Source organism: Melospiza georgiana, chromosome 2 (assembly GCF_028018845.1).
Source record: "Melospiza georgiana isolate bMelGeo1 chromosome 2, bMelGeo1.pri, whole genome shotgun sequence".
Taxonomy (NCBI): Eukaryota; Metazoa; Chordata; class Aves; order Passeriformes; family Passerellidae; genus Melospiza; species Melospiza georgiana.
This window is the reverse complement of record NC_080431.1, coordinates 47,586,591-47,658,679: the sequence shown is the minus strand read 5'-3', so window position 1 is coordinate 47,658,679 and position 72,089 is coordinate 47,586,591. Positions and strand designations below refer to the sequence as shown.

The 72,089-nt window shown below is 36.8% G+C and overlaps 1 protein-coding gene across 1 annotated transcript; it reads right to left on the bottom strand.

Moving 5' to 3' along the window:
* Nucleotides 1–52,574: 52,574 nt before the first annotated feature.
* On the bottom strand, nucleotides 52,575–56,868 carry PCDH20 (protocadherin 20). The gene is made up of 2 exons (XM_058019080.1): nucleotides 56,809–56,868; nucleotides 52,575–55,737 (listed from the first exon to the last, which is right to left on the bottom strand). Exons 1-2 carry the CDS (start codon nucleotides 56,857–56,859, stop codon nucleotides 53,044–53,046), a joined length of 2,745 nt encoding a protein of 914 aa, XP_057875063.1. The 5' UTR covers nucleotides 56,860–56,868; the 3' UTR covers nucleotides 52,575–53,043.
* Nucleotides 56,869–72,089: the final 15,221 nt, after the last annotated feature.

The following is a 72,089-nucleotide window of genomic DNA, read 5'->3' as shown; positions in this document are numbered from 1 at the left end:
ATTAGTTTCAACATACTCACAGAATTCCAGATGATTTCAGGGAGGTTATTTGCCATCTGTATTTAGCTCACTCAGTACTACACTTAAATCTTCTTCTGGAACATGAAGTCTAGGCCTGATAGTAAAAAGATAATGAGAGAAAAATATAAGATGATGCTTTAAAAGAGATAAATTTGATAACGATTTTTTGATGTTGGGCACATAGAAATAGGACAGAGACAACTGTCCTCTAGTTTCTAACCAAAAGTAACTAAGAGGGTAGCTAGCTTCTAAAAAGGAGTAGCTAAAATGGGAAGTTCAAAACTCACAGGTTAGAAAATATGATGTGCAATAAAGAATTTTTTTTTTCTCTTGAATCTGGGGAGTGGTTTAAAATAACTTCCGAACAAAGCAACAGTGAAAATTAACTCCCTCCAGTATTATATTTACATTTTTTCTAGTTTCTCTGATTTGCTTTTATTATTACGCCGCCTTCCTTTTTTCTTGTCTCTGTTTTACAAGGCCACAACAATTCTATGCTGTTTCTTACTCTTTTCTTAGGAAAATAATACCTTACATATGAAGAGCTGTACATCATTCAGTGTAATACTGAGTTTCTTTAGTCTGTTCTCACAAATGCTTCTGGAGAAGCACTACAATGCAGATAGTAAATTTTTATATGATGATGACTTGATCATGAATAAGCATGTTCTTTCTAGATTTTCTATTTCCTAATATGTGTTTATATTACTCTGTTGCTGTCTGTGCATTCAAGAAATTATTAATTCCCTTCAACAGTTATTTCCATAATAACATATTTGATCTGCTCTTCCATTTCTTCCCTTTAATTCCTGCAGATTTTCTATACAATCCAATCTCTTATTTTTCATGGGAAAGTAATGGGAAAGTATTTTGCCACTTATCTGGGTATATTTTATTTGTTTCATAGACTCAACCTATATATGTTTGATAAAGGTTTATATCAGACCCTTTATTTTAATAAGAAAATATATCTATGTATTCTATGTATAGGATATGTATATCCTATTTACTCTAATATTTCTATATTTTCACTCATTGCCCAAGTACCAAAAATAGTACCAAAAATTTTATTAAGATGTGAGCTCCCAATTCATTATGCTACACTGGTTTTAATGAGATGAAAATCTCTTCATTGAAAGAAAACCAAACCAGATTTTCTGAGTAATATTTTTCATGAGATAGCTAATGAAAAACTTGGAGAGTTATTTTTCTGATTTAAATGGGTTTATAAATAAAGCCACCTATTCTTTTAGGTCTGTATCCCCTCCCCACTGAGAAGCCTGAAGCAAAAATAGCTTAAAAATCCTTTCTATGTCTCATCTGTTTCATGTTAAATGACTTCATGCTCTGCACGTGAAGTCATTTAACATTAATATTTTTCCTCATAACAGCTCTTAAAGGGTTTCTAATTAATGTTGCTGGGTCTGGGAAAATGTACATAGAACTACCATCCTTGCCCATATCCAGAACTCATAATAAGTAAAAGAAAAATAAATAAAGAAAAACATAAGTAAAAAAATAAGTAAAAATAAGTAAAGAAAATAAGTAAAGAAAAAAATAGGGAAGAAAAGTACATGAGAGTTACTGAGGAAAGGATGACTTTCATTCTTTGAAGTCACTCACAGACACCATTTCCAAACATTCATTAACATTTAGTTCGTTTAGATTTGCATGCGGATCAGAACAAGACTGGATAGCTTACTTGTATTCTGACAGTTTTATCTATCCATCCATGGAACATGGATTTATGCCTTGAAATAGATGACTTTTATAATCATTTCTTGATAATGATTTCTAGTGGCTAGAACACCAGTCAGAGTTTAGCCACTCTTAAAATACTTTGATATTGCTTGTCAATCTTAGAAAATGTTGCCCATAGAATAAAATAATAGTAGATTAATGACAGGAATGTCAGTGAAGAATGTTTAATCTGTCTGTTTTAGCACTGTATAGGCAGGGAGTGATGAATCAAAATTTTGTGTATAACTGCAGTGCTTAACAAGTGTTTATGAACTTCAACAAAGTATATGATGTAACTCAATACTATGTGCTAGAGTAACATCTGTATTTTTCTGGTACTGGTGTCCTGGATACTGGTAACTAGGTTTATTCCCCCTCAGTCTTTTGTTATTAAACTGAAGCACATGTAAAAATAAGTGTCTTGTAAATCAGACCTTTTATATAACATGTGCTTTTTGGTCTGTGGTACTTATTTTGATTATATCACCTCTCAGCTGTTCAGGAAAGCCCTAGAACATGTACAAAAGTTTCCTTAACTTCAGTGGAAATTAAGCAGGTGTTTCAGATTAATCACTTACTGCAATGCTTTGTGGAATGGGATTTTAATCAGCAACTATAAGATATATTTTCTTTCTAGAAGTATAGATTTCTTTCAGTGTAATTGAGAGGGTGAGCCAGTTAACTAAGCTAATTTAGTGACATATGTCTGAGCAGTGCTAGTTTTATTAGGTGCCTTTAGAAGTGATGTCCATTAACTACAAAACTAATAGAGTGATTCTGAAAACAGTTTATTTATAGAGAAGAAATACTTACTCCATATTCCTACTGACGTACAACTCACCAGAGAAAATGCAGATATTTGTATGTTCAGATTTTTATTTAGCCCATTGTCACTGGCATCTGTTCACTATTGTTATACATAGTATACTTAGCCCGCAGTGCATTATTTAGTCACAGTTTATGAGAGGTTTTTCAACTATAATTTCTAAGTGTTGGTCTTTGAATTCTCTGAGACAACGGTGGCAATACTTCGAGCTTGTGTTCTAGCAACTGTCAACACTTGGAAGTTGATGTTAATATCTAAGAACTGCTTACAACCAATAAATACATAGAATGATGACCTTCAGCTGCAGTTTAATTCCTCTCAACATGCCTTTAATGCAGATATATAGGTGTTGATGCCTAATAAGATTAGTCTGTTATAGGATGTCTGATGTTGGGGAATTGTACTGGGAAGGGAGGCAAGATTCACACAGCATTTTCAGCTAGGTTTTTCTATTTCCTGTTTATTATTTGAGAATCATCTCTACAATTTGATGTTAGCACAAAAATTTCATTTATATTTCATATTTCCAAAACTGTTAGGGAACAGTTTTCCCTTGAACTGTTACGTTCTCTAGCTATATATACTCTTACTCTGCAGATGTGTTCCTTGAAGGAGTGCCTTACTGCTTTGCTTTATGTTTTACCTTGGGGAAATAGAGCTAGAATGAGGGTATTGCATGCATTTTAAAAATTGTTTACTCCTGTGAAATTGGAGTAAGTTTCTCATAATTTCCTAAGGGATTTAATAAAAGAGCTATTTCTTCCAAATTTCAGAGTCCTGTTTTTAATTCTTTCAGTGACAAAGCTGATAAATTAAAATAAATTATCTGCCCCCGTTTTTTTTTTTCCTAAGCAGAAAAGTATATTTTTGTATTTGGCATCTACTAAATGTAGTTGTAGGGGTTATGACTTCTTCTAAAGAGAAGATACTGTTCAATTGCAACTCTTCTGAAACTAGATATTACTGTTTGAAATTTTATATTTTTCTTGGGGTCAGATGAGATATGCACAGGTCTTTCTTGATAGCCACATTTATGAAGCTTGACAAAAAGATAGGCAAACACTCTTTGCCCAAATCTGCACTATATGTATGTAACCTCTAGTCAATTAATATGAAATTTCATAAAGCTGTAAAACCATGACCAGGAATTCAGGATGAAAAAACAATTCACAGTTCTAATTACAGAGACTAAGGTGTCTTAAATAATAATTAAAATTGCCTTATCTGCTGTTTTTTTATTTTAATATAAAACTATTTTTCAATAGTCTAGGCATTACGTAATTTTTGCAAGAAACCAGTTAAGCAGATAATACAACCAAATTCGTTTAGACTGTTCTTTGCATTAAGGTTACTTTTGGTTGCTACCAGGAGATGGAAGAGCAAAAAAATGCCTGTGGTGAGGGTCTTTAAAGCTGTTTTATACAATGTGTCCTGCCTGGTGTTTGACTCTAATGTCTTATGTTCCTCTTTCACTTTATCATGTGGCTATTTTCCATTTTTTTCTGCTGTTGATATCTTTCTTGATATGCTAGTGCTTGTTTGTGGTTAGAGATGGGAGCTGCATCAACTACAGGGAATAGTTCCATTCAAAACCTGAGGTTTTCCTCATTCATTTTTCTCCTTTTTTTTTTTGATAGAAGTCTTTATTCCCAGAAGCTTTACTCAATGAATCTTATTACAATTAACATCCATGATGATTCTATTTGTTAGTGACTACAGTGAGAAGGCCATTAGTGCCTAAGAACATTTTTGGCCCATTAACCAAAATGGACACAGAAGGTGTTATGAAAGTCTATTTCATTTGACTGATCTCTTTAAAAATGACTATTTAATAAAAATTAGTCGTTAGCAAGTCTATGCAGTTAGTTAGTCTTTGCAGTTAGTCAAAGAAACCTACAAAAACCTTTAGTCCTTGAAAGGTAACCATATAATCCATAACTTTCTCAATTTTGATAATACCCTTGTAAGCACTTTGTTTTGAACTGTATTCTGTGAACTGGTCTTGAATAGAAAAGCCAAAACCAGAACTTGGTATAAACATTTAAATTTGGCAGAAGAGTGTGATTAGATCTAAACCCAGGATTTTGTCAGCCAAGACACTTATTGTTTTCTGTCAGTCTATTTGGAGCATGCTAAGAAAAATTAAACTGATGAGCGATGCTGTTCAAATGGTTTGGCTAGCAAAGGGAGCAGCTGCTGCTTCTGACTTATGATACATCCTTAGTCCACACAGATTTAAAACTGTTCCACATATTATTTCCTAAGATGACATGTGTGGGAAATGGTTTTTTGTTTTAGTGAACCAAGGACAAATTTGTTTAAGTTTATAAGTTAGAGCCAAAATGCCCAAGCATTTAACCATTTGCTTACAGGCTCTTCCAAACACCAATTGCTCTTTTATTGAGAAAATAAACAACAACAAAAAAAAAATTACTTCCTGTTGTGAAACTATATAAAAAAAATTACTCCTGGTTAGTATTAAGAAAAATCTAGTCTAATCAGATTTAATCAGGTTTTTCATCTTGGAATTTCAGCTCTTGCGGAATTTAAAATTATGAGAAGTCTGTGAAAGAGAAACAAAAGATACAATTAATGTGAACTGCAGAGCTTCAGATGCATCGTCTAAATAAATAAAAGAAAAAATAGTTTGAAGGTCAAAAGCTATCCTATTGTTGACACAAATTAAACTGAATAATTAGTTCCTCAAGTATGACAACAAATGTTCAAATACTTGAAAATGGAATAGAAATACATGAAATAATATCTTACATTAGCATTAGGATTTGAAGGATATTTAAATTCTTTGTGGAGCATGCATGCTGTAAATAAATCTATTTTTTATCTGCATAATTACTATCACCTTGTTTCATCAAAGCAGAGGTGTTCTAAAAATACAGTGCGGTTATTATTGCCTCAACTGACCTAATGACTTTTCTTCCCTATTTATATGAGCAATTCATACCCCAGACCTCTCATGTTCAAATACTGTAAATCAGTTTGAGACTACTCATAACAAACATGTTGATTACAACTGCAATGTAACATGAGATTAGGTTTCCTAACCAAGGTGAGAAATTACAATCTCTGCATGTTTTCAGGATTTGGATAAACAAATGAAGGTTTGATCTAGCATTAGGGATAGTCCATGTATTTTTATGGTCCTTATATTCATAAAAGTTGTTCTAAATCAATGTCAGATTAACACTCTGATTTTCAAGGAGGGTGAAGAAGGCAATATTTGCCTTTATGACTCAGATTGAGATGTGGGAGATGTAGACTGAAGTTTATGAATCTTTCTGCAAAGTGAATGGAGAATGAAATGGTTCAGAACACCCTGGTCTGAATTTCGTTTTTACTGTGCTGTGTGTAATCAATACCTTGCCATAGCTCTCTCTATAGGTGGCCAATGAAGCCAGGGCTGCTAATTTAGGCACCCAGGACAGATTTCATCTGACTGAACGTAGATAACATTTCTGGTCTAGAAATCCTGAGCTCTCTTTGTAGTTGGTGGAGAAACAAAGTAATTGTAAGGTTGTGTTTTATCTTTTCCTCTTTCATCCATGAAGACAGGGTAGCATGGCCATCATACCATAATCTGATAAAAGTTTTCTGAGGACTTAATCCCTCACAGATCCATGCCCTAGCACACACTAAGTAGAGAAGCTGGCATATGGCATGAGACGCACTTGGATCATCTAGGCATCATCTGTAGTACATAGTACTTTGAGCTATAGGCCTACAGTAGCTTAAACACACATTTGTAGACAAAATTTTTTTGTGGAATGCTTAGACTTCATCTCTGAAAAAAGAAATTATGCCATAAAATAACAAAAACCAATCAGGTATTGAAAGGGTCAACTCTGTAGTCATAGGCATGACATTATCCTGCTATTCTATGTTTTTGGGAGATCACATTTGCTTCATTATCCAGAATGATATACAGCAAATGGCAGCCTAAATTAGCTTTATGCATGTTAGATGTGCCAGTGCAAAATTTCAGAAAGCGACATGAGCAGGTGTGAATTCTTGAATATAAAAGAGAAAGTCCAAAATGTGAGAGATGGTAGGAAGTGCATCACTGAGAAATATGGTTATTTTACAGTTCTGTGACGTGAGTCTGAAAAACCAAGTGCACAAACCATGCTGTGCTTCCTAGTGGCTAAAACAGGCAAGAAAGAAGTGGCTGACATGCTCAGCTGCAAAGCCTTCAGTCAACATAGTTGTATTGCATATGCATGACAGTGGGAAACTAGTCAGGAAAATATTATGGCTTGTAACATCCAGATTTCAATAATAATTTTAACTAGCTTTCTATGCCAAAATATTCTGCTATGCCTTGAGAAGTGATAAATATCAGGGATCAAATGCAATAAAAGTTATGCCCTGATGGAGTGAGAATGGGAGCATCCTGTTAGGACAGCAAATTTTCTCATTTATTTCTTTCTTTTAAAGACTTTTGAAGTCATCATGAATGGTGGTAGAAACTGAACCAAAGCACAGGTAGCCTTAAGAAAGAAAAGTTCAGCAATAGCAAAGTAGAAAGGAGCACTAACATCATTATCTAGGAAATTGGCAGAAGATCATTTGTAGATAGTTTTAAAAACATTTAAACTCTTTACATAACTGTGAGGTTGTTATACATTTCCAGTCTGTTCTGCTTCAAGGAATGCATAGAAAATAAAAATATTCTTAACAAGTTCTCTTAGTTACAGTAAGTAGAATTTTTCCTCTCAATTCCCTTGCAAATCTATTGCCATTTAAACTACAGAAGCTAGAACACCAGTATTTTCCTTTTTTCCACTTACACATGGGTGTGATTTGGTGCATTAACAGCAACACTTTCCCCGTCTTTTTCGATAGAGGACAGCAAATATATGCTGTGTTTCTAGACCAGGTTAAGAATGTGTAAAAACTAAATGCTTCCAGTCTGTCACATTATTGCAGTTGGAATAAAAATCCAGTCTCTGCTTGGCTTGGATACTTAATTTGTTGTATTTTAACCCCTGTATTTAACCCCTAATGACATTTTGATCTCTGAAATCTCAAGTTATCCTCAGATGAATATTATCTGCTTTATAATCAGAAATAATCAGCTCTTCCCCTGCAGGCAATATGTGTTCTATTCAGCAAATCTGTTACATGATTCACAGCTCAGCACAAAGAAGCTATTCTCTTACTTATGAATACTATCTTCTCTCCAAAATTTATGTTTCTTATTCAGGCAAAAAATTCTATAGGTCTTAGAGTTAACTTGAGTGAGTTTAAGAGATTAGGATCTCCAGGTAGAGTCATGAAAAAAAGAGAAAGAACTAATTAATAAAATTTTATTCTAAGGAATATTACTGTTTTCTGATTGAAAATAATTCTTATACTGTTTATACATACCTTTCTAGGACTTCTAAGGAATTATAGGGGCCCTATGGAATTAGAGAACCCAACATATTCCATCTGCTGTGAGCAGATCTCCATCTTTCTGCACTGCTGCCTCAGATCTCACAGAAAATTAATAAGCATGGACAAACACTTTTACCAGCTAATAAACACAGAGAAATTACTCTGAAAATCTGTCAAATGTTCAGGAGGAGACAGTCAGTCTGTAATTTTATTTTTTTTACACATATGGAGCAGGCTTTCTAGGAAAGTTTTATGTAATGTAGTCCTTTTCCATTACAGTCTTAGAAACTGCGGCCTCTTCATACTCCATGCAGAAAATTTTTATTGCTTTTCTGGAGATAGGTGCTAATGAGAATAAAGGGGTATTTGTTGCTGAGCATGTGGACTCTCTTGCTGCTGTTAAACAATGGAACTTACTGTAAAAATGCTTGTGATAGGATAAACTTTTCCACCTATGGCTTTCAGAGCTGGGTAAAATAATCTGCAAAGTCACAACACAGAGCATCAAGCACCAAAGCAGTTATTCTCATGTCTTGCTGAAAAGAATAAAACCTTTTAATGATAGCTGAAAATAAGGGATTTTCCTGGTTGCTACTCTTTGCATCTAGAAGCCAAGATTATTCCAGGAGAAACTAAAGCCTGTTTTATTATGAAAAGCCACAGAAGAATCTGAGTAACTTCATCTCTAATTTTGCTGTTGATTAGCATTGCCTTTAGATCCCATCCCCCTCACTGCAATTTCCTTCTTAACAAAATTTGTACTCTAACTAAATAAATGCCTCAGCTAACTTTATGTTCTTCCTCAATAAAAAAATTCCTGAGGGAATTCCTTTAAGACAGTATCATCAATATCACAGATATTATTTACTTTTGCAGTCTTTTCTTTGCCATTAATTGTTTCGATGTGTGATTATAATGTAGCTCCTGTTTGATAAAGACAAGATGTCAAGTAGACAGCTAAATATAAGGTTTAATTTCTGCAGGACTGAATTACATGAGATGGACAAGTAATACCACTTGCTTAGTACTAAATAATCAATACAAATGATTCTAATATACTTTCCATAGTAAACCCACTGTTATCACTCAGCTTGCCATCATCATTCTGTCTTGCATGGGATCCCATAGGGAAATTCTAGCAGTGGTGATATGTGACATTACTAGAACCCGTATTTCTGCCCATCCTATTGTCTGAACTAATAAGCAGCAAATATCACATATTGTAAAATAATATGATACTATGAATTATTAACAAATTCTCAAAAAAAGAAAACTATTACTTGAGGAACTTTATATGGTTTATATTATATATAATAGATATATATATATCTAGCATAGATATATATATAATAGATATATATTTAAATATATATATTAAATATATGTTTATATTTCAGAAATATAGTCATATTTCTGAATAAAGAGTAAATATCAGAATTCTTGGCCTCTTGATAGACTTTCTGGGTAGTCACAGAGTGCTACACTTTTTTTAATGTCAGTGAATCATGGCTAATATTTATGGTACCTTAGTGAAATACTCACAGTACAGACTGAAAACATATAGAATATACCTGAATTTATTTAAGGGATTATGATCTGTGTTGGTATTCTTCAAGGGCAATAAAAGAAAGCTGTGAAATATAGTGTCCCACATATTGTTTCTGTGATTCCCTTTTCAGACAACTATTGAAAAACATTGGATAAAGTGTTGGTACTTGCTGATGTACCTTGACCAGCTGAAAAAAACCTTCTTTAAATCCAATTAAATAAAACCCCGAACCCACAGAAAAGAAGCAGCAGAGATGATAAATAATGAATTTCAAAGAATCGTAGAATGACTTGGTTTGGAAGGAACCTTTAAGACCATCTGATTCCAAGCTCCCTGCCTTGAGCATGATTTGGTGTAATTGACTACAGCAGGCTTTTGAATCACTTGCAATTAATTTCCATGTTTTGATCTAATATCAGGTGAAGCTTGGTCATGGAATTATTTGAGTTTTCTCTTAAGATTTGAATTTGTCTTGTATACATTTTTCATATGTCTTCCGTACTTTTACCAAAACTACCAAGTCATTTAATTTCTGGGATGTGGTTTTTATAAATAAATACATCAATAGATAAGAAAGAAGCAACTCTGCATATATATGCAAAGAAATATCCCTTTACATAACAGGAATTTGTTGTGTTAGAATCTGCTTTTAGAAGAGTGTCTGAACAAATATGATTGGATGGGATTGAGACTAAGAAACTGGATTAAGAGATCAGTATTCAACTTCTGTCTGTGTAACACATTTCCTGATTACCTCAAGCACACCACCTCACCCTTCCATATCTCATTCCTCTGCCTTTTTTTAAAAAATTATTTTATAAATCCATTTTACTTACACATAATGCATGGCACAATGATCATAAAATTTGATAGCAAAAAACATGCCACTGAAGCAATTATTCAAATGAAGCAAAGGCATATGACCTCACTATTCACAAGAAAAATTTTATATATATATATATATATAATATACATGCAAGTGCAATTTATTTCTGTAAAAGTGATGGAGAAAATGAAAACCTGCTGTACAGAGCCAAGAAACTTTCTTCCAGTTGTTTATTTATGACACTCCTATTTCTTCAGTCAGAAAATAATCTGGTTGTTTTCTATTTAAGAGTCAATTTCATTATCTAAAAGTCCTTGGGCTGATTATTTCCTGCTGTCACCTTAAAGAGGTTCCATCCTTTTCTCAAGACTATCATCAGTCCCACAGATCCAAAGAAAGAGGTAGAAAGTTTGTTAAGCTAGTAGTCCATACAAAATACAAAATATGTATTTTGGATAGTTAATACATGGTAGAAATTTACAGTTTCACTACCATTATATGAGATACATTTTCAGACAATCATGGCCCTAAAACATTGAAAAATAACTCTATAATAACCTTTATAAAAATAAGTCTATAATAACCATTAAAAGGAGCTTTTTGGGTTGGAATGACTGATATATGTATCTGCTTTACTCAACATTTTAATGATTTCTGCAACAGTCTTTCTTTAAATTTTTGATACTTCTCTTGGTCAAACAGACTACTGAAAGCTTGCAGCTAGAAAGGGCAGAAAGCTGGTTTTTTTTTTTAGTTCATGAACTGCCACAATAGGACCATAACCATTTTTTTAGCCAATCAAAAAGAAGATTTATTTTACTTCTTGGATAGTCTTTGCAGGCCAAAGCAGCACATCCTTCATATGAAGCTGGAAAGTTGTTCTTTATCTATTTAAAATATAAATATATTCAAGATGCAATAGGTGTCAGTAGTAGTCCTGGTGTAACGATACTAGGAGTTTTAATTTAAGTTATCCAATGAATCCATAAAAAATAGAAATGATTATTAGTATCTTTAGCATTGTTTAAAAAAAAAGTTTTGTATAATTTTGTTTCCCTGGAATTCTGCTTGTACAAGCAATGCTGTTCCGAGGGTGTTATTTGGAACTGTAAACATACCAGCTCCTTCTCCTGGTTACAGATCCTGGTGTGGGTATCCAGATATTGGTAATGGGGCTTTCTTCCTCACTGTTGAGAGCAGTTTTGACACATGGAGAACACCTCATTCTCCCTTCATTGCTCTGTAGCTTCACAAACAAATTCTATCCACCTCACAAGGCTGCACCCCTTTCATATTCATTACCCAACAGCTGCTGACCTGTTCTTAGACCTGAGGCTTTTGATGCTGTCATCTACACATGCTTGCAAGGCTTCTGCTATCATCCTGTGCTTGTACTCCTCTGCATGCCACCAGTATTTTAGGGTAATAGGTTCCACAAAACAACCTTTTATCAATGTAACAGAAATTAATCAATGTTTTTGTAACATTAGACATTGCACCTGCTATGCAAAATTGTACAAAGCTGAGCAAAACTAAAACAAAAAAGATAATATCCACCTGGCTACTGGACAATGGTTGTTGCAGCTAAGCAAGCTAAAAAAAAGTGACAGAAAGCCCCAAAATAAGCCCAGACAAAACAAATGTTAAGATATTCAATCATAAGGCATACAGAGTTAATATATCCTGTGGCCTGTTAAATCAATGGCAATCTCATATTTTCAAATTTACAAAAGGCCAGTGTTCCCTGCAGCAAGACTCTCCAAAGCTCATGGAAATCAATTTCTCAAGAGGTGTGCTGAGAGCTGGCATTCGACACCTCCTGCCAACAGTAGAGTGATGGGGGTCACAGAAGGCAGCTTGTGTGTAGGGTTAATTTCCAGGCAAAAAGATTTTGTACAAAAATGCTATATCAAAAGGAAGGCAGTCTGAATGCAGAGACAGCTCTGAAGAAATAGATCTATCCTATGAATTGCAGCTTTATCACCTCTTGCATATAAATAAATTTAATATATATAACAAGATTGATGTCTTCCTGGGCATCTTCCTCCACTCTCCAGATCTTTGCTCTTGAAGAGGATGATAAAAAAACAGAATTTAGATCACAGAAGTAAATTTTTATCTGCCATGGCCCACTTATTTAGTTGCTAATTATCAAGAGTTTCAATTGGATATTCTGCATTTTTACTTGGAGGTCATCTCAAATTGCTCCCTGATCAACTGCAAGTGATCAAGTTGCTTAAGTGGAAGAAATTTTCAGTGAATATATGGAAACCTTGGGTTTTTTGGAAATTTTAGTTTTCATTTCTTTATTACAAGAAGAGGGAAATCAATTCCACTCTGAAAGAAGAAAATGGGAAGCTATTGTAAAAGCAAACCACCAACACAACTATGTTATTAGCAGAAGTGGTGCTTAAGCTCCTGTGAGTACTTGCTCATTTCTTTTACATATTAAATGGATCTGACTTGTTTTTAGTTCTCCATAGACATCTGTGAGGCTTGGGACACCTTGAGATCATGGTGTCTACACACATCAATTACATGAAATATTTTTAATGTAGCTCTTAAAGAGCCTTGCATATAGTTTAAAAGCATGAGTTTATGAGGCTAATGAAGGACACTGCCAACTCCATTAAAATTCACTGAAGACAACAAATATTTTGTGCAAGTGTTTTGTGTCAACAAATATTTTTGTGCAAGCATTTTGTGATGATTTGGCGGGCTCTTCACTGAAGTATGGTCCTATTTTTCTCCATTCCTCTACTGTTCTAAGGCTGTGAAGAATGAAATCAAAGTATAAAGCTGATACAAAGGAAACAACATTAGTTATGTTGAGACAATCTGCTAGCACTCAGGGTGGATTAGGTGTTTGACAACCAGGTTTCACTGGTATCAAGCTCCTGCGCTCATTCCACTGCATGGCCAAACAGCTAGGTAGGTCATTTGTCACAGAACATAAAAGAATTTAGTCTTTTTGAAGCAGGGAATCCAAGCCTACAAGACCATCAGCAATTCATACTATAATTCCATCTTTGCATAATCAGAGAGATTAGCTGCCAGCAGCCTGTTTATGTGCAAGGGCATAGCAAAATCTTGCAGTTTGTTTTCCTTGCAAGCCTATAAATTTTTATGAGGTTTATATATTTCAGTCAGCAAAACATATTTTAAGGAGGAATAAATATTTTTTAAGCTAAATATTTTTAAGCTAAATACCATTTTTTCTTTTTGTTTCCTTTTTTTTTTTTTTTTTGGTAACATGTAGATACTGGTTTGGCATTCTTTATGAGAAGTAGCCAAAAGCAAATTGTGCTCTCTTTTTGTGATTACCTTTTGAGACAAGGTAGAAAGCTTGAATTTGGAACTGTTAAATGCAGATGACTACTGAATGAATTTGAATTTCAGTGCTTCAATCAACTCAGCTGGAAAACTTGATATTAGCAGGGTCTGACTGAAAAACAGACGTTGTAGCACAACAGTTTCCATAAAGAAATCACAGCCTAAAACTGTGTGAAATTACATGTAGCTACTCTAAAGTAGTATAAGGAGAAATAGATCTGTGATATTTTTAATTCAAAAAATTAGAGACAAGTTCAGAGATATCTTGTTATTGTTCCAACCCATGTTTGCCATGAGAGTTAAATAACATGACACTGCTAATTATTTTGAGGGGAAGAATTGTACTTGAAATCTGGGAGACAGAATATCATCTAATGAAGGATATATTTGGCAGAATCTAGTCAAAATGATATAGTGAAACATGAGATACATTCATTATATTTGAAATAAATAAATAAATAATTTATAGTAACTCATATTTATAGTCTTTGTTATTGCATCTTTGGTAGACGTCACACATACATTTCTTATTGTAGACCTCTACAATACATTTCTTTCTTGAGTCCAGTGCATCAGCTTTTGGGTTTTTTTCAGTCAGTGATGTTGTTTCATGTGGTATAGGAAGAAATATCTGAACAACTGAAGGAGCCAGACCCTTCCTCTTTGTAGAAGATGTTGTTAACAAGGTATGTCTGATTGAAATGAAGGATGCAAAACTCACTAGTTTTAATGCTGTAAGTGCATCACAATGTATGTACCTCCAAGGGAAGTTTTTCCTTTAAATCTCAGTGGTTTTCATGACTGAAATGTTGGAATTCATGGCTACATGTTTTTTCTAAGAAAAAAGATGCCATTAAAGCAAAGTGGTGCAGTTGCCCTTTATGTCAGAGAACACCTGGAATGTCTCTGGACAGTCTGGAGTTCTGTCCCCAGGAGAGTGAGTGCCCCTTCCAGCTTAACCCATTCTATTTTTCTGTGTTTTTGTGAATGGGTGTGCACATGAATGGTTTCTCCTTCATTATGCAATCCAATTTGGATAATTTCATGTATTTTCTAGCACATTTCTGTATCATTTACTCATGAGTCTGCATGCAGCACCGTAGTATTTCCGAATGCACTGTCCATGGTGCCTTTAGGTGAGTTAGATACTCCTGTCCTGTGTGTCACCCCAAGGTTTGCCCCAGCTCCAGGCCTGCATTACCATGACTGACTGTGGGTGAGATGTGCATACCTGTGGGGTCTCCAGTGCCGGTCTGTGCCTGTGCCACCTCGTCATCAACCTGTGTCTGAGCTTTGCCTCCCGTGTCCTCACTTCTCAAGGCCTCTGCTACTGGATTCCAGTTTCTCCACCCTGCATCTCTATGGTGCAGTCATAAATATCTCATTCTTTATAGAAAAACATTGCTATATGTAAAAATCCATGTTTGTACTATGCAAAGATAAACAAATTTTCTGCCAGCTCAGTTGAAAAGGCTCTATCACAGCTAAACTAAATAAAACAGCTGCGGGCAGGTCAAGGTAACTGCAGAGAGAACACATCAGACAAGATCCAGTTCTATACAAACTCAGTATAAAGCTTTTGGCCTGCTAATAGTCATTACAGTGCAGTATTACAGGGTTACATGGTTACACCTCTTTGTTCCTAAACTTTAGGATGCTTAGTAATTTCAAGGGTGAAGCCAAACATGCAAGCAGAGGTAGGATGGAGTGATTCAAAGATCTTAATATCATTGCATTGATTGCTTTAATGTGTATGTACACAATATATATTTCCATATATAATTTTCCCCCCTATATACTATCTGCCAAGCACACTTGGAAAATTTTGACCTTGTGATTCAAGCCAAAGATAAAGTAGTTGTGTTTCTGTCTGAATGGAGAGCTCTATTAGGCACACGTCTTCTTCTAAGAGAAAAAAATATAAATAATAAAAAATGTGGAATTTTTTTTTCCTTATACAGCTTCCTCCCATCCAATATTTTCCTGTGGGACCCAGTACAAAAGCTGTCTCCCACATTTGTGTATTTATTTTTATTTAGACACCATATACACTCAAAATGATGGCTGGTTGTAATGTATATACTGTACACGGATAAGATATTTATGTGTAGATAATTTAACTCTTGTTTTGCAACTTGGAAGAATTTTTTAGTTTTTCAAAAACCCTGAAAAAACATGATTGAATTTATCTTGGCATTATTGTACTCCTTATATGTAATTAGCAATGGTCAGATACCTTAAATGTATTTGAAAACCTTTTTCTAAAGCTTAGTAGGTCATGGCATTAGAGCAAGGCCTCTGTAACACAGTAGAACATCTGTGGTAAGATTCTGAAAGCTAAGCCATGTTTTCAGATGCATTTATAATAATTGCTTTTGACTAGAGATTATAGGTCTCTGTGGGTAGCTCTTCTGAGACACTTCTAGGCAGTGATAGACATACTGCAAAAGGCACTCAAGACAGTGTTTATGTGCAGCCCTAAAGGTACTTTGAAAAGGCTCAGTTTTTTTTGAACAGATGGTGTAATTTGCTTCCTGTTGCTTTTAAGGGATGTCTTCCTTATCCTGAGGTATTCTAGCATACTCTCATGCAAATCCTATTTGTCCATTGCAACTGTTTTTGTTTATTTTTTAAAATTCTCCTCTGACTTATTTTTCACTTTTATTGTATAATAATTTTTTCAGGGGATTACTGGACTAATAAGCCTGATGTAGCCATGACACGTATGTCTAGCAAAATTAGAAACAAGGCTCCTCCCTCACTTTTGTTATTCTCAAATACTACGTTAAAAATTGCTTCTCTGAAATGAAAAAAATTGCTAATATAATGTAATGATGAATACATTATTACAGAGCTTTATGTGAAATCAACCCCTAGCAAAGACTAATTAAAAAATGCAGGTTAATATAGCTATTTTTATTCTTAGAAGACATGAAATTTGTGCTTGGAAGAGCTGTCCACTGTCATCACTGATTCCCTTAAAACTGCACAATGCTGAGATAGCAATTCTTGAAATCCTTCCTTTCACAATGTGGTACTTTTCCAAAAAAGAGAACAGCAGTCAGAGAGAACCATGGTGATTCTCTGCTGGAGAACATTGCAACCAATCAGGGCCACCCTTTTGTGAAACCTTCAAAGTGCCCCACGATCACAACAGTGGTGGCTCTCAGAGGATGTTTATGCTACCCCATGAAATGAATGAAATCTGTTATGCAAATGCCTTTCTTTTTTTTTTTTTAGAATGATAGCTGACCCACTACTTGTGAAACTGAGGAAGCAAATTCAGGGGCAGCACTACATAACTTACTGAAATTGTTTTACCATGCTTGCTTGCAGTTGCATGCTTAGGGAAGTATAAGTTTGTGTCATGTGTTGGAAGATGTGGGCTTCTCACGACATCTATTTCCTTTTTTTCTGGAACTCTGGCAGAGAAACTGCACAATGAAAACATGAATTGATTGACTGTGTGTGACTTTGAGAATATTTGCCACAGGCTAAGGGTGCTCATCTGCTTAAACATGTCTCTGTACCCAGATACAGGCAGTTGTCTGCTGAGTCTTCCAATACTGAGCTGCCCAGCCATGAATCCATGAATCAGCTCCAGCTCAGAAGCTATCTAACTTAATTTGTGAAATGCAGTGTCTCATCTAAAGTAATAGCTGTAAAAATATAGAAAATGAAGGAAGTACAGATCTGCTTAGATCCCTGTCTTAATTGTGATGGTGAGACATGTAAATAGAATTAGGGTCATGAGCACTTGTGATCATCAAGGACTACTCAGCAGATTGTGCTGAGCAAATCTAATTAGGATAATTATTAGCCTCCTACTCAAATGCTTCTTTTCATCATGTAAGACAATTTAGGCTTTTTCATCCTGTATTACTGTTGTGATACATAAAGCAGTAGCAAAGTCCTACCTCAGATGAGGCTTGTATTTTAGGGAAATATTTCAGTGTGGACAAACTATGGTTTTTTGTTAACAACCTTCATGATGAAAGACAAAACTGAAATAATGTTACTTGCCTAACATGTTTTTGAACTGTTGTCGTTTGATACTAAAATTTTGTGTTTAACAGCCTGTGTTGAAAACCACAATAACCCACAATGAAACACTCAAAACCTCCTCATTTTAGTTTCAGTAACAGCTTTCCCATAACATAGCTGCTTTAATATGCTCCTGTTCCATCAATGTTATTTCTATAATAGTTGCACTTTCTTTCAAAAGTGTAGTGTTGTCCTCGGCAACTTTCTTTAACATGTGGTATGCAGAGCAAACACACAACTTTTTTTTTTTTTTAATAAAAGCTAGGCACTTAACTTTAAATGGAAAAACAAAAAAGGGAGAAACAGATGATGTTTTTTCACATCACAGTACAAATAACGATAAAAGGAATAAATTAGCAAGCCAATTTAAATGCAACTGAATGTAGCTAGTATGATTCAGTAACGGAGAAGGATAAGTCAAGGGCATGCTGCACTCATTATTAATACTTAAAGCCCACGTCTTGTAAGTGGTTTCACTAGTTAATCAAACAAAATGAAGAAAACAAACCAAGTCAAAACAACAAAGGATTAATTTTTGTAATATCAAGTTCCTTCAGAAAGACCTAAGAAGCCTAAAAATAATACTGAAGTGTTATAAATGTGTGTCAGTCCAAATATAATATATTATTTTAATGAAAAACACTTAAAAATTAAATATAACTTAAATGAATAATGTACTTATTTAATTCTTGCACCTCAGTGATTTCCAAAAGACACTGTTCTACTTGAGTAAAGTTTCTTCTGAAGCATTTTCTATTAAACATAGCAAGCACCTGGGGAGCACTTGGAACAAAAATAAACTGATCTCAGAGACATCAAAAGGGTTTGGTTTTTCAAGTTTATTGTGGAACACAGCAAAGTAAAAATTAAAAATGGCTTATATAAGACTATTCTCTTCAAACCTGCATACTAATTATACATGTGTACTTCTGCAGAAAACACATGGCAGTTTCTGGCCAAATTTCTGGACTAAATATCGCTTGGGAAAGATGCTTGTGAAGACAGTACAGCTCTCTTTCTTTTCCTCCTACTCCTCAGATGTGTGATAATCTCATACACCAAGGAACAGTGATGGAGAGAGGGAGTTTAATTTAATTGGGTACTCTGAATTGCTGTATAAATGTTTCCATTGCTGACCTTGGCAACAAAGGGTGATTTCAATCTCTTGTTGAAAATGACAATAAGAGCTGCTCAGCCTTAAAAAAAACATATATTTTTTGTAATCTAAGATAGGGAAGATGAATCTCTTACTGTATTGGCTTCTACTGAACTGCATGTTACATGTGAATGGATAAAACGGCTAACACCTGCCCCTCTTCCCTGATGTTGCTTCCCTAGAAACACAGCTTTGTTAACAGGCAGAAGTTTCTGATCAGCCACTGTTCCTTAGATTGATCTATTAGAAGGAGACACAACTGGCTGCTGCTCAGTCATTGGACTAAAGTATAAACTGTAGTGGTTTGGGATGTTGGAGAGGATCAGTGTGGACAGCCAGGGTGATAAATGCTTTTGCAAACCCGGTTTCAATGGCTAGTGTTAGTCAACATGGGAAGTCACAGGCTCATACCAGTTGGCATGAGTACATCCCTATCAGTATGATCCTTCCAAGCTGTAGGGATTAGCCCTGCATAAAATACAAGCTTGCCTGTAAAACTATATTTTTCACAATCCTATTGTGAGAAAAAGCATTTCTAGATATCCTGCTGAATCTCAAAAATGTGTTAATCCTGATTGACAAGTTACCTAGGGTCCCATCAAGAAGAAATTCTTCAAAGCAGGTACATCAGTCCTGACTGCAGTTATCCCATTATCCTCTCACAAATGTCATAATGAGTCACTAGGCTACCCCATGTATCATCTGTAAAGTTGGTCTTTCTTTAGGTGAAGAAAGGAAAAACAGGTCTTTGTTAAGCACTGAGAGCTAGTCCCTTCGAGGACTTATGGATGAAATGATCAGTGAGAATGTTCAGTCCTGCTTCCTTCTCTGATTGACAGCGCACACAACTGCACCAGCGGTCAGATGGTACCGCCTGGAAAATGAAGCTATGTAAAGAAGGGAAGACACATCTGTGATGCAAATGGGAAACAAAGTACACCACAAGCCAGCAGGTGACTGGCTGACACCCAGTGCTAACAAAAGAGGAGCTTTGCTGCATCTTAGAAAAACCCTGTCTCTGAACATTTCAGCAGGGAAGGAGAGGATAAAGATTGTCATGATCATCTGGTTGCCTCATGCCAATAAAGGAGTGGCATAAAATTTCACTTTCCTTTTTATATACTCATTGAATGATACAATTCTTGCATGCACTTTTGTATTGTAGGGGTAGAATTATTTTCTTTTACTTACATTTATTTTTAATTTTCATATCATTTCATTTGTACATATGAAATCTCCCAACTCTCTCTTCACTTATATAAACTCAAGTATCCCCTTTAGTGAGAATTTTATCAGTATTAAGAGAAACAAAGTTACCTGCTGAATAAATTTTAGTATAACTTATCTTTGCTGAGGGAAGAAATTTACAAGTGCCAAATGTGTACTGTTGGAGAGAATTTGCATTCACATTTTAGAATTTAAAAGACAGAAAGCATGTGTGTCTGAGCTTGGTTGTAACAGCCCTCCTGGCCACTGTGATTATTGGCAGGAATACGTGGTACAGGTTTCCTGGGGAGGATGGAAGGGGAAAAGGAAATTACTTATTTCTTCCTTTCTTTTTTCCTGGTAAAAGCATTCCATTTTTTGGTTTGTTTTTTTCTTTCCCTCCCAACTCTATGCACTGTCTTGTCCAAAAACCCCAACATCTCAGCAGAGAAGTAAGTAGATAGGTGGCCTGAGATAACAGCGTGGTGCAGTTGTGGCTTCTCCTCTCCTGGTGAGTAAAAGTAATTGGGCAGCTCTCAAAGTTTCTGCCTCAGGATCTGTTTTTCTAAGAGACACCTAAAACATGCTCTGTCAAAACTGGAATACAAGGGAAAGAGTGAATAAAAAGTGCTGGGATGCCACTCATCTTGCCTAACTTAAGCTGCTTAAATCAGGTATCTAGTCTAATACAAAGGTTTCACAGTCGACAGAGGGAAACAAGGGTATACTCCAGAGGCTGTCATCCTATCCAAGGGTATTAAAACACAGGAATAAAATGTTCCCTGGAATTGCCTGCTTGCACTAGCTAAAGAAAGAACCTAATGAGAATGTACAAAGTGCTTAGCTTCTAGTTGGTTAAATTTGAGTGGGATTAATGTAGTTTCCGGTATTCCTTCAGATTCTCTAATTTGCTTGTCTTTATAATTAGGTATTAAGATGAAATGACTTAATTTTTCAAAAACCTACTTGCATTATATATATTGCACAAATTTATATCCATGTTATAATCTTGGTACAGGGGACAACTTTGGAGAAATAAAGCTAACCCTTACTATAAAGATGATTTGACACTGTTGCAACCTGCCCCAGAAGGCAAGAGTAGCCCAGCTTCTTGTTAGCACATCCCTTGGGCCGGAGTGAAATGACACTGAATGATCTTTGCTAGTAAAATATATATGTATAGGGTTTATTTTAGAACAATCTGGTTGTAATGAAAAACAGGTATGTAGCCATTTTGGTTATTATCTATAGTGATATAACAATATGAATGAATAAAAATATCACTTAAGAAAATGTACAAGAGGAAGGAAGGAAGGAAGGAAGGAAGGAAGGAAGGAAGGAAGGAAGGAAGGAAGGAAGGAAAAGACATATAATCACCCATGTATCTATGACAAGTCTTGATTGTTGCAGTTTGTCTGTTGGTCCAAGTGATGGTATTGGCCTGATGTGATCCATTGGGTGTGGGGGAAGAAGCCTGTGAAAACTGTGAAACACAGAGTCTGATGTGTTAAAATACACTCAGCCTTGGTGGGAATGCCCAGGTACCTCCCCTGGGGAGAAGCTTTCAGTCCTCTGGTGGAAAGTCTCAGAAATTAGTCTGGGGACACTTCAGGGGTCTTTAATGATTTCTGAGACATGACAGCTGCCCCTCAGTCAGTGTAGTTAAGCCAGTTGTGCCCCATCAGACCTTCCACAGTGGCAGGTGGACAGTAGTTGTACAAAACTGAGTTGTGTAGGGGAGGGCCATTAGCATAAGAGTCACCATCCTGCCTTGCAGGATTTGCCTCTTCATTGTGGCCTCCAGGTGAAGACAGTTCCCCCCTCTGTTGAAGGCAAGCTAGTCCTTAGACATCCAAAAACTCCCCTCCTCCCTGGAGGGACGCAAACCTGGCTCAGCAAATCACCCAGGAACCTCAACAAATGAGCAAATATTTGGAGTCATCAGTCATTAATAGTCCAGTCTCTCCCAGACACCTAACTGGAAATATTCAATTCAATATTTATTTACCCTCAAGTGTTTTTGGTGATTAAACCACATTTGTTTTGACATGGTAGCAAATGTAATACCTTGGAAAGTAGGGAGGCCCTGAGATGTGATAATTATGGTTGTTATCTATCTCTAAAGCAGACTTTTATACGAACATAGCCTTCTGAAGAGAAGGAATGATGTTCTGATGAATCGCTCTTCACACTCAAGATGCTCACAAAACTCATCAAGATACTAATTTAGATGTTTGAATGTTAATATCACAGTTGACCATTAAATTATCCAATTTGATTCTAATATACCAGCTGTCTCATTATTAGCTTTTCTCCTAGCTGTTTCTCAAGAAAGCATACACTCCAGAAATGATTTTTTTCATTATTTGGTGCCATTAAGAGATGAAAAAGGCACTACTTCAATTTCTTCCAATTGTTAATCACTCTTAATGTTAAAAAAATTTAAAAATTACACAATCTGTTTTACTTCAATACCTAGTTCTTGGGTCATGTTAGGATTTTTTTATTGCCATTATAAAGACTACTTCTGTATTCAGTATTTTTCCTCTCCAGAGATGCTCTACTTACTATAATCAAAACATTTCTCTTGTCTTTGATCACCTAAAAAGAATTATTTCCTTAACTTTTCTCCTTATAGAATAGCTCTCCAGCTTATGAATCATTTTTAATGCGCATTTTTTCCCTCTTTCCAGCCTTTGACATTTTTTTTTTCCCAGATGCACTTCTTGCCTAAGTTATCAGCTGAGAGCAGAGTTTTTGATGCATTCTGTCAAATGAATGAATTTCCCCAAGCATTTTCAGAAGATTTATTATAAGTATTGCCATGTGAACTGCAAATCAGCAAAGCATGCATGGGTAATTAATGCCCATTTAATATGAAATATGAAGAGTAAATATCATTAATTTGCTTTGCATAAAAACCTTTAAAAATCGGCATAAGTATTTAATACTCTTTCATGCATATAGAATTTCTTTAAACATCTCACCTCTACATTTCAAGGAATATGACATTCAATATCATACATACTGTGCATAAAAAGGTGACGAAATAATAAAACAGCAGCCACTTTTTTTTCTCTAATATGTAGCAATGGATTATTCTTCTGAAATCCTAAACTTGTAGAGGAGGAAACACTGCTGCTTTTCTCAGACTTTGTTGATATTGAGTATTTAACATCAGAAACTGTCAACAACCCCCTTATAAAATTAAGATAGTATGTAGAAAATAGTAGCAGAAAAAAGTCTCACAGAAAGATGAATGAAAAAACAGAACCATGATTCCTTCAATTTAAAGAAGTCCATAATTTTTCACTGCTTGGATGTTCTTTAAAAGAAATTCCAAAAGCTTGGATATCTGTAGAATTGTTCTGCGGAATCTATTCCCCCACAGACCTACCCGAGTCCTTTTATGAATATTAAGTATCACACTGAAACATTACAAATAGAATTGATTTCTGCCATTCTTGAGGGGCTGTGGGATAGGAACTATCTTTCCTTTCTCTCCGTTTACTACTTTTGATGCTCCCTCAGTACAAGCAACATCCTCAAGATGGAGAAACAAACTTGACAATTAGAGTCAGAAATACTTGTGCAAAATGAAAAAGAAAATTTAGAAATAATAAGAAATAGTAAGAAAGAAAGTACATTTACTTGTTTTCTCTAAAGTCTAAAATTCAAAGGGATTTTCTGAAGCATGACCAGTGTTTCTATCTTTGGAGACAGCTGGGACAGAGCAGTTGTGCACATATTGAAACCTGCAGATTTTTCAAAACTCTTGGTCATATGTGTCTTTTCTGCCTCCCAGGTTGAATAGGTGTCCCATGTGCTTAAGTGCTTGCACTTCAAGCCTTTCTAACTTGAGTTGAATATACTCCTTTTTTGAGTGTGGTAAAGAAATCACAGAAATCTTAGACCTTGGTCTAACTTCAGCTATGTAAATACAAGCCTGGATTGACAGTGAACTGCTGTATGTGGACTGCTAAGTTGAAAGACTGTAGAAAAGGAAAAAAAACAACAAAGTATTAAAACACAGCTAGATGACTGAGACTATTTTGTAACCAAAACAAATGAAAATTGTTTTCAGCGATAGAAGCCATATTTTGCAGGACTCTCTGCCTTCAGCTATTCCCCAGCTGCAGGCAAGAGTTCATCAGAGATGTAAAATTTGAGCTTTATGGCCACAATATGCAAGCATATTAGGCTTGAACTTAATTGGGACCCATAAGAATAAAGTCCAAAACTGAGTAACATTCAGGGGTTTTCCAAGGTATTAAAATGTTAATTTAATTTTCCAACATGGAAAATTAAATGATTGCACATTCAGACCTGTCCTACCCTCTCTTGGCATGTGCAAAGGGATCCAGTCCTGAGGAAATAAACCACCTTGTACACCTACTATGCTCACTTGCCATACTGTATTCTGTGTCATTAATGCAGTTTTGTAAAGAAGCCATCACTACCCTTGTTTGACTATATTATACTGTTCTGCTGGGTAGAAATGGGATATAGTGATGTTTACCTTTGGAAAAATCTTACAGAATTGGACAAGAATTTTCTATATATTATAAATGGCTATAGAGGCTCCCATCATATGCACAGCTATACTTCAGCCTCTGAGTTCTGTAGCACTTCAGAAACCACTCTGATTTTCTGGTTTCTAGTTCATGAAATCTGCTGAGTTCTTTAAGTGAAGCCTTGTATTGGTATGGGGATCATCTCTTATTCCAAATATTGCATTGCAGGATGCTAAACAAAATACTGAAATGTTAAATGTAAATATAGGCCATTCTAGTCCACAGTGAGAAAACTAAGTATTTTTATTCAGTCATTTGCAAATGATGTTATTAATAAATGTAAATGTATTTCTAATTCTCTACTACAAGCTAATTTTAATTTTTTATAAGCTTGTGTAATTCCTGTAATTGCATTTTTTCTTCTGCTTTTATTTTTGGTAAATGTCTGAGCATACTAACTGAACTGTGGAATTCAGAGATGTTGACTCTGTGCCTGGAGCACAATACAGAGCCAGTAATTCAGTAATGGATGAAACTACCCTATATGAAAGATTCCATGGCTAAGACAATGTTTAAAATATTTATTTTTTGTTTCCAAAGGCTTTCAAAACAAAAAATTTAGAAAAGGGAAAAGCAGCCATTCAAAGAACAGTATTTGTGAATAACCTGCTTCAGATGATATCCCAAAGGTCACCAATCCATTTTGGTCAGTATATAACAGAATATATGCTAGCTCTAAAAAGAACACTCTCTTCACCTCTCAAATTTCACACATTTTGCTAGAGATTTTATTATTTTTCTAGCCCTCTGAAACATCTGGTGTAAGAAGTTGTTGGAGAAAGCATCCTGGTTTTGATAGACCTGTCATCTGCTCTGTTCTGACTCACTTTATGCTCCACCTGTTTTGTCATACTGAATCATATTTAGCATCTCTTTGAAATGTTGTTTAAAACCCATCCAAATACTAATCAAAATTTGCACAATACACATAAATTAAAAAATGGTAAAAAATATTTTATGCAAGATCTAGAATCTCTTTTGCCAGAACTGAAAGGTGCATATTTTTTTCTTTCATATATTTTCAATAAAGATTGTTTTTCAAAGAAGATGTACCCATTCTAGCTTGTATGTGGAGACATTGATATGCTAATATTTTATTCTGAAGTAGGTAGAAACATAGTGTTAAACTAGAGAAAGAATAAAAACATCAGAGAGAGGTTTCTGTGCAATTAGCTGGTAAATGATGCTTCCATTTATTCTGAAGAGTTACTAACTCCTCAAGATATCTAAGTTAATGGATTTCTCTTCAAAGTAGACTTCAACTAAGTCAGAATAAGCATATCAGAATTCAGGTCTGAATGTTTTGATCATTTTTTTAAATGGAAGGGCATTCATTGTTGGAGGGTTATATTGAGTCATACAATGGAATAAAATGTCAGATCTGAACATGTGTATTTATAGATATTTTTATCCAGGGTGACACTATTTTTCATGCATTCTGTCTTGTAAATTCTTTCTGGTACTATCAATGTAAGTGCCTGGTATTTATTTTTGTGTCTTGCCATATCCAGTGTCATATGTCTACATTGTTCATACTCTGCACAAAGAAAGAAAGGAACATAAAGAATTTAAGTCAAACCCAAAACAACAGGCATAGAAAAGAAAGCCAAGAAGGAATCCCTTAGTGTTTCTTTTCATCAAGTAAAAAATTATCACTTTGGCTTTTCCCCCTCATTAGCGAGGCTAAATAGCAGTACTTTGTTGCCAATGGGTAAGTAAGAATTTAGTCTCACTTTACATGAAGATGAAAAGTAAAACCACTTTGCCATGACCCAGGAGCTGCATCAGACTGAATAAAGAATCAGATAAATAATGCAAGCCACCTAAACTAGGATTTTTTTATTAACCACATTTAAATATTCTTTGATCTTGCTCTCTGACTCCTGTTCTCAGTACCATTTGAGAGACTGGCTGGGGGCAAAGCTAAAGATATCCCCCTGAACAAATAGATTGTTGTCTGTGATCATGGAATATATTAGGAGATATTCTAGTAAAATGAAAACTTGCACATCCTTGCAGTCTCCAAACTGCTACAGGTTATGTGAAGAGCAGAGTGAACTGTAGCAGTTAAAGTGCTGGATTGAAAAAAACAAAGTTGCAAATTGTTTGGGTTTCCTTAGGCGGTCTGGTCATGAAGTACTTTTTGCTGTGATGGCTTAACATTTGCCTGGTTTGCTCTTTAGTATGTGTTGAAAACAGCTCAGTTTCTCACTCATTTCTTAGTGGTCGTAACTTTGATTCCTACTGTGAGAAGATCTATGCTATGGATCTCTTGCAGGGCAGACCTTTTCTTATTTTTCAGTAGAAATGATAGCAGCATGTGATCAAACTCTTCCAGGACCCGGATTACCTCTCCTATTCTTCTATGGAGGATGGATGTTGATTTTATTTTATTTCTCTTAATTTCTTAATGACCTGGAGAATCTACATCTAACACCATCTTACAATATCTGGAGGATGCTGTGGTAAATTCTTGATTAGGGCAAGATGGATAGTATAGCAACCGTTTCCTGCCTATCTTTATCCCCTCTGAGGTCATCTATTTTCTGTTTCTGCATAGGATGGATTGGCTAACCTGATAGTTTGAGCAATCCTCGTTACTCAGAAAGGAAGTAACAGAGCAAATCACCTTACCCAGTTTGGAATACTATCTGCAAATCTATGAGTCATGACAGTGAAGGGGAGCAGGGAGGTTCTCTCTTGTTCTGCGCAGTTTTCCTGTAACATAAGTATACAGAGATGATTGTCTCAAGAAATACTCTTACAGTGTGAAATGTCATGGTTTTTTTCTCATGTTACTTCCATTTTAGTAGATAGAATTTATATTTAGACTGCTAGACTGTTTCAGAGTTTATTGCATTGAAGTGTTTCATGAGAGAAATGTTCTGGACATGGAAAAGCAGATAAATATCCATTGAAAGCTAAAAGGACATTACCAGGATGTCCAGAGATGCAGTTAGAAACATTAATCTTCAGTTAGAACTGATGTTGGCCAGGGGTGTCAAAACTAACAGGGTGCTAGATTGTGTCAAAAAGAGCATCAACAGTAGAAATAAAGAAGTCATCATCCTACCCCACTCAGCATTTGTCGGGCTGCATCTGAAATCCTTACTTCATATTTGATCTCTGCTATGCAGAAAAAGTTTCAGACTGGCTGGATGGGGTCCAGATAATGGCCACAAAGATGATGAGAGGCCTCAGAAATCTGATGTAAGAAAAGCTGAGAGAACTGGGTTTGTTCAGTCTTGATGAAAGAAGGCTTAGTGGAGAGCTTCTCACCACGTTGCAGTATTTCAGGAATGGCTCCAAAGAAGACAGAGACTCCCTTTTTCACAAGAAGTCACAAAGAAGAGACAAGGAATAATGGAAATAAGGGGGAGATTATTTGTGGGGAGATTCTGATTGGACAGGAGAGAAATTTTTTTCACATTGCAATGCCCAGCCATTGTATCAATTTCCCATGGAAGTGGTGGTTTCCCAAATGTTGTACACTTTTACAGTTCAGCTGGACAGGTTTCTGGGCCATCTTGTCTAGACTGTGTTTTTGCCATGGAAATTTAAACCAGGCGGTCCTTGAAGTCCTTTCCAACCTGGTATTTTATGATTGTAAGATTCTATAATGACAATGACTCATTTGAAATGTTGAAAGAAATTAAGCTGTCATGGTTTAAAATGTTTTATCCTCTCATGGGTAACTAGCTAGATAAAAAATAAGAAAGAGGGACAAGGAAAAAGAAACCAAAAGCAACACCACAAATAATTTTTTCCTATTCAGTCTGTTCATAAATTATCTGGAAAAGGGATAAGTAGTAAAGCAATATTGAATGGATGGAAGATAAAATATAAGTGGAAATTCAGCATCAAAAACTACAAAATAATGAATATGTGGGTAAAAAATAAATTATTTTATACAAAAACTGAGACCTGAATTATCTATTATGATTCAGGAAAGAGCTCTTGCTGTCATGGTGAATAGTTCTTTGTAAATGTTAGCTCAGTGCTCGTTGGCACTCAGTAAGGCATGCTAAGAATTATTATGAAAAGATTAAAGAACACAAGGGAAAACAGCATTATATCAGTGGATAATCCCATGATGAGTACACATCTACAACTTTCTGTGAAGGTCTATTCAGGCTTCCACTTTCTTAACTTCAAAATATATTAAACTTGGGAAGGTGGTTTGGCAAGGATGAGAGGAGATAAAGAAAAATTTTAAATGACAAACAATTAAACAGGCAGGCACTGTGTAGCCCAGAAAATAGAAGACTGAACAGACTTTTGTGATGAGGACTTGTAAAATCATGGATGGTATGAAAGCAGTGAATAGCGCATGGATTGGGGGCAATTACTATTTCATCACATGAAGTTAACTGGCAGGTTTTAAAGAAAGAACAGGAATTACTTTTCCATATGATAAATAATTACACTGTTGAAGTAATTGATACAAAATGTGGATGCCAAAATCCTCAAGGGAGATCAAAAGCAGTGTCAGAAAAATTAATGCAAGAAAGAGTTATTCTGCACAAGGAGAAGAAATACATTAATCTTAGGAATCCCTTGCTTGCAGAAACCTATATTGTTAGCAGAGGTGATATATCAGACCAAAAATAAACCCAGGAATCTATATTTGTCCTAATCTCATGTTTTTTCCACTGATATCTGCTATGTTGCCACTGTGAGACAAAGGTGATTACAAGGCTATTTGGCTTAATCAGTACATATATCCCCATATTTTATAGTCTTAAATGCTCTCTCAATTCTTTCTGACACTGCCTGCATGACAAATCTGTCTCTTGGTGACTCAGTGTTTTTGGAGTGGTATCTGTATATAGTCTCTTCAAAAATGAAATGTATATCTCTATGACTATAGAGTAAAGGCTTTGTGAGGACATGCAGAGTTTGCAGAAGAGGTTAATGCATTTTTTCTTGGCTTAGAAAAGACAATTTGTTTTCTTATATCCTCTGCTTCCTTCCACCTACCCTCAGTATCCTGACATGATTTTGAAATATAAATCTTCCCTAGATCTCTGTTTATTTTGAGCTTACAACATTTTCTATTATAGTTTCTGGCCCTCATATTATGGACAAACTCACTATTTTAGTGTATAAGAAGTGTACCTTACATGACCTTTAATGATGGCCTTTAAGAGCCATTTCTTCTTTTCCTACAGGCTGATATGTTGAAGTTAATATAAATTAATTTTAGAGGGACAGAGGAATGAGAAAGACTCTTGGGTCCTGGGGTTACCTTATGGGTAACTCAGATCCAGTGCTGCTGTCCCACAGACGGAGCACAGAACTGTTACAGGCAGCCTAGTCTCTAATCCCATCTCTGGCCCCGTATCCAGCTGGTCCAGATGAGTCACCCTGGGTGGACCCTAGATGGGAGTGCTGGCATTGTCTGCCTGTGTGGATGGCCCTGTCACTGTCCCCAGTGATGCCCTGCCCAGACCCTGCAGCTCTGCACCCATCAGTGTAGGCAGCATGCAGCCTGTGCTGGGCAAACCCAGGAACCTTGGGCTCCCAGCTCATCCTGCCTTGGAGACCAGCCCCTCTCATGCTGCTCCCTGAAACCCGGGTTCAGTAAGACGAGAACTCACCTTGCCAAAATCCTTTAAATATATTGATTTATATTTACATATGAGTTGGAAGTTCAGTGCTTCTAACATTCTTTAGTCTTAATACTGACTACTTTGGATTTCAGGTGAACAGACTTTCATCTTGTTCAGGGTTCTGCTTGAAAGAATCACACTTACCCCATGAGACTTGTTTATTTAACAGCAATATTAACCCACAGTATTTAAGTTTAATCATTGTTTTCATAAGCTCACTCTCTAGAAATGCAGAATAAAATACTTTCTTTTCTGCCTTTTCTGTTTAGTTTATGGTCACCCAGGTCTGAGAGTGTATATAGAGAAGAAAAAGTATGATCTTTATATGGCCTTTCAGATTTTTACCACAAACTAGAGCTGTAAGAAAATATGAAAGCTTAGTTTATAAAACTTATTTAGAAAATGATAACAAACTGCTTAAAGATGACAGAGAGGTGATTGATATGGGCTAGAGATAATGTTCAAACATTATAAGTAAAGAAAAATTAAGAAATCTATAAAGAAAGGGATTGTATGAAGCCAAAGCTCAAAGCCAAATTAAAAAAAAAAAAAAAAAAGAAAAAAGAGGGGAGTAAATTCTACCAAGACTTTAAGAGTGGCAAAAAATATAAAGAAGAAAGGGAAACCAGAAAGAAAGTTTGAAGCAGAACAGAATTCATCGGATTAAGGAAAATGATTTATTTTTAAGGAATGTAATGACCCCTGTATACTATATTTAACAACACATACATCTAGAATATGTGCTTACTGTAGATTTCTGTAACACTTTTTTCTATGTAGGTTACAGTATAATTAAAAATCCTTTTCTGTTCAGATAATTTACCTCTCACCTCATTTGCCTTTCTGTCTTCCCTTTTTTCCCCTTCCCCATTTCTGTACCCTTTTTCATTGTTTCCTGCAATTTTACATTCCTAGTTTATATTTATTGATTATCAATACGGAAAGCATTATTGTGAATACTCGTGAATGTCAGTATTTTCCTAATAGAAAAAAAAAAGCAGTTCAATTAACTTCATTTCCTTTTTATGTAAATAATCACTTTATCAAAGACTTGAGGGTAATCAGGCAAAGAAAGAGAAAAAAGCAAAAGAAAGAAGAAACATTTTCAGTTATACAACATATATGCTTAGAGAATTTTGTTCTACATTATACAGTTCAATTTAGTATTTACAAGCTGGTTTTAATAGAATTGTTTAAATGCCATAAAGAGCATATTAACAATAGCAAATAAAGACTGCAAAGAGTGCCAAGCCATACCATACACAGAGAAAGGATTCTTGAATTATTAAAAAGAAGAAAAGCAAGAGGGTAAGCTAATTTGTGTCATATCCAGGTCACTGTTCTAACCATGATTTCAATCCCATGTAACACTACCTCTTACTTTATTGACGTGGTAATTGTTTCTGTTCGTGCCACAGAGAGAACAATAATGCCCAGCTAGAAATGTGAGCAGCCTAGAAGCAATGCTAACTACTTGCTGTCCACACAATTAAATAATTAAATGTAATTTCAGATACTCTAGTTTCCAGAATGGTTTGGTCAGAGGTAAGACAATATTAACTGCTCTACAAAATCAGAAGAAGAGAAGAAAATTTTCTACTTTGGAGCAATAATAGACAAAGTTGCTTTAATTCTTGTTACACTTACTGTACTTTCAAAGAAACACCAAAAAACTAAAAAAAATTCCCAAACTACTGTTCAGCTGTCAGATATATTATATTTGCTCTAAAATTAGTAGTGCACTTCTTAATAAAAGCTGTCTTTTTAGACATCTTGCAAATAAGCAGCAAATTAGACATGAATACTGGTTTGTCCTGGAATAATTTGCTAGTGTTAACAGAAAAGCTGAAGTATGGTGAGTGCTAGAATTATACAGTAAAATATAGTAAGGAACATTTATCTGTCCCAAGGTGTACATTTAATTTTCTGCTAGTGAGAGGAATGTAATGTTCTTGTCATTGCCATTGTGAAAGTTTTTTGATGGGACAAGCAACAAGAGCACTCCATTTATTTTCACTGCTGTCTATAAATATATAGTATGATTGCTGGAAGTACACTGATGTAAATGATAATAATTATTCAATTTGAGAGGCACTTTTCTCAGCATGCTCTTCAGCTCTAGTTATATAATGCAATAATAATGACTTTAATGTCCCTTTGTGATAAGAGACAAAATGACAGATTTTGTGTGTGATAGAACACCTTCCATAATTGCATTGCCTCCTAAATAAATCTAAGCCCTAGTTCAAAAAAATGAAATTTTTGAGGTGAATGAAATTGTGCTACTAAAATGTAATTTTAAGGACAAAAAAAAAATCCATGTTACTACTATTTGATAATTGATACAATTTTTTTATAATAATATTTTACATATAGGCAGAGCTGTGCAGGGAAATATTTTCCTGCATGAAGACACATCGGTGAATGAACCACCTCACAACCTTTCTTTGTTTTGTATTATCATCTTCTTCTCTCCGAAGGATAAAGTAAGTTATCAGTAATTTATTCAGGACACAGCAGAAATTATGAACAGAATAAGGATTACAATTAAATCTTTCCTCATCTTTTTTTCAAACATCACACTATGTTTTTGTTCTTGTTCTTCAGAAGATATAGTCAGAAATCAGATTTTGAAATGAATTTATGTGCATATCATGTTAAGTGTATCATTCAATATCAAGTAAAATGTTTTTAAAATGATAAAAAATTACTTGAGGCATGCACTGTAAACCAGAACCAACAATTATTTCAGCAAGGTTTTTTCATGAACAAAGTATTGCTAGAACCACTGATTTTCCTGTGGATTATTTTTCACTTTGGTGTTTGGGTTTTGGTTTTTTGTTTTTTGGGTTTTTTTTTTGTTTGTTTGTTTGGTTGGTTGCATTTGTGAGTATGGAAAGTTAATAATAAATTTACTCATCTAATAATCAAAATAAGTCTTAGGAGATGGTGACAAATATCCACTAGGAAAATTTGAGTAATGAGATTTTTGTTCTCAGAAAATACCATTTTCCCCAAACCAGGCTTATTGCTGTGATGAACTGGTTTTAATGAAACACTCTAGGAAAGGTTTTGCAAATCTTGGGTAGGATATATTTTAAAGAAGAGACAAGTGATACCCCAGAATAATAAGTGAACAGGTAGTAAGGATATTTAACTGATGTAGAAGACCTGAATTAAATTCCTTCCCTGAGGGATTTAATACTTTCATACTTTATGTGTCCTATCAATTTAGTTATTCAGAGGCCAGAGTCACAGTGCAATGTATCTTTACCACCCAGGAATTCTTCTAAAATTCAAAATGCTCTGGTGAATTGGAAACAGTATTTCCTTCTCATTCCTCCCTGTGAGGAATGAAGGTAAATTTTCTTAGAAGATTAAAAGTGACTGTAGACCATGTTCTGATGGATTTAATATGTATTTTAAAACACAGAGGAATTTTAAAATTAAATCTGATCATATGAAACTTCTGCTAAGGAACTGATCATGCAGTGGTTTTTTTGTACGAACCACATATTTGTGCCTTGGCCTTTAAAAGAAGAAATCTCATTTTATCTTGTTGCGAGTAGTAGATAACTTTAGAATAAAACCTGCATGTTCCTGAAATCCTATGACTTGGGTGAGATATGTTGTTTTTATAACCTGAAGTATATTTAATCAAAATAAATTTGTTTTGGTTGCAGGTAGCAGCGCTACACTCCATCAATGTAACAAGGTCACAGTTGAACTTAATTAATTTTACATGGATATACTGTTTCCTTTGAAACTTCTGGTTCTACCAGTAAGTAAAAATAGAATTGATGGATGATAGATGCAAACTTTCCAAATGGGCTAAGCAATAAAGTTCAGCTGTAAATTGATCCCTTAGAGAGAAATTAAACTTTTAATTCTCAGACAAGTAGCAAGATTTACTAACAACCCCACCCAAAATAAAAAAAAAATCACCTTGAATATAAACCACAGGATAAAACATTTAAAGATGGAGAATTTGCCTGAATTTCTGAAGTTTTAGTCCACTGAGTAGAAGGCTTCATTCCCTCTGTATAGAATTAGTTTATTGGAAATGGAAGGCTTTGGTATATCCTAGTTCATTATGTCAGTTCCATACTGATTTAATTAAAGTCAATAGGAATTTTGTTGTTCAAGAGTATCACCTTTGTTTGGGCTTCTCTGTCATTGCAGTTGCAAAACATTCAACAAGCAAAAAGTAAGAAAAAAATGTTCAAAACACGTAGAAAAAACAAAGGGATTTGGGAATAGGATTCAGACTCTAATTGTAGAGATCTCACCTGAGTTAGCTGCTGAGTTCCCTCTATAGCAAATAGAAACACACAGACAATTTGAACAAGTTATTTAAATGACCTATTCTTCGTATGTTCTTCATCAGGCAAACTGCACCCTATATGTGCCTAATCTCCTTCATTTTAACTCTACTGGAATCTAGACTGCTGTAGATGCTGCCATTGGGAAAACATTTAAACATTTCAGAGAGCTCTCCAATCAGAAGAGAGCTACCTGGCTGCTTTTGGAGATGGTCATTGAACAGTAATGCTTTAACTTGCAAGTTTGGATTTAGAGGTGTAAATCTCTAAATCTGGTTATCATCATGTCCCTCACCTGAATGAAAACACTGTTAGAATTTTGTCTAACTCAGCATTTCTGAGCAGATGATTTTAGAACTAGAGTATGGCTAGACAGGAATGGATTTTTCCATCACCCTTAGTCCTGTCCAACTTTTCGATTCATTCACTTCTAATTAGTCTTAAATGGAGCTTAGAGTGAATGGACTGGCTGTAAGTCATCTGGCTGTTAATGGCTTACAGAAGAAAAATACTGTTAAGGGTAAGATTCAAAACTTAATTTCCTCTAAAGCTTTTATAATATTACCTCATCATTGTAATGCCTTACCTTGCGCCTTCATTTTTCTCCATTGGATTCCTGCCTCTGCTGATTCAGTAATTGAAGTATGTCATTATCCCATGCCAGAGGGGCTGGAACAAGATGATTTTTAAGGTCCCATGCCACTCATCCAGCGGGTGGCTGGACACTGGAACAGGCTAAACGTGTCAGAATTCAAGGAGTGTTGGAAAATGCTCTCAGGCACACGGTGTGGTTCTTGGAGTGTCCTGTGTAGTGCTAGGAGTTGGACTTGACGATCCCAGTGGGTCCCTCCAACTCAGCATATTCTATGATTCTCTTATTATATTAACAATACATTGAGATTGTTAACCTCAAATTGATTGGTTGATAAAAGTTTATTACCAAACAAAAAAACTGCAAAGAAAATGTGATTTTAAAGCATTTTTGCAACCTTTTAAAGAATGAAAATGGGCATACTTGGGAAATTTCCCCCCCTTTCTTTTTTCTTTTCCTTTTTAAAGATTAACATAATATTTGTGAAAAATCTCAGGATTAACAAGACTAGACATTTTGCCTACCAAAATTATTTCATAGTTTACATCTGTCCTTTTCTTCAAAAATTGTCCGTGTTTTAAAATAATTAATTGATAACTTTTAATATATGTATAATATTAAATACATTACTACCTGATACTTTAGCAACTAAGAGTTAAGCTGAAAACATTGACTTGAATTACAATTAGGTGAAATATGGTGGTTCATTAAGCAAAATGGTCCATTTTAATCAACTGAAAGAATGTATGAAAACACTGTGATATAACTTGGATTATGTGCACAGCTTGTAGATGATGACAGTGATGTCTTAGGGCAAATCTTAAGTGGCATCAGGTTTATGAGCTATGAATACAAGAAAGGAAAAAAGATCCTTTAAATAAAAAAAGATCTTTTAAAGAAGAAATCTCACTGTTTTTTTTTTTTTTTCTCATATGAGTAATGGATAATTCTATTAGTATCTATAATTTCTGACTTTGATAAACCAGAGTGCCATACTTCTTTGATCCAAGTTCCCTGCAGGAAAGGAAGGAAGAGCTCATAAAAAGAGATTACCTCTGACTTTATGACTAGATAATTATAGAAGAACAGGAAAATATATGTTTCTCTTGTATGCTTCACTTGTCCTCTAGTCCATGATCTATTTGGGAGGAAATATGAAACAAATCCACAGAAGGACATTTAAATCCATTATTTTCACATGGGACAATCCATTCTTTAGCCAGTCTGCTCAATTCCTTGAAACTAGAACATTGCATAGGTTTCTAGAATGTGCTGGAAAACCAGGATCTCAGTAGTAGAGCATACTAAAATCTAAAGAAAGCATAAAATTGTTTGCATAATCTGATCAGAATGATGGGTTTGAAAAAAAAAAATTCTTCCCGTGTCTTCATTCATCCCTGGAAGTAGGGCCGTGAGAATGGTGAAGGAATGTGAGGGGAAGCCTTGTGAGGAGCAGCTGAGGTCACTTGGTCTGTTCAGCCTGGAGGGGAGACCTGATCGTGGTGTTCAGCATCTTTCTGAGAAGAAATGGAGGGGCAGGTACCACTATCTTCACTCTCATGACCAGCGACACGACTCAAGAAAATGGCATGAAGCTGAGTCAGGGGCCGTTTTTGTTGGATGTTGGGAAAATGTTTTTCACCCAGAGGGTGATTGGGCACTGCCATGGGCTCCCCAGGGAAGTGGTCACAGCACCAAGCTTGACAAGAGTTCAAGAAACATTTGGACAATGCTCTGCAGCACATAGTGCGATTCTTGTGATGTCCTGCACAGGACCAGGATTTGGACTCAATGATTTTTGTGGATCCTTCCCAAATCAGCATATTCTATGATTACATGAAAGAAAGAAAATGTGAGACAATCTTAGAGTCCATTGGCCAGATCACTCAGTTTAAGATCATTAAAAATTTACATTCTAAATCAACTTCTTTTCATATGTAATGGAAGGATATAAACTTTGTGATATAAGGAATCACAAAGTTTTGGGCAGCACATTTGAGGCATACATTTTAGATTTTTGTAGCTAAACAGAGATTAAGGGAGTAAAAACTTTTGATAAGTCTATTTATCGGCTGGAGAAAAGGTACACTTCTTGTTAACTACTTAAAGGAAAATAAATGCAGAATCAAGCTACAGGCCGCCCAACTCTGTAGAGGATGATGGGGCTCAGAAACTAAGGCAGATCCTCAGCAGTTCTCTCCTTATTTTTCTCGACCCACATATGATCTTACAGTGTCTGACAAAGAACTCATACATGCAAGATGATAGATGAAGCACTCCACAGTGTCTGAGGACAGATGTGTGAGATTGTGGGATTGCTTCCTCCTGACTTTTCACCATGCGTGGTGTTTACTGATTACACAAGATATTTTTATTTGATGTAAAAGCTAGTTATTACTGTTATTTAGGCCTTAATTACTCATTTCCTTTTATCCTCTTCTCTTTATCTTAACCTTTTAATTAATGTTTTCATTATTCCTTCATTTAGAAAAATCACTTAATATTCCAGTCTGTAATATAGCAACTATAAATATATTTCTTTATTTATCTAACCACAAAGGAAGAATCTAATTTGATACAAAAATCAGCAGCAAATTAGGAGCTTTCACTGTCATCAAACAAAGGAACAGGAATGGAAAGGCAAATAAAGCACCTCATTGTTACTATTCTTTCCCAGCAGATAAGACATCTAAACTCTATTTAATATTTAATAGTTCATTCAAAGTACAGTATCAGTAGATGAGATTAAGAACACCCAGCTATACTAAATAAAGTGGGCATTAGGGTATTTTCTTTAGATATGGATTTAAATGTCTTCATGCAAAGAAAGAATGTGAATACTGTTCTTCCACAGAGAAGGAGAATAAGCAAAGAGGATAAATAATAAAAGAGAATGTTATAACATCTTCTCTTCCATGAGTACTCTCTTGCTTCCTAACTTTTTGAAAGAAACCAAATCTTCAATCTTTCATGAACTCTGAAATAATTGTTATTTTATTTAATATACATTTGTGTGGAAAATTGCCTTTTAATTCTTGGTCAATGCAAACCAAATTTTATCATTTTTTAATATTTTTCTCAGCTTGCCTTGTAAGACTTCAAGTCAAACAGATGCACAGCTCTTACCACCACAGACATGCAACTGATTGTCCCTTATCTTCTTTCTCTAAATGCATCCTTTCTGGTTTCTAGCATTTTTCCCCAGCTAATGTATTCTTTGAGCACATGATTTTTTTTCCTTTGAAAGGCCAAGTCTTTGTCTATGATGTGTTGTGGATATACTAACTTTACAGTATGACTGCTTTCAGCAGTGCTAAGTCTTGTCTTAGTAAGCCTGTGATTACTGATAACTTGAGTAAAGCAATGCCCTCAAATTTGTATGGTTTCATTTTCAGAGAAAAAAGCTTTGACTAAGACAGAAAGATTATTAAAATCTATTGAAACTCTATATTTAGAGGCTTTATTATTGTTATGGGAACTGGAAATTCTTGGCATTTACATGGGGATGTACCCATTCCTCCCTCCAAGGTTCTTCTGACAACATTTTTCAGGCATTCTTAATAGATACACACAATTATTCCAGACAGGGTGTGTGGGAGAAGAGAGAAACTTTCTGGCTAGTTGGTTTGCTGATTTATATTAGTTTTTTGTTGGGTTGTTAGCTTTTTTTTTTTTTTTTTTGCAACATCCCATTTTTATTAAACCAAAGTAATGATACAGTGAGTAAACCCTGCCATAATCTGAGCAATTTCTAGAATGCATAGCAATTATTGTAAATCACAGAACTGCCTGATGTCCTTCACAGACCCAAGATAAACCAAGATACACACTTCCATTTGAAAGTGCTTATCACCTTACTTCCTCTGGTTCTCAGCATATCTGCTAGGAAAATTGTTCACCTACAACACAAAGGGAAGCTAATTGCCTGTTACAGAGATCAGCCATGAGGGTGGCATGGCCTGAAATGAAAATAATTAAAAGCTGGCCTTCCACAATGAATTTATTAAATTTTAAATCATTGTTATAATAGCTGAATAAAAAGAAGTCCTGCCTATGTTTGATGTCAATTTAAAACTATGATTTTTCTTCAGTGGATAATAGGTTGAGTAGGAGCAAAATTTTACTGTGTAACTGCAGTCATTTGTTTCATTTGAAACTCTTGAGGATTGTGAAAGTATTTCAGAACAGCTAAAGGGACAATGATAAGGTCAGTATGTAACCAGTGGCAGTACTGCTAGTTGGAGAAATGACAGTCCCACAGGTGCAATAGTTGGATATTGGATCTATCACTTCTGAGGCAGTTCAAGCCAACCAGGTCAATTACAGAGCACTGCTTTTGTTCCTCTGCCTAATACACCCATTCATTGTAGTCATCTGCCCAATAATTACTGACTGTTAAGATTCCACTGAACTTTTCAGTGCTATCCACTGTCCAATTAGATGCAGCTGAGTAGAAATTTATTTCCAATCTATCCTGCCTTGTTTTCCCATCGAATACACCAGTTTACTTCACCTACAGACTTGAGAAAGAAAAGCTCTGTATGAGGTGCTTCCACATGAATGTCAGGCAAGAATCCTTGCTCTGATCCTCCCTCCTCTGTATGGGGCTGTCCATGGCCTCTATTTTGAATTTCAAAGAGTGGTTCCCCTCAGCTTAACCAAGGTAGATGAAACTATCAGATAGCCATGCTGTTCAGAAAAAGTGATTAAACTATGGGTTAGCAGTAGGAGGGCCATTTGTACAAGAGACAAGGCTTCCAGACAGACTAGAATAAGTTTTGCAACTTAGATGCAGGGTTGAAATGTATGTCTACAATTTAGGCTTCATGCCATATAATTTTCATGTGTGTCACACATCTGTATGCACGTATGTCTGCACAGTTAAACATGCATGAACATTAATGTTCACTAGACACTTGTGCTTGTACTTTCCATTGGCTAATTCTGCAGGGTGAGAAGAGAAAGAGATTGTTTGTTTAAAAAAATTAAAGAAATTGAAAACTTTAATAATGTGCAAAATTAGATTGACACATTTGTATTCAGTTTACTTCTCTAGAAGTAGTTCTGCATATGGAGGGAGACTGATTATGGGAAAAGATCATTTTATACATCCATGACAAACCATGTCCTTCACTAATTTTTTAACTTATCCCAAGGAATACTCTCAGTGACTGATCCTTTTTTCTCCTCACTGCCTACTTTTTTACTCTAAGTATTCAATAAATACAGCAATAGAGGATTGTTTAGCTAGTAGTCATAACAATTAGTGAATATATAAAGAAAGGGTATTCACTTTTTTAAATCTGTCCCTATAGTCTAGATGACCATAGGCTTGATTGTGACTGCTACAGCTCAAAGTTCCTATCAGACACTTTGTAATAAAGTGGTTTTCTTTGAAATTCTTTAAAAATATCACTTGTATTTTATTTCAGATGTATTAACAGATAACTTTAGTTTGTTCATCTAACCTTTCCACTGGTTACATTTCAGAATGTCATTCAGCTTTGATCTAGAGATACCAAATGCTTACTTTTTTTATTTTTTCTACAATAGAAAGTGTGTTTTGTTTAGAACTTATTTTCAATGGAATCAGTTCATTATTTCCTTTAAGAAACATAAAATAGACTAACTCTCCAGTCTCTCAGATTAATTAATTTTCTCTTAATTTCAAAATTAATTTGTGATTTATCTACATATCCCCTATTTTTAAATGACCTTTTAAAATATAACAAAAAAAATGGATGCAATGTTTCAGCGCTATTCTGACTAATGCCTTGTAGAGAATAATATAATTTCTCTATTTCTGTTTTTACTTTCCTGTTTGTATAACAAGAACAGAAAAATCTCCAAAACCGAGGGGTTTTCCTTGCTTTTTCTTTTTCTATTTCGTATCTTTATGGCATTACATTGGAGTACAAGTAGACTTGTTTATTCAATCACGTTTTATTAAGGAATATAAAATTAAAACATATATCCACAGAATCTACCCATAAACCCTAAATTAAAGGACATTTTCCCACTGAAGACTTTTTGCCTGACATGTCTCATTAAGGGGTAGTAACTGCATTAACTTTAGAAATTGCTAAACTTGTTCTATTGAAATCACATAATGCTAACCTTTGAAGTATGTAATTTATTTAGAAGTCAAATATCTTATACTAGTTTGACTTACACCTTGACTTCACAAAACTTATAATTTAATCAAAGAGCAAATTCATGTTTACTATGTTGAAAAGATGAGCTTTGCACAGGATCATTTATATTTTGATTGATTGCTATACATTCTTATCTCTTAATTCACAGAATCCTAGAATGGTTTGGGTTGCAAAGGACCTTAAAGATCGTCTAGCTCCTACCCCCTCTAAAACAGGCAGGGACAAATGTCACTAAACCGTGCTGCTAAAGCCCCATCCCACCTGGCCTTGAATCCTTCTGGAGATGGAGAATCCACAACTTCATTGGGCAGCCTGTTCCAGTGCCTCACCGACCTCACAATGAAGAATTTCTTCCTAATTTCAAATCTAACCTTCCCCTCTTTCAGGTAAAAGCCATTCCTTCTAGCCCTGTCCTTTCATTTCATTGTAAAACGTCCCTCTCCAACTCTCTTGTAGGCTCTACTAAGGTACTGAAAGGTGGTTCTAGGTCTGCCCAAAGGCTCCTCTTCTCTGAGCAGAACAACTCAGCTCTCTCAGCCTTCCTTCACAGGAGAGGCGCTCCAGTCCTGTGACCAACTTTGTGGTTCTCCTCTGGACACCCTCTAATAAGTCCATGTCCTTATACTAGAGGCCACAGTTTGCTATTGTGTCAGTTGCACAACAGCTTTTTCTTAATTTTACCTAAGTTTTATGTACTATTTTACTTGTAAATATTTGGGTCCTCACATCTAACCTTTCTAAATATTGATATAACATCTGTGTTCTTCTAGTTACTCTGTAATTTAAACAAATTAACCACCAACGAATCTAGAAAAAAAGGTTCAGCTCTGGTGTCTGTTGTTCAGTATTCTGTTTGGTACAGGAAATAGAGTCTAATCCTTATGAAATGAAGAATATTATTTCTTTCCCACTTACTTGAATGAGGATTTCTCTCACCACTTCAATACACATCAATAGATAAAGTATTCTTTTATGGAAAAGCAGTGGTTCAAATCCCTGATACAGAGACTATGTTCAAAGACTCAAGATGAAATTGAGACACATTATTAAAAAGGTACAAGAGTACCCTGGAGTATCTCTGTGCTCTTAGGTGGAAAGGAGTACCAGTTTGTCCTCCAGAAGTTTTTTTTGTATCTGTACCTTAAAAGCTACTTTTCAGACTAATTTGTTTTATGAATTTGAGCTAAATTGAAGTAACCAAGTTTGAACTAATAGTTGGGTGTCCAAACTCACTATTTCGTAGCTGTAATCTTAAAGGAAAATGCATCTTGCTGGACTCAGGAATTTTCTACCATCATTTTGTTGGTTTGTTTTCATTTCATGGTCTACAGCAATTTTATTAATTGCCCAATATCATTAATAATTAATTGAATTCTGACAGCAGCATCTTTATTCTATTGTAGTTATATGGCTCACCTTTACCTGTGTTAACTCTCCCATATGTTGTCTTCTCTTCTCCTGGGATCTTCAGCTCTTAAGCATATGCCACAAGTTTCACTCTACACATATTTATCTTTCAATCTTCCCTTCTGTTTGTTGCTGGCAAAAGGTCACAATCATCTCATTAAGAAATGATGAGCAATCACACCACTATATATCAAAGAAAGAAAAGCTTTTTGTGAAATCAAAGGAGGGTGAACACAATAATGAACTAATATATAGAACAATTATAACTGAGTTGATATTCACTCAGAGTCACAGGCATCAGTTCTATAAACTAAAGAAAAAGGAACAAATCCATGCACATCTAGTTGTATAATGTTTGGACTTTTTTTTCTTTTACTTAGATATGAATTCTTAAAAACTTAAGTTTTTAATTTTTGTGTTTCATTTCACCCACAATTGTTCATCTGATAGGGTTTGGTACCTTCTCTACATTAATTTCATTAATTTGTGCTTATACTTTTTCCTCTGGGTTTTTTCGATCACTACAGCAACTTGTTTCATTGCTCCCAGGTAGATCTAATTTCTTGGTATTCTTTTAAATATTTTCCTTTTTTCTCCCTTTTTTGGGAGGAGTGGGAGGGAGTGAGGAGAGGAGGATGGGGGAAGGTGTATCTGGCTCAATAAAATTTATTGACAGCTCCTTTAAAACATCTGCAAAGTACTTATGCATCCAAATTTCAATTAAGTATGGCCTAATGCATATTATTATTTCTAATAAGCAATTCCAGTTTGACCCTTAGTGGAATTGCTTGAAAGGGCCCTTCCTTTCATTGTTTTTAATAAATTTCAGACAGTTTGAATAGTTTACTATTCCCATTTTTTTTTTATTTTTTAGTTCATGAAAGTTGATAGAAAGTGCCTAAATCCCCATAACAGTGTAAAAAATTTTCAATTTTACAGTAGCTTATTGTTAATCATTATCTCAAAAGAATCTGTAAAAATTGCATGCCTTTTGCAGACTGGTTTCACATATCAAGTTTGGGTTTTTTCACCTAGATCACCTTGTAAAGCACTCAATTCAAATGTAGGCTGAACTCAAGTAAATTATTCCTAAACACTGTTTCGCTATAAAAGTAAAATGGCTCAAAAATAGTTTTGTCTATTGCTTTCTGATACACTCTGAAGAGGCAATGATATATAAGCTGTTGTGCTCTTTTTGACCCATGTAACAGCTCAAAATCTTACCGGTAATCTGTGCATCTTTATTAGGCTTGAAGGATTTTTTTTTTTACTCCCCTTGAGCAGATTTACACATATTGGTTTTGTAATTCCCACACAGTATTTCTTATCACAGGTACACCTTCCATTGAAGAACTGCATACTCAGCACACTTCCATCTATCACCCACAGACTTGAGAAGACAGAGTAGGAAAGAGACTCCTTTCCTCCTTGCCTCCATGTCTGCTACATTTCATTCTTTTTATGATTTATGGGTTTTCATTTTTTCAAAAAGTGACATGGCAAAAACCTGCCAGTTGCATCAAATGCAGCTGTCCCTATCACTTCAAAGAAATTTACTTCCACATCTACAAAAATTAAATAAAAAACCCAAGCAAATGCCAACATAAAAACTTCCATACTTGGAAAAGGAAGTTGTCTCAGCATAGAGATTTTATATGTGGCACCGCTTTAGGAGTGTTTCCCATCCCCATAACTGGGAAAGGGAAATATGACACTTGGTTCTCTCTTTTTCTAGTACACAACCTAGATTCACTCTGTTTAATTTCAGATATTTAAGCCTTTGAGAGGGCTCTGCTGTAATGCTTTCTACTGTGAGCTGAGAGGAGAGACATGTCATAAGCCATCCATATTGCAGCAAGAGACTTGTAGAGTTGCCTTGATTAGAGGAGCAATCTGAGATGTGTGTACTTCCAAATTGCCTATCAGATCTATTAAGTTTGGATTACATGAATCTGTGTTGGGAACCACTCATGATTTGGCATTTCCAGATGCTGTTAGTTCTGAAATCCCATCCTTTAGCAGTTTTTAATTTCATTATTTTACAAGACAAAGTCTAAAAGCTTATTTGAAAAATGACAAAATACTACCAGGCTCTAAGAAAAATATTAAGAGAAAAATCTTCGAATGCTCTGTAAAGGTTTTACAATTCCTTATTATAGCTGATAATGACACAAAACTAGGTATCACTTTTTAAAAATGTAATTTTTATTCCAGAAGATAAAATGGGGAAAAGAAAAAAAAATTGTGGATTTTGTTTCAATATTTGTAAGTGATAAAAATATTGTTGATTAAACTATTTGTCAAATATATTAATTCAAATAAAATTACTAGTGGATAGATGTTGATAGTCAATATCAAAGACAATACCAAATGGAACTTACAACCAATACAAATTTTCCAGCCCTGAAATATTTAATTTTTGATGCCTTCAAAGTAGTTGTGATAGAGATGGACAGTATCAGTTGGTTTGATTTTTTCCATATTAAACTATAATTTAATATGAATACTTGAACACTTTTAAGGTGGATTTACCTTGGTGAGAGATGAGGCTGCTCACCTCCTGAAAGGACTGCAGGAAGGGCTCTGAGGGTGTGCCCCATGTGCACACAGCTGAAGGGACTGAATTGATTTCATTGTGTCTGAGAAAACTGAAAAATGTCCTTGAGGAGATTAATACATTAATTACCTTATGTTGAAATGTCAAGATTGAATGTTACTCCAAAACATTTCTTTTTCCTGCATGCTTCCTTCCTTTATTGCTTTCTTGTTTATTGGCATATCTACTTTATAGGTGCCTAACTTTATATACGATGTTTCAAAATTCAAATTCAAAGATAAACCAGTTAAAGACAAGCATCCTTGTGGTTTTAGTCCAGCTAAACGTACCTAGATAAACAGAAACAAATAGAAGAGACCACCAGTATAATTGTGTGGCCTTTGCTTTTCTCTTATGACTTCTAACAAAAAAATAAGACACTCTCAAAATGAGGAGATGACTTCTACAACTTCTACAGAGATATGCAAGGGAACAATTTGAAAAAACATCTGCAGGATGTACACCTGTGTATTAACACAGGGTTATATCAAAACCCTCTTGTCCTACTGTAAGGAAATGTTTATTCCATTCATAAAGAAGGTTACCCTATGCACTTTAGGAAAGTGAGGACAGAAGCATATCTGCTATTTGTGTATTGTTGCAAAAAAGTTCTCATTACTTTAACAGCATTCACAGGAAAAATTATGTCACAGTATCAGCTTCTATATTGGCTGAGAAGATGCAAATGTTTGTTATAATAAGGCTTAGTCCTGAGTTGGCAAAAATGAATGCACCCAATATAATAACACTGGAGAAAAGCACCAGGAAAAAGGAACGCTGTTATCATAATAAAACAGACACTTTCAAATATTCTACTCAAAGCCTTGATTTCTCTATACAATTGCGACCTGCTGACAATGCGAATCAGTTTTTAATATATTTTGTGTTAGTAGATTATGTCAGGAGGTACTAAAGCTCTGCAACAAGCTCTCATCCTTAGAGATTAAGAAAAAGGATGAGCAATTGCTGAAAGGGGATGCTTAACACTGCTGATGAAACACAGTAAATCCAGTACATTCAGAAATATTATTTTTATTGTTTCTGACCACTTATTTTTGTTTCTCACGTGCGATCTTAGAAAAGGACACTTTCATTTTGACTGCATTTATTTATTCTTGCTGTCTTCTGCTCTTTTCTATTTTCATCTGTCCTGAACACATCTGAACACTGAGAAGCAGTTCTGCTTTGTACCCTGTCAGCCAGACCTTTTATAAACACATTCCTCAGAAAATAGAGCCTTAGACAGAGGATGACCAACCTTTATCCCATAAATGTCTTGAGAAATACATTCCTCAGAAAATAGAGCCTTAGACAGAAGATGACCAACTTTTATCCCATAAATGTCTCGAAGTTGTAATTTTCATTCCATTGCAGCACAAATAAAGGTAATAGGTTTGAAAAATTCTGAACGTTGAGAAGACTATTACATCTGAAAAATATCTAAGGTAATGTTTTAAATTTTTTGTGTGTCTGTGTGCATACCAGAGTCTGCTCATCAAGGAGGAAAAAGCATAGAACTGTGTTTTCCCTGGTTTTCTCACCCCTCAACTGTCGCTGATTGTTTAAAGAAAAGTTTCTAAAGTGTTTCAAGGCCAAGTATCTCCATTTCCATGGAATGCTCATCTAGTTGACAAAGCATGATTGTGTCTCTTCAGCCTTGGAAGATTCTGACATTTGAGTCTTTATATTAAAAACAACAGCTCAGTTTCCAAAAGAAAGCTAAAGAGTGTTTGTGCTACCATCTGCTCCAAGTACACAACGGATAACACTTGAAAAATAAGATTTTCTTACCTCCTCAGCACTGAGCGCTCTGCCATCGTATAAATCAAAGGTATACCTTTTAGTGTCCTGTAGGAGTGACTTGCATGCAATATTAAATAGGATGAATTTAGGCTTCAGAAGTTATCAGTCAGTTATGATAGTAGTTACATTTTAGGCTTTCAGGTCTTTTTATTTTTTTGGCTCTGATACTAAGTATCAGATGTCTCCGATCTATGTTTTATGTTCCTGTTACAGTCTGTCAAGCTCTGCTCAGTGGAATGGAAAGGGTGATACTCTCACTGTGTCACCACCATATGTGGGATATGCATGTGTATCCATAGTTTTCTCACATCATCTTTAGCTGCTTTGCTCTCCTGGCATCTAGCTACTACTCCAGAAAGACACAAGACTCCCTGACAGCACTGTGCAGAATCTTGAGATGCTCAAGGGCAATCTAGATAGCACTTGATACTAATTTTCAGAGCAGCTAAACCTTGCCTGAATTCCCACTTTAGCACAAACTGAAGCACTCTCTAGTTATATTGCCTGTGCTGATGAAACTCAGATTATAGTGGGAGCTCAGACTCTGAGCTCAGTGGTCAATACCTGTCTGTAGCCATGCCAAGATGGATGTGTAAATATGGAGATGAATCACATCAAAGACTCAATTCAACACACATCAGCATTTACTGAACACCTTCTAAAGTAGCCAAAGCATCTGCACTGAGCTGGCATATACGATAGCTCATTGAGAGAAAGCCTGCACTCCCCCGAGGAGCAGCTCGAGGTGAGGGGGGATACCTTAAGGCACCTCAGGTAGCACTAGATGCTGGCACACAGATAGAGAAATCAAGCTGTCACTCCTGTTATGCTCAAAGGGATGAGTTCTCATCTCACTGCCTTGCTCTGAGGATGAATACTTCACTCAGACATTGAAGATGGAAAATAGGACAAAATAGTACATTACATTAAATCAATGCTGCCAGGGCTGCTGGGAATAGACAAACTTCTAACTTGGTGCTTAAAATGCAAGTCCTCTTGATTTGAACAGCTGAAATAATTCCTTACAATGTATTTCAGTTAAAGTGTTTGCTACTTAGCAGCAGTGCTAGCTAGCAATATGCAAACCTGCAACTTCAACCTGTAAGCCTCTACTTGTTTTTACAAGCAGAGGAATAAATGACTGAATGCATTATACATGATTCAACTTTTCTTCATTCAGAACAATGTTTTCTAAGCACCTGTTTAAAGTAGTCTTGTCAGAAAAAAATTGAGAGTTGAAATTTGGCATTTAAAATTCAGTTTGTAATGAAACTAAAATGCAAATATAGCAGAAATCACTGAAACATTCAGATAGAACATATCAGAAAGATTATGTAAGTTAGCAATCTGTGTATAAGAATAAAAGTATTTTTCTCATCCATAATGTGAAAAAGAGAGCTGTATAACTTTATATTTGTTTGTGAGCTGAAATCCTTGAATCTCATCATCTCAGAATGCAGATGACAGTTTTATCCTATCTGCTGGTTCAGTCTGGTACAGAGAGGGAAAAGGAAATAGCAATGCTGGCAGCACAAGTACTTTTGCATGTTTTAACTCAGAAAACTGTAAACTATGACATATTGCAAATAACTTTCAAATAGTTTCCTAAAAATATTTCTCATACTATTAAAATAAAGCATAAAAATAATTTCTGCAACTTTTATCTCACTGGGCAACTACTGGTTGTATAAAAACTACATGAACATCCTCTATAGTAAATGAGGGTGCCAAATATGTTTATTTCCACTTTAAGTTTCAATAGATATCTCCTTTAAACTCAAATTATTTCAGTAATGGAGCTAAACATGTTTAGCTCCTCAAACTCCAGCTCTGAAGAAGAGTGGTCTAAATAAAGCTGTTAGTTTCAGCTGGCTAATTAATTTAAAGATTAATTGTTTTGCATTGTTTTTCTCCCTAAATTACATAGGTAAGAGGAATGTACAAAGAAACTAATGTCTGCAAGAAGATGGTGAGAAGCACAGTGTAGGGAAAGTGGCAATCAGCTTTCAACATGGCTCTGATAAGGCACATTAATTATGAAAAAAACACTCTGCATATTAAGCTGATGATTTCTTTGTGGCAGAGGTGCCTTGTATCTCCACTTATGCCAAACTGCAAGGTATTTTTGTGATGCACGTCACTGCTCCCAGAAAGTTCATTGCTTTGAACCAGGAAGTGAAACGAACCAGGAGGTGAAGTATTAGTCATGGAATTCATGTGTTTGAGTACTTTAATGCAATCTTCCCAATGCAGCAGTTAGGGGCAGAAAATTTGCAATGAAACCCCAGCCAGAAATCAAAGTTTTGTCACTGCTGTCAGAGAGGCCAAGTTTTGCTGATACTGTACCTCTCCTTGGATGTCCTGCTAAGACAGTGGCAGCTTTTTACATTCTTCTCAGTGGACTGTGGCCCAGTTGCATGTTTGAACCCTGATACTGAAAAATGGAAATAAATGACCATAAGATTAAGTGCTTTCTGAGTTTTTACACACACAAAAAAAGCAAATAGCTCAAATTCCCTTTCCACACTTTTACATCTCATCCTTTATTGATATTTAGCCAGGTTAGGTTAATTTTGCATCAAAACAGTAACTTCAAAGAGTTCTTTAAAAAGAATAAAATGAAGGAGAAAGAGAAGACTGATTTTGTCTGTCCACTGCCACTGGGCTCACTGCCCATTCTTGTCTTTAATTTTTTAATTTGTTAATTCTAATGAAAAAGTGTTTGCATAGCAAGTTCAGGAGACTTTGGCAACACAAAACTTAGGACAATTGCATTTTTTATAAAAATGAACAAAGGGCACCCACTCTAAGATTGATCAGTGGATACTGTAAATGAATGAGACATTTATTTTTGTGCCAGCTCAACTACCAGTCTCAACAAGATTTGCATATATTTTGGCAAGTGTACTGCACAAGGTGGTAATAAAATAGGCCTTTTATATCTGAGTCTAATTTACTTCAGTTGTACTCATTAAAAATGTGTTTTCATGTGAAAGGAATTTCAGTAAGGGATAGTTTGAAAACAGAAACATCACAGAAATATTTGCTATACAGACAGTATCAAGAATTTTACAGCTGAGAAAGAGTATTTTTTAGGAAGAAATGCCCAGGTTCTACAAATGTAAGACTCCTGTTTTGTTGGTTTTTAAACCATTTTTATGCTCAACATTGCAGGTTTACCTCTCATACTTGATGTTAATAGGTGTATGTTTTTTTAAGTAACACAAAATATGGAGTAAAAAATCCATTTCACTGTGTATTTTGCCATTTTCAGTGACATCACCCATAGAAAAACTACTCACAGAAGGCAGAAAATGTACTCCACAAGGTCTTATTCAGTATAAATTCCTTTGCAAGTAAGTGTTGGTACGGCTGAAGGTGTGATTTTAAACCCATTTTCTTTAAACGTGAAGAAAATCATGAGTGAAATGCTTCACGAGCAGTACTTTGGCTTTAACAGGCTCGTAACATTGCATTTTATTGCACATTAGGAACACGCTTCATCTAAACAAACAAACAAAAAAGAAAAGGCAACAAGAACAGCATGTTTAACCAAAGCTTAATCAAACAGGGTCAAGACTATGTCTTTGTCAAACCTGAATAAAAGCATCTGCCCAGTGTTATATGAACACACACTGAAGGATCAGGATTATTTTTTAATTGCATTTCTTACGTCTTGGGTTTGCTCCTGTTTAAACTGTCTTGAGAATATATTGGACTGCTAATTGAAATAAGAGAAGAGCAATGAAAAGAATCCTGTCTTTCAGTTACCTTGCCTCCTTACTGAAGAGAAAAATGCAGAGGATCTAGCTTCACCACCACAGCAATACACAGTATCTGTAATACTGAAGCTGTTTCCAAAGATATAATGTCATTTTTCTTCAGAGATAAGAAACAAAGTCTTTTTCTGCCAAATGCATTTCAGGGATAAATATAATTTTTATATTTTGATAAGATGAAAATAAAGGAAAAGAGGTGATTGACCACAAAGCTCTGACAGGCTGAATTAAATTTTATGAAACATAGCTATCAAATCATGCCCACACAGAAAATATTCTAACCTGAAAAAAAAAAAAATTCCTATAGCCAGGATGGCAAAATTATGGGTATCATGCTAGTATTTTTACTTTGACTAAGTACAACCAGTATCTATTAGAAACCCTAACATTTCAGTAGGTTCAAGGTAATGTGCCAGTCACAGAGAGAAAAATCAAAAACTGCCTCAAATTGCATTCCCTACTTTCAGAACAGGTATGAGCTGCCTCACCACTTACAGCAGCTGACATACAGTTGCCTTTGCTGGTGATTTCAAGAAGCACAGCATAAACTGTCATTAATGACTTAGAAACGTACTAATTTGTGAAAGTATTATGTCATACAAGATAGCCAGCACCTAAGAACTTGTGAAAAATGCATTTCTTACAACTGAAATATTATTTAGCTTTATAATTACAATTCTAGGACAGAGAGAATAAGTTATTATGAAAATATATAGCTTTAATTTGCAGACATATAAACACTTTTGGTACATTACAGACATATGATGCGAGAAATCAAAATAATAATTTTTAAGCATAACACTAATTTATCTTGTTCACACAGAGAAATTTGATGCAATCATTATACAAAAGATAGTTCTTAGCTCTTAAAATGAAGTGAAAGTAATACATCACTGATAAATTTGCTGCTTTGTTGCAGAGGATACAGCAAAGAATAAATTATCAAGAAAATATGCCACCAGTCTTACAAGTTAGATTCTGGATCTAATCCAAAATTAAAGCCAATGAAAAGGAGCCAGGAATGGTCGCCAAAAATCAGAAACAAGATCTTTCACATGAAATACCAATCCAGAAAGGAGCAACAGTCAGAATAAAAAAAGTCCTACAATTCCTTAGAATGTGAAGTGATTTTTGTTTTCATCTGGCAGATCAGATTCAGAAGTAACACATAACAAAAATCTACTGCACAACCCAACTGATGGAGTACTATTGACAGATTGCTCAAAGTACAAAAAAATACCACCACGTTTGTGACAACTAAGGATTTAGCCATTCCCTTGCTTCCTTGCATCTGGCATGTTTATGAGGATGAGGATGGGGCTCTGTCATTATTTGCTTTAGGAAATATTAAATATAATTTTTCCATAAAAATGACCAGCAGATTGCTGGAGGAAATGGTAATGAGAGTGGAATCTGGAGAAAAATGAATGATATGTCACAGCAGTTCAGATTCTCATAACAATACCTTGCATTCTTGCTCAACAGGAATTGCACTTCTTGTTAATGCCTCTTCTACCCTACTGTATAAGCTTTACTTGTGAGGTAATAAACATTCTGGTTTTCATTACTAGTGCATTTTAACATATTTATTCTTTTTATTATACATACATTGGGACAGACATTTCTTTTTTTTTTTTTTTTTTTTTTTTTTTTTGTAATGGTTAAATGTCTGTATGCCAATAGGTATTTTATATTAAAATCAATATACTTAAAATATATTCTGTTTATCTCATGGACAGTACCTTGAACAGTTCCCTGCTCAGGAGCATTTGATGCCCTCTCGTGGTTAAAAATACTTTTAAAACTTGAGTTTAAAAGAATCATCTTACCTTCACCCTTTTTATGTTCACTGATCTTATTGATTTATGAAAGCTGGAAATGATGTCCATGTTTTTATAGTCAGGGTGCTAGCTGTTAGTTACTAACGTTTCATAAAAAAGCTGTACACTGAAATTGAATTTAAAAAACTGTAAACAGCTATTTACAATTATAATATTAAGTTATAAATTAGCAGTCCTTCATTGCAACCTCTGTCAATACAACCTACAGCTAGGTGTTTTAGTGTCCTCCAGGGTTTTTCAAATGTCGGACTTATACACAAAGAAACATCAGATATTAGAAATCTCCACTGGTTTCTTCTCCAACATGTGCAGGTTAATTCTTCCATTTAAGGGGATTTGTACTTCCAAGTTTTCATCTGCTCTGTGATGCTTTTTCCCTTTTCTCAGACAAATGTAAATTCCCATCCCCGTTACTAAAGCAATCGAACCCAAGCTTATTATTGAAAGAGCTACCAAGGTAGGCATGCAGGATGCTGACTCCATTTTTTTATGTGTAGGCTCTATGGATATTTGTGGCTGCTTTTCCTCCACACTGATATCAGGCTCCTTCCTTAACAAGCTCTCGATGTAGCTCTCGTTGCTGACGGTGTCATTGACAAAAAGGTTCACCATGACGGTGGAGTGGAGAGGCTCCGGGTAGCCGTGGTCACTGACTTTCACAAGCAGCCGATAGAGGCCATAGTCATTCTGCATCAGTGACTCTTCCAGGGTGATGTTACCAGTTTTGGGGTCAATCCTAAACGACTCGGGTCGAGGGCCTCTCCTTCCTATGATACTGTAAGCTATGACTGCATTCATGCCGGTGTCCTTATCGACAGCATAGACCTCAGTGATGGGAGAGCCAGGAAGGGTAGAGGGAAGGACTAACAAGTAAGACATGTTAGACTGAGGGAACAAGACCAAAGGAGGGTTGTCATTTATGTCCAGAAGAAGGATAGTTATTTTTGCTGTAGAAGACAGTGCAGGATCACCGCCATCAACTGCTTCAATCCACAGAACGTAGGAGCTTTGCTGCTCCCTGTCTAGGGAGACTTTAGCTCTCAAAACTCCTTTTCCAGTATCTATAACAAAAATATCACTTCCGTTCAGAACTGAAAGGGCAACCCATCCATTTTGCCCTGCATCAGCATCTGTGACACTTATAACTCCAATTTCACCAAAGCCTGGAAAGTTTTCTGGCACAAAAAAGCTGAAATCTTTATTGATAAATCTTGGACTATTATCATTTTTATCCAATACAGTGATGGTGACAGTTGCTATTGATTCTCTCGGAGGGAATCCAGAATCTACTGCTTTGACAGTATATCTGTATTTCTCTTTTTCTTCTCTGTCCAGTTGGGTGGAAACTGTAAGAACTCCTGTGGTTTTATCTAAAGCAAAATAGGAAGGGGCATCAGGTCCTAAGAAATAGGACACTTGCCCTCTTTCTCCGCTGTCAGCATCAGTAGCATGCAGTTTGGTCAAAAAAGCATTGGGAACATTGTTCTCCTCAATGGACAATTCTATCAGCTGTTCAGAGAAAACCGGTGAATTGTCGTTGTCATCCAGAACCTGTACTTTGACAACTTTCTTAACATGAAATCCTTCAGAGTTCCATGCAACTACAGAGATTTCATACAGCTGCTGTGTCTCAAAGTCCAAAGGCTTTGTGGTCTCCAACAGGTATTCATTGTTGTATGGCTTGTACGGTGAAAGCCTGAAAGGCCCATCACCGTCCAAATAGCAACTGACTTTGTACTTTTCATCGGGGTCTTTGATAGTAAAAAATGCTATAGGTGTGTTGATAGGCTCAAGTTCCTTTAAGTAGACCACCCCTTCCACCTCGTTAGCTATGAAACGAGGAACAACTTCAGGGGGCCTCGTCATGACTTTGATGATGGTCACCAGCACCGTGATCACGGCAGGAATACAGCCAGGACCGTTGCCCAGTATGATCAGCCTGTGCAGCCTTGGAGTGTCCCCATCAACCTTAGTGGAGAGTGTGATGACTCCTGTGCTTTCATTCAGATGGAACAAGTCTCTGGATGGCTGGGGGACCTTCTGGCTGTAGGAGTAGGTGATCTGGGCATTGGATCCAAGGTCCATGTCCACAGCGTGGACAGTAGCCACGTGTGTCCCAAGGCTGGAATTCCCATAGAGAGTGACGTTGAGCTGCGAGTCATTGAACTGGGGGCAGTTGTCATTGATGTCACTGATGCCAATAGTGAGGGTGGCGCTGCCCACGAGTGGAGGAGTCCCCCCATCCTCAGCGACGATGACTGTCACATACTCGTCCTGCGTCTCCCTGTCCAGCGCCCCCATAACAATCAGGTAGGGAGTCCTCTCCCCGTTCTCGTTCTCCTCCACGTCCAGGGTGAAGACACCATAGTTATCTCGCAGGCGGTAGGTCTGGACACCATTGGTGCCCATGTCAGGGTCGAGGGCGGGGTGCTCGATGGCCAGGCGGGTGTTCACAGGCGCATTCTCAGGCACCCAGAGGCGGATGTGGGGCACAGGGAAGCGGGGCGCATTGTCGTTGACATCACGGATAGCAATTTTTACCTTCACCAGGCGAAAGTACTCCTGCGGCAGTACCAGCACATCCAGCAGCAGTAGGCATGACTCTGGTGACGGGGAGGAAGAGACAGCAGCCGATCCCCCGAAGATGGTGGCCCCACTGCTTTCCACACATAGAGCTTCCCGGTCTATCTCCACCGCCGAGGTGTGCAGCTCTCCGGAGCGGTTGTCCAGCTGCACATACTGTCCCCCCAAGCCATGGGAGGCCAGGGTGAAGGAGAGCGGGGGCTGCAGAGACGCAGCTTGCTGGCCGCCAGCCGTTGGGAGCCGCAGGTCACGGGCCAGGCTGCCGATGAGCACCCCAGCAGGCAGCCCCTCGTTGAGGCTGTAGAAGAGCTCAGTGGCGCGGCTGTAACTGGCAAAGCAGTTGAAAGGCCCAACGAAGAGCAGGAAGAGGAGCAAGTGCTGAGAAGAGAGAAGCACAGGGGTGTAAGGAAGGGCTGGCGCTTCCCCCCGCCCACTGCCTCCCCCACTGCCACTTCGAGTAGCGAGCGCTTCATCTGCAACATGAAGCCATCCTCCCTCTCCCCACCATCCTCCCAGTACAGCAGCTACTTCCAGGGCATCACCATCTGTACCCTCCAGGCAACACCAGCTGCATTCCCCACAGCAACTACGCAGTGCCAGGATGGCCCGGGGGCACCCTGCCTCCCCCCGCCCCCCAGCAGCACTTGCGCCCCGACGTGTCATTTTCCCTCTCGCCCCCGCCCCAAGCCGCGTCTCACCAGCGGCACCTTTCCTCCCAACAACAAGCGCATCCCAAACCGGGGCATCCCCTTGCACATCCCCAAACATCTGCTCGCCCCCTTTCCCTTCCCCAGCAGAAATACGGAACGCGTCCCTCGCTGCTCCTACCCCCATGCCCGTCCCGAAAGCTGTTTTTCCCGCATGTTCACGGTCCCGCGGTGCAGCGGGAGGCTCCGCGGAGCCCGCGGGAGTCCCGGCGGAGGAGCTGCGCTCCGGGAGGGGGGTCTCTGCCTCCCGCGGCCGCGGAGCCGGCGGCTCCAGCCCCGCCGTGACAGGTCCCCGGCCACCCCCGCGGGTCCCTCTGCTGCCGGCGGACACCGCGGGCTGCGCAGGAGCCGCGGAGCGGAGGGGCTGCGCGGAGCAAGTTGGCCGCGCTGGCGAGCGTGTCGCCCGCTGCACACAGATGGAACGGAGCTCCCCGAAAGTAACTTCAGGCATCTTCTCCACGGAGGAAATTTTTTCCCTTCCCTTCTTTCTAATCACCCATTCGCTTTTCCGCGGCTCTTTGCCACAACCTGGCAGCAGCAACAAATATAAACTTTTCGCGGCTGCCCCGATCTTTGGAGAGAAAAAGACCCAACAAACATATCCACGCATACACGGTCTGGTTTGTTTGACTGTTTTTTTGGTCCTTTTCAGCCAATTTGTTGCCAATTTCGCTGCTGCGTGCGAAGTCGGGCTCGGGTGGCCGGACGCGGCGCGTCCCCCCTCCCTCCGCCCGGCCCTCACCTGCAGGCTGCCGCGGGCGCCGGAGCTGCCGCGACCGCCCGGGGGCCCCATGCCCGGCCACCGCTGCCGCCGCCGGCTGCGCCCCGGCAGCGCGCCCGCTCCGCCGCCCGCCCGGCGCTCCTGCTCCCCGCCGCTGCCCATTCCCCCGCGCTGCCGCCGCCGCCGCCGCCGCCGCGCTGGGCTGGGCTGGGATGTGCGCGCCGCCCAGGACACTCCCCCTCCGCCGCGGGAAGGGCCGGAGCGGGGGAGCAGGCACGGACTCGGCCGGGAGGGGGGCGGGCGGGCCAGACGCGGGGGCGCGTCCGCGGAGGCTGCGGCAGCGCCGCGGGCAGCGGGCGGGGAGCGCCGCGGGATGGGAGCCCAGCGGGCAGGGAGCGCAGCGGGCATCGGGCACGGAGGGAAGCGGGCAGGGAGCACAACGGGCAGGGAGGGAAGCGGGCGGCGGGCAGGGAGCACCGCAGGCAGGGAGCGCAGCGGGCACGGAGCGCATCGGGCATCAGGCAGAGAGCACAGCGGGCAGGGAGGGCAGTGGCCGCTGTGCCCAGCCCAGCAGCGCGGCCACAGCGAAGAGCGGGCATGTCGGGTTTGTGTGTGCTCGCCCGGGCAGCGCTGGGACGAGGGAAAGAAGGTAGATCCGTCTGGAAACTAAGGCGGGAAAAAAGATATTAAAAATGAAAATAAACTCGGCTTGTTCTTCGTCTGTAGAAAGCGGACGGAGAGCGACTTTTTACACCGGCCGATAGTCATCGAACAAGGGGAGCAGTTTTGAGCTAAAAGATGACAGATTTAAATGAGGTGTTAAGGCAGAAATTGTTTACTCTGAGAGTGGTGAGGCACTGGAACAAGTTGCCCAAAGAACCTGCGGGTGCCCTATCCCTGGACATGTTCGAGGCCAGATTGGATGGGGCCCTGATCAACCTGATCTAGTGGGTGCCATCCCTGCTCCTGGACGGGGGGATTGGAACTAAGATTAGTTAAATTTGCTTCTAACTCAAACCATTCTGAGAATCTGTGTTGTGCTGTGAGTGTCAGCAGGCAAATCGAGAATTAACAGCTGCACTGGCACAGAGCCTTGGTGAATTGAGCAGCTTGTTCCTGCGCGAAATGAAAGTCATGTTTTTGAAGGCATTGTAAGCGTTTGATTGGTGGAAAGAGTGTCCTGCTGAATTAGAGCAACAACTACAATTTGCTGCTGGCTAAGAACTCAAAGGTCCTTTGCGGCAGAAAATTATGTGTTTTCATTTTATAGTCTCCAGTCACTATTGGCTAGACTATAAGCCTGCCATAGAACTAGATGTGAAATCATCAGAACTCAGGAAGCTTTAGATAGCGCAAGACCAATTACACATTCATTTATCATGTTGGACTATCAAAAGGATTGCTAACCTCCCCAGCATTACTTACACTGTCTATTTGCAATATCTCAAATAGAATTTTACATGTCCATCTTTAGCCTGAAAGTGCTCAATGGTCTGAATCCAGGCTACTGCTGAAAGCTTGAGTGCTGGGACTCTCAAGCACAGTGGAGCTGCCCTTTGCAGAGGTAATGTTTGTGTGGGAGTTGAAACTCACTAAATCACAGGGCCTGAAGACCACCTTAAGTGTCTCCATGCGCAGTGGCAAGCACAGTGTGCAGGCATTTCTTCTCAGCTAGGCACTAAAAACATAGAGCACAGCAAAACATTTTCCTTCAGCTAAAAGAAAAATTACTCTTCCCTTTTCCTTTTCCAATTCCATGAGACAAACTCCATGTCCAATCCAAAGCAACAAAGCAAAACCCAGTGTAATTGGAATCCCAGTCCAAAACCAACTTAATGCCTGAGTCTTTTGTAAAACTGCATCTTTCAAAAGCAAATAATAAGTGAAACATACAAAACATATTGTCTAGCAACTCTTGGGATGTTCTCGGGTGTTGTGAGGATGAGAGCTGTGGCTCAAACTTCATAGCATAGAAGAGAAGAGAAGAGAAGAGAATAGAATAGAATAGAATAGAATAGACTAGAATAGAATAGAATAGAATAGGAGTAGAACAGAACAGAAACAAAAACTTCCAAGACTGACTTTCTCTGGGACTGTAAACAAATCATATTAATTTTTTGTCCCATATTCTCCATTCTTGAAATATAAATAGTGCAATACTGTTTGTCTGAATTAGAGATTTACCCCTTTCTTGCTAAAGTAAATGGCAGTGGAATCAGGCTCTGCTTTATTCAGTGAAACTCTTTAATAACCATTTCATCCCAAAATGACACTGACACAATAATCATATGTGAGCTAAACAGTAAAGCATTATGGTACTAAAAAAAGGTTTGGCTTTGGGTTTATTTATTATTCATTAATCTCTAGGGTTTTGAAACCACTCAGTATGTACCGCCCTTATAAATTGTTTATATCTTTGCCATTCATTTCTAGCACAAATAGAACAGACAATGCAGTGTATACAGTTCAGAGTGAACATGTATAATTCAAGAAAGAAATCAAACTACTCATGCCCTTTACTAAATTCTCATCCATATGCACTGTTCTGAACATTGCTTGGTGTTAAAGGTGCCCATAAACTCAATCCTGTTTAAGGTACTTTGACTGGACATGCCTGGCAGATGTTTTTAGTTGACTCACATCTGCTATAATTTTATTCATTTCAACAGAAATATTGACTCATTTGGATTTCAGTCAGATTTTGACACTGATTTATGTGAAGTTAGAATTCATAGACACTATAATTTTAGTTTTAGTGAATTGGCAGTCTACTCATGAATGAGTCTGAAGTCCCTACAAAATTCTACTGTTAAGTTTTGGTTTTTGTTTCTCTGATGTCACAGATTCCTCTTATGTTATTTCTTCCTCTTATGCTTTTGGAATTACTGACCTATTCCTACACCATTTTTCATACTATTACAGTCACTGCAGTTCCCTTGGGCCACTGATAGGGTAAATGATGACTTTACTATTATAGTATGCAGGTTTTCATTATACTTGATGACTTTTGTTTTATTAAAGCACAGGTGTAACAGCAGAATTAAAAGTTTTGTGGAGCATCTGGTACCTCTATAATATTTTATTTTGTTAGGCGCCAGAATCATCTAGTAAGTCTTAAAGGCTCCTTGAAGACTAATGTGTCTAATAAATCTCCTGGTTAAGAAGTACTCCAGCCTGTTTAAGGAGAAGTACTCCAGCTGTGTGTGGGATATGGAATGAGGAGTGTGAGAGAAATAGCAGTATAGAAAAGATACCAAAATGGCTCCTTCACTCATTATTTTGGGGGAAAAACCCCCTTCCAAAGTTTCAGGAAAACATTGAACTGATTTGATTATGTACTGAGTTTTGTTTTCTGGGAAAAGATGTTAGAAAATTATGAGCCTAATTCTGTTCAACCACATGTAATTAAACATATCTTTTTAACTGGCATCTTACTACATAAAATCTAGTTATCACTGCATCCAAGATTCATGTTGGAATTCAAATGATTCAGAAGGAGCAAGTGAGAGCATTTCTGTGTGATTCCTGATTGCCTCAGGTATGTCACAAACTGCAAGTCTGAGATCCAGTGACAAGCCCTCCGAAAAGTGTCATAGTTATTGATAAATAGATCAGACAGAAAAAGTACATTATTGGTATGGTAAAAATAGAGTATTTATTTTACTTTATCCTGAATAAAGAACATAGGTATTGATACTCAATTGAAATGCTTTGTGTTTGTGGGCAGAGTTCCAGTGGCAGATGGGAGCCTTCCCAGGTGATTCATTCAGGACCATCACTTCTGAAAGAGAATATCAAATAGTATCTTTTGGCATGGGTGGCAACTGTGGCCAACTTTACAAGAGACAGGGATGCAGGGATATTTTGCCCCCTGAATCTAGCAAAAAAGCTCTCTGCTACAACCTGTGGTTGTACAGAGAAAGATTGTGGCATGAGATTTCTCCATCAGTGAAATTTAACTGATTCAGACAAAAAATATTTTTAGATTCCAGTCAGTGTGATACTTTGAGACAGGCACACTTCAGTGGGGAAACAGTCCCATTTTGCAGAGAAAGCCCTGGTGTGAGTATTGGTTTCTAGTCACAGGAAATCTAAGAAAGACCCATAACTAACAGACTGCCACTTCACTGAAGATTTTAAACTGCAGGAGATACAGGGCAAGTAAAAGAGATCTTTTTAACTTTTAGCAATATACACTTTTTATTGTTTTGCTGCTCAGTAAGGAAAATGCCTTACATGCTGAACTTCCTGTGCAGGGTGGTGGATTACAGTGTGAAAGACTCTTATGAATATTAGATAGTGACCTTTCTCGCAGAAGTGCTGAGCATCTGGCACTCGCGCTTTACTGATAGCTGTGATCATTCTGTGTCACTGTAGATCAGACCTAGCATGATCATTCCGTTCTCAGCACAGAGCAGGAGAGGGACCCTGGCACTGCTTTCCCTTGTGTCACTGTAAGGCAGCACAAACTCTGGGTCCAGCTTGAATAAAGCAACAGTCAAGCTGGAAAGTGGATGGCTCTTTGGGGTTTGTATCACTCAAATCTCCAGTCACCCTTTCAAAGAGCTGGTTCTCGAAAGCTCTCTCAAGGTGAGCCTGCAAGGTTCTGCTCAACAGCTTGTCATGAACAAAACTGCTGCAGTCATGACAACCTTACAAGAAAGTAGCTAAAGTGTGAAAGCAGCTTCTAAACTTTACGAAGGAATACCCCATGAGGCAAAGTGGTGTTTGATAGGGAAGCTGACAAAGGTGGATGAGATTTTCCCGTCTGGTTAGCTTAGTGCCTGTTGGGGACTGCTGTGTTGAAGTATCACAAATCAGAGCTGATAAGCCGAGGCAGAGGAAAGAGACTTGAGGGGAAAAAAAAAACACCTCCTGCAGTCTCTAAACCAAGTATTTGACACTTTTGACCAACTTCTTCCTCAGGTTCTTTTGAGGTTTCTTAGAAGTACGATTCTTTGGTTATGATGTTTTGTATATGTCTCCATGCATTTTGTGCTTTTTTTTTAATCTGGAAAAATGTCAATATAGTCCAGCAGTGAGAAAGATATATATATACATATATACATATATATATATATATATATATACATATATAATCACAACTTTATTTTATTTTCAAATGAAAATCTAATTTAAAATTTATTAACTAAGTGTAGTTTTCTAAAATATAAGAGGAAGGAAGACTTTAACTCAGATTACATTCCAGCACATCTTTTTACCAGAGATTTTTATACTGTGTTTCACAGCATATGAACATTTGCTTTCACTGACTTCTTGTTTAAGGCTTAAAATAATAATGAAACAACTCTTGTTTAGTAAAAGCCAGAGCACAAGCTGAGCTATAGTACTAATATGACACTCCTAAAAATTATTAATACCATAAGTACCTAAAAATTATTAATACCATAATACTCCTAAAAATTATTAATACCATTACAGTCCTTATCACATTAGTTCAGGGACAGCATTTCAGCTTCTGCCAGCTCACTGTGTACATAATGTCTGCAAGTTATGAGAGTGTCATGAATATGTAGATATTCCTTAATTGACTTCTCATTGACATTAAGCCATGGCTTCTGAGCTGAAGTGGCAACCTTTTAGTGCCAGAAGCCACCTCTGAGGGGAGAACAGTGCTCACAGCAGTGGAGCACAATGCACTGAAGAAGCCCGGTGATATGCCAGGTTGCCCACACATCAAGACATGAGTGTCAAATAGTTCTTCTAAGCCAGCTACCAACAGTCTGCAATCCCATTCAGTTTTCTGTGGTGGAAATGGTTAGACAGTGGATATAGTGCAGAGCATTTTTCCTCTGATTGCAGCAGCTCCAATGATATTTCAGCCTTTCTTTGTTCCTATGAAACAGGCAGTTGTATGTTTCCTTGTATGTGTATTTTTCCTTGTCAGTATGCATTTTTTTCCTGAAGTGCTTAGCTCTGCTGTGAAAAACATACCATATGTTGTAGCTTAACCTGAGCTCCTTGGCAATAGGGGATGGACATTTTCTTCCTTGACAATAAATTATTACATGAATTTTCCAAGGGCCAGATTCTGTCAGCTTCCTTCAGTCTATATTCAGGTAAAAATTCTTAATTAGCTGTTAGCTGTAATTCCCTAATGTTAGCTTATTCATTGCTCACTAAAATGCATAAATAACTCAAAAAGTTTTTTGTTGAATGCAGGATAATTACTATCTGTTCTGGGATTTGGCCCAAATTGCATCTTTTATTTCAACAAGTGGATTGACCAATTCCTAGTGGGATTTAACACATTTTTATGTCTGTGATGAAACAAAGATAGTAAAACCAAACAACTTAATGCCTAAGCTACTTTTTAGATAATAGGAAAATATTCCGGCTGTATGCTTCAGAAATCTTGCAGCTGATAGAAGCTTTATTATTCATGTTGTCACTCTGACCACTCAGGTCCCATACTGAGATAAGAGACAATAATGTTTTCTCTGCAGAGGCCCTGGTTTCCCTTGGCAGAGCTAAACAAATAGTTGGAGCCAAACTTGTTCTGAGTTTCATCCAAATATGGATTTTCTTGAGTGTGTAAATGCCTTTGGTCAGATCAAAACCGTACTTCTGTCCTGTTCAAATTTTGTATGTAGTGAAAAGAGAGTATTCATTAGAAAGAGTGGAATTTGCTTGCTCTAACTTTGCTGTCTCAAAATCAGGCATTCAGTCTAAGGCATTTTTTTTCTTCCTGAGATATAGACATTTCCAGAGTATGTAAGTGAAAAGCAGAGGTGTCTAAAACAAGTGAGACAAATTGTTTTCTGCTTCTCTCTCAACTAAAAATTCAGGTTAGAGTGAGAAGCTTTAATGTAGATGCTTAAATTTCATCTGTTTAAAAGTAGATTATGGAGAAAGAGAAGGCTGAGTGTGCAGGCACAGTAGTTATATTGCAGATGTGACTTTAAACCATACTCTTAAAATAATCAGCAATATTCTTTGAGACTACTGTTAAGTCTAAAAAGCCTAAATGTAGGAAAACAGCACCTTGCTTCTCACAAATTATCAATCATGACATATTTACAGATGCTACATCTCACACAACAATTACATCTGACAGAGGAAAAAAAAGGTGATCTATTTCTAACAGTTTCAGAAAGTAAAATTCATTATATACATTATTATTTTAAGTACTAACTTTATTCACCAGACATCACTTTTTCTTCATACTTATACAGTGTAGCTCAGATAGTGAAGAAAATTATTTGTAGGGAGCTGATGTTTGAAGTTTTTATCCACAAAGAGATAGCACTTTCATTTGACAAATTTGAGATTATATTTCTTTTAGCAGCACTGGAATATCGAATATTTGGCAACTTCTCTATTCCTAGTTCTGCACATGTCTGCCACTCCATGTAAAAACCATTTGATTAAAGAAATCAAAAACTCAGCAAGAAGTTCAGTAAAAGTGAAAAGGAATTTACTTCAGCGTAGAATAAAATTATCTAGTGTTTTACTTCTTCATACACTGACTTTCTTCAGGGAAAAAAAAGAATTTATTTGTTTTGTTGAAAAAGGAAAGTGCATAACTTGTGGAAAAATGTGCAGCCTCTATGCAAGGGTAAAACCTTTTTCTCTTTATTTATGGTAATATGGAATTGTGAAGGAAACACCAATTCATGCAAATTTCTATTTCAAATTTTATTGTAGTAATGTACCGTCTAATGTTACAGTGTCAACAGCATAACCAGCATGTTAGTGTTTTCCCTATTCCTTGGGGATATAAAAAGCTCAATTTCAATTGTCTACCCAATGAACAACAGCATAGAACTGCTAGCTGGAATAGCTTTTACATGGCAGATTGCTTTTCTGGTACATCTCTTCTAAAATTGATATGTGCATAAATAGAACACCTATGTATAGAATATGGATTGTAAGTAAATTGACTGAGAAGATTTTAAAGCAGAGAAAAAAATTAACAATCCAAGGAATCCAACAGTAATGGGAAGTGAATATATCCTGATTTGAATTGTGTGCATTGTGATGCAAAGACAGAAAAATTAAAATGTCTATATGTTATTAAAGGTATTTGTCTACATAGGGTCATTGAAAATAAAATACTTTTCCTGAATTAATCCTTCATTTGATAGTAAGTGTTTTATATACCTTTTTAAAATATTAAGCAATGAAGGAGGTGATACTTGCAAAGTGAACTATTGAAAAGAAACATTTTTTCCCTCTATCCAATATTAACTCATGTCTTGTTCTGATCAGTCTGAAATTTTAAGGATTATGTATACTCTTTCAATGAGTGGAAGCAGAAAGATCAGCTTCTGAAAAAACATCGTCATTGGGTTAAATACAAATTCTTTAATGTTGAAACCATTGTGTGGATGTATTAAGACCCTAAAGTCTGATATGTATGCTATATATCCAGCATATATGTTTACTAATTTTTAGTGACCAAATTTCCTCCTCAGACCTGGATTGCCATGCTTGACCTTCTGCAACAGTAACATCCACCTCTAACCTTTCATTCAACACAACCTCATACTAGTTTTTGTAAACGTACACACAGTTGTTTGCACATAAAATAATGCAATGAATATTGATTTTTTTTGGTTGTTTTTTAAGGACATACAATTATACTTGTTTTTGCTTCACAATGGTCTATTGATTTGTATTTAGTTATTAGACATTCATCCATTACCTTCTTGTTTCACGATTATAGCTTTATTGTCACCAAAATCATAACCAGATTAAAACCTGACCTGTCTGTCGTAGACTGATATTTGTGTGTGTGTGTTTGTGTGTGTGTGTGTGTCTTGGAAAATGGAACATAAAAAAAATCTGAAAATGTTCTATTGAGTGTTGCTAGTTCCACTGCAGGTCAATCATTACTCTGGGTCAATGGAAATAATAATAGTTATTGCAGGTCACTGAACTTTGTAACATCAGTGGCTTTGCACTGTTCAGAAGCTATTTTTAGAATTTATAAAAGGAGTTCAAGTTCATGAACTTTTTTCTTCAGCATTTTTTACCCATTGCAAGTTTCAAGGTTGTTTTCATTTTAAAGTGAAAGCTACAGGGAGAACCCTACAGCATCAAGACCTCCCACCAACTTGGAATGGATGCTTTTTCTCCCTTTAATGTACTTGAGAGAAGTTCATGCTATAGGGTAGGATTCAAACCGCTTGTTAGTTGATCAAGGAGTCACTTAAAATTATCATAGTCTCTGTGAAGTATCCAAAGCTCCCTTGAGAGAAATATCATGCAATTTTACTCACCAAATATGTCTTACAACTGGCTTGTTTGCTTAAAGCCACAGATTGCCATGACTGGACAATGAAGTATCAAAAGACCTTGGAGTCAGCAAGGAGGCCTCACCTTCACCTGAGGGATCAAGGTGTGGAATAGGAATAGGAAATATCTTTTTTTTTAAAGACTCCAGTAATGGCAGATGAGCTGCCAATCCATTTTTGTTAAATAGGCTGATGTTAGAGCTTTACTGACGATATGCTTTGAGGACTTTCTTCTGAGACAGTTACTTAAACTGACAGAAATTTCATAAGTGTTATGAGAATGATGAGGCAGATTGCAAAGGAGTTAGCAAAGCCTTAGCTGTTATTATTTAGTTATATTTGGCTATTTCCACATTACATGTAGAATTTAGGTAGAATTATATGTAGAATTTTGCTTCTCAGATTAATTCCTTTCTGAGTCTCCTAACTTTCTACTAATAAACCATGTATTCTTCAAACATGGTCTGGGCAGACACCTAATTATTCCATTTCTTGATCAAGACCTAAGCAACTATGGTGAATTTTTGTTGTCTAGACGCCAGGTGCCTACCAAAACTGCTCTATCTTTCCCCTCCTCAGCTGGACAAGGGAAAATGGATGTAACAAAAGGTTTGTGCATCAAGATAAGGACAGGGAGAGGTCACTCACCAATTGCCATCATATGCTAAACAGATTCAGCCTGGGGAAAATTAACTTAATATATTACTAATCAATTCAGATGAAGGTAATGAAAATAAATGAAAATAAGAGCTTAATCTTAAAACATGTTCCCCCCACCCCTTTCTTCTTCCTGGGTTCAACTTCACTCCTGAATTCTCCACCTGTTCTGCTCCAGCAGCCCAGAGCATGGAAAATAGAGGGTGCAGTCAGTTCATCACACATTGTCTCTGCCACACCTTCCTTCTTAGTAGGAGGACTCCTCACACCCTTCCCCTGCTCCATCATGGGGTCCCTTCCAGAGGAAGCAGTTCTCCATGAACTTCCTCAGTGTGACTCCCTCCCACAGGCTGCAGTTCTTCATGAACTGCTCCAGAGTGGGTCCCTTCCAAGGGCTGCAGGGTCACAGCCTGGCTCACCATGGTCTGCACCGTGGGTTGCAGGAGAATCTCTGCTCCAGAGCCTGGAGAACCTCCTCCCCCTTCTGCAACAACCTTGGTTTCTTCAGGGCTGTCTCTCCTGCACATTCTCACTCTTTTCCACTGGCTGAAGTTGCTGTTGGGCAACTTTTAAATTAACTTAACTTAACAGATTTAACTTAAATCTGTTGGGCAACAGATTTAACCCTTCTTGTTAAATCTGTTATCCCAGAGGTACTATGACCGCTATCGCCGATGGCCAGCAGTGGGTCCATCTGGGAGCTGGCATTGTCTCTGCTGCACATGGAGGAAGCTTCTGGCAGCTTCTAGTGGAAGTTCCTGCTGTAGATACACACTGCCAAAATCTTCCCATGCAAACCCAACACGGCACCTGACATGGCTGTGCATTCAGTCTCAGAGCTGGGTGTTACTGGGTTCCCAGGAGGTTCAGTGGGTGAACTTAACACTGCACCCTAAAATCAACACATTGGCTCTGATTTGAATGGCTAGAACCAACAAGATAGCTCTGATAATGCTGGGGCTAATTCATATAGAGTTGGTGCTGCATGATGGGGAATAGGACTTTGATTGTTCCCTTGTCTTTCTGTATTTATCAGCACAGATGGAGGCACTCAGTTCACTTCCTCTTCGAAAGACTGGGCATGTGGGAGGAGGAGTGGTTCTAAGCTGACTCAAAGCAGCATATGTGCTATTCCACAGACCTCCATATACAGAAATGGAAACTTCATATGTTGGGAAACAGGCAGAGAAACTTCCCTCATTAGAAGGAAGATGAGACCAATTAACTTCAACTAAAAAGGCTGCCATCTTTGCCAGTATGCTATGCTGTGCTGCAAAGTGCTCTGGCTCCATCTAGAAAGCTTCGGGAGAAAGAATGAGGTTTGGTATCAGGTGAGCTAAAGAATTTGCTATAGTTTTAAAATGCCTGATCTGAAAAGACCCACCTTAATGTCCTGCTGTAGTATCAGTTGGCTGAAGCTGAGCAGCTTCAATATTACCTTATCCATAAAGACAATTGCCAGTATGAAATAAACACCATAAGTAAAACAGGAGTCAAGCAGAGAAAGACAGGCTCTAGAAAATATCTTCACATTACTAATTTCTGACCTTTGGTACACTTAAACAAAAATTAAAAAAAAAATATATTAGAAATCCAAAGCCTGCAAATTCTTCGTCTTTCTCAAGCTGTTATCTTGCTTTCTGAAGAGATAACACCTTCCCTTGGACTCCTGCTGCTTCATTAAATCTTTTGTGATTTAAATATAATTTCATTGTGTTTGGAAATAGTATTTTTTAGGGAGAAAGTTAAAGTAATTCCTTCACAGGGATAATAGAAAAAACCCAAAACAAAGCAACTGCACAAAAACAGGATTATTTTTGATCACAGCATGTGATGTCAGAAGAGGCAGAGTAGACATTAGAAATTGTCTGACTGAGGAATGTGCCATATTTTCACATGCATAATTCATTTTCCAGATAATGTAAAGCCTCATATAAAATGTTTCTTGAAAATAAATATGAAGATACACAACATATTTATCTGTTCCACTCATGCTGTACAGCAGAAGGAGAAATCTATTCCTCTTTGCACTGAGGGAAAGGATTCTGGTGGATAAACTTATACTACCTGCATACACTAGTAAATTAAACTTCTTTGGAAACTTTGAGTTATATGTAGAAAAAATATTGTGATTTTCAGAGAAAGATCGTGACTTCTTACAATACTGGTGTTTTATTTATAGGCATCCAAGACAAAAATAGCTTTGGAGGTTATGATTCAAAAATGGTTTGACTGCTTGCACTTTACTCAGACAGCTTGGAGCAGAGGATCTATCCATTTAAAAAAAACCATAAGTTAAAGTGATCATATCTGTGATGACTCCAATGTAATAATACATCACATTTACATTTTTCATGTGTCTCTAGGGTTCACCTTATTTTGCTTAAAAAAGGTTACAGAAATTGTTCACATGATTCCTGACCTCAGTTTTCACTTGTAAAAATTGAACAAATACGATTCTATTTCTATTTCTAGGTATATTTATATTTATATTTATATTTATATTTATATTTATATTTATATTTATATTTATATTTATATTTATATTTATATTTATATTTATATTTATATTTATATTTATATTATAAGACTATTCTATGATTCATTCAGTTTCTTAAAGTAAAAGATAATTTTTAATATCCACTGTATTTTTGTCAGTCCTTATCTGAAAATGCTTATAATTTTTCTTACATTAGTATTCTGCATGTTCATCAAAATCAGTAAATTTAATGTGTCAATTATCAGTGTAAAGCATAGCAGAAATTCCAACAAATGATTTAACTTTAAATCTTTTTACTGACATGCAACATGTGTTTAACAGTGTACTTAATGAGATGATGAGTCAGTGGCTAAGTACTGATATTTTGGCTCACCTAGCATCCTATTGTTTTTTGATTGCATTCCCTATCTGCTTTCTTATGGTATTTTTGCAGTGGATGTAAGGCAGCTAAAAGGCTAAGAGCTTGATATGTTAAAGAAAGATACACAGTTTTTAATATTTATAAAGACAATTAATACTATTCTACTGCTTACAGCATCTTCATGCTGGAAGAGCTTTAGTGCATGAATTATTCCAACAATGATATTTTATTCTGTTTTAAGTAATGGGAAACTGTGGCACAGCATTGTTCTGAGATTTTACCAAGATGTCTAACTTCTAGGGGTAGGATTCCTCTCTCAGAACTTTTCAGTTCTGAAGTATGATCCATTTGACCCTCAAGAACCGTCTAGAAACAGACCCACACATTTGTGTCTGTATCTCTGGTTTGACCATAAAGATGATTTGCCCAACTCTAAGCATTTGTGGTAATGTGGTATTAGTGTCTGGAAACAAATTAGAAGGCAAATTATCACTCAGTGTATTTTTCTCCACCCTTTCTTTGTGTGAGCTGTGCTTCTTCCCCTGACTTTGTATGTGTTTCTTCTAAGTGATGAATCCATGGCTGTACACTGTTATAAAGGGATTATATTAATTATCCTCACTCTGGCTTATCAGGTTACCATACTCATGATTATTCATTGCAATTTTAGCTTGGTATTTTTGCACCTGTTTAGTCTTCCTTTAGACACATTACGACAGCAGCAGATTTCAATGGTAGAGAACAGCTTGTTCAAAATGAAAAGTTATTATTTATTCAGGGTGCTGCAGCAGAAACCAAAACCCAAGTAATAAGCTCCCTTACCTAAAGCCTGAAATCTACTCAAAGATGTGACAATTTACACATAATCAAAGTTCTTCTCTCTTCACCTCCTTCACTTTGCATTTGGGCTGATACAGAGTCTTGACATCTCAATTTGCCCTTTAAACAGTATTGCCTATGGCTTATCTCCCAGCTATTTTCAAACTCTGCAAAATGTTTCACATGAAAAAACATGGAGGTTTCAAGATAAGAACACTATTTCCAAATAGGTCCCCGTGAGTTTAGTCAAGTTCATGAGTCCATAAGTGATAAGAGAATTGATGCCAGTGCCACCCATTTGAAGACTGAGGATTCAGTGGCATAACTAGCAATGCACTGACTATTAAATCAGAACATATATATACATAAAATCACTTTTCTTTCCTAGCATTAAAGCTGAATTAAAAGAACTAGCTACTGTCCCATGATGCCACTTTTCTCTTAATTAAAGTTATTTGTTTGTTATTTTCATTAGTAGTCTTCTACATGCACTTTGGGGACTGTTTGTGACAAGAAGACCATGAAAACTTCATAATTACTTTGGTGGAAACACTTATAACTCCCTCAGCTACCTCTGTAAAATAGCTAATTTTAACATGTGCTAAAATACTGAAATCAAGTGTGTAGGTAAGCTTTTAAAAAACACAAATAATTTCTCAGAATTGCTTTTTATTGAACCATGCTAAGGGATAAATACATCAAATATGAAGCCAGATATATGTGATAGTTTACATGTTTAAATGTACAGAAGCAGGACTTTGAAGTTTGATTTCTATCAATATTCAGTGCTCCAGACATTCCTTCTACCAGTGCTCTCAGAAAGGAAGAGCAAGAATAAAGACAAGGATGTCATTCCAATTTACTACAGTTAACAATGTTTGGTTATAGTAGCATAGATTTAGCTTGAAACAGTATTTTATTTCTTTTTTCTTTTCCCAAATGTCAAGTCATATTTCAATACAGAGATTGAAATTCACACTCTTCCTCTTTTGCATTTCTAATTTTTGTATAATGTATAATGCTTTTGTATAATGCTTTTAAGAGGTACAGAAATGCATAGCATAATGTTTTCCTCATAAATCTTCAGCATAATATCTCAGTTTGTACTGCAGAATTATCCCAGCTGTGGCAAAGTAGTTTGGATTTACAGATTTTTCTTGCTGTAGTATTGGCTATTTTGATGAATACAGTGATAAACTCTCTCCCTGAACTCTTCTTCTGGCTAAATATCAACTGAAAGTTTGCTCTAACCCACATAGAAGCATGAGGCTAAGGCTCTTTCCTGAGCACATTCTGCACATATCAAGTTATACCAGAGAGGCTATCTATGGGGTGCAAATATTCCTCTTCAGTGAGGTGAACTGACATCATGCTTATTTTTCATGATAGGGTATATGGGTGACATTTAATAATCATGCAGACATAAATGTAATTTAAATTGGTAGCATAAATGTAATTTAAATTAGTTACTTTTGCTGTCAGGGGTGGTTTTGCTATCTAGTATATTTGCCTTTTTTTTCTGTTTCTTTTAGTTCCTTTTCTTTCTGCTTTTTGCTTCTTTATTCTCTCTTCTATAATTTCCCCCCCCCCCCATTTTTTTTCCTGCTTGTCATTTAAGGACACTGATTTTTACAGTACCAGTTTCTAACACAAATAATGTTTTACATCAATATAAGTTGATTCTTCAACTGGATACCTATATATT

Bases quoted from the DNA above. Each gene is read 5' to 3' on its own strand.
- PCDH20 (XM_058019080.1), bottom strand. From the start codon at position 56,859: ATGGGGCCCCCGGGCGGTCGCGGCAGCTCCGGCGCCCGCGGCAGCCTG. The intron at 55,738-56,808 runs GTGAGGGCCGGG...CTCTCTTCTCAG, and splicing joins GCGCCCGCGGCAGCCTGCAG to CACTTGCTCCTCTTCCTGCT.